Source organism: Amblyomma maculatum, chromosome 11 (assembly GCF_055883805.1).
Source record: "Amblyomma maculatum isolate TAMU_Amacu chromosome 11, ASM5588380v1, whole genome shotgun sequence".
Lineage (NCBI taxonomy): Eukaryota > Metazoa > Arthropoda > Arachnida > Ixodida > Ixodidae > Amblyomma > Amblyomma maculatum.
The window spans coordinates 83,483,390-83,555,478 of NC_139354.1; the positions used below are offsets into that span (position 1 = coordinate 83,483,390).

Sequence of the window (72,089 nt, forward strand, 5' to 3'; positions counted from 1 at the left end):
CTCAACTTAAGTAGAACTCCCTTGGTTAGCCTGCACGTTTCAGCCCCATAGGTGAGTACAGGCAACATGCAACTGTTGTATACTTTCCCCTTGAGCGATACCGGTAAGCTGCTAGTCATAATCGGCGAGTGCTTGCCAAATGCGCTCCATCCCAATCGTATTCTTCTTATTTCCTTTTCGTGGTCGTGATCTGCGGTTACTACCTGTCCTAAGTAGACATATTCGCCTACTACTTCCAGTATTTCGCTACCTAATGTAAACTGCTGTTCCTTCCCGAGGCTGCTGAACATTACCTTAGTCTTCTCCATATTGATTTTCAAGCCTACCTTTCTACTTTTCCTGTCTAGGTCATCAATCATTATTTGCAGTTCATCCCCCGAGTTGCTTAGCAAGGCAATGTCCTCAGCAAATCGCAGATTACTGAGGTATTCTCCATCTACCCTTATCCCTAACTGCTCCCATTCCAAGTCTCTGAATACTTCCTCTAAACAAGCTGTGAATAGTACCGGGGAGATTGTGTCTCCTTGCCTAACACCTTTCTTTATGAGAATTTTGTTACTTTCTTTATGCAGAACTATGGTTGCTGTGCAGCCGCTATATACCGCTATATCAGTTTATACCACTTATTAGGCCTAATTACGACACCTGCAGCCCTCTTATTAATACTATAGAATTCATCTATATTACCCGCTATATACTTATTGACCAGGAAACCTACTCCTAGTTGTCGCCTCTCTGGTAAGCCTCGATAACACAGTACATGCCCATCCTTCAGTACAGTATATGCCTCATTCGGCCTCCTAACCTCACTAAGCCCTATGACATCCCATTTCATGCCCTCTAGTTCCTCTAACAGCACTGCTAAGCTAGCTTCACTAGCTAGGGTTCTAGCATTAAACGTTGCCAGGGTCAGTTTCCAATGGCGGCCTGTCCAGCGGAGCCAGGCTTTCTTAGCACCCCCTGCTGCGTCACAGGGCTGACCGCCGCCGTGGTCGGTTGCTCCGCAGCCGCTGGTGACTGAGGGCCGGGGTTTTATGGAGCTTATCATAGGAGGTTGCGACCAATTACTGCACCAGGGTGGCCAAGTCCTGTTCTGGTGAGGGAGTGCGTTGCCGGAGGTGTTCACCGGCATCAGGTCGTACCCCAAACCTGTTTATGCAATTCCATCGACAAGCGGATTTTTTTTTTTCATCCGGTGGAGAATTGCGCGGCACCGGGATTTGAACCCCGGTGCTCTTGCATGCGAGGCGGATGTTCTACCGCTACGCCACCGCTGCAACCTTGTTTGTTTGTTGTTTATTAGCTTTGTTATTACCTACCAAGGTAATAAACAAAGCAACTTTTTTTGTATATCTTGACCCTTACTTCGTGCTTTGCTTTCTTTTTCATGCTTTATTTGTGTTTGCCATTAAGGTTAGACCCCTCTTTGCAATCCCCCTATCATGTCCCTGTTTCTTGCGTATTTATTTGGTAGTTTGCGTTTTGTGCCACGATCAACTTTACTCGACCCTTAAAAGAAATTTGCATTTCTTCTATTCTGTTTTCGGCCCTCTGTTAGATGTAAGCTTCATAAGCTACGTTACACAATTTTCTGGAGCAGCAATAAGGCTCATGTCTGTAGGTAGCAGTTATTTTTCCAATAGACTAGCCAGTCACCACCTACTTTAAAAGTCATGCATTCGCATTGCTAAAAATTACGCTTTCCGAAGCCCTTTTAGGGTTCATTTTTTTTGCAACGCGTGACATTGCAAACTAAACTACTTTTATTTAAAAAACATTTCCGACTAGAAATACTGCGGGTGTCATTGATATCATATTCACCAGGTTTTATGAAAATTTACATGCACCGTTTTAATGAGTACAGAGGGCGAATAAAATAAATGTAATGGGAAATATTACTCACATTCTCTTTCACAACAGAGGAATCACTGCAAAGAACCGGAACCAGTGCTCATGTCTGTGGTACAGCGGAACTTTTTTTTGTTGTTGGCGCACGCAAAAAGTCTCGGTGGTTATGCAGCCGTTAAAAAATGAAACAGGTGAAAATTTTTAGCAATCCTTTATCCTATCACCTGCGAGGGGTAGTCGGCTTTAAAGATTTTCGAGAAAGCAAACGCAGAAGCAGTGATGTTGGCATGCGGCCGTAGCACCAACCGGTAAAAGGTATAATTATGTTGGCTTTTTTTGTTCGTGTTTTAACGTCCCAAAGCGACTCAGGCTATGAGAAATGCTGTAGTGGAGGACACCGGAAATTTCAGCCACCTTGGGTTCTTTATTATGAACTGACATCGCACAGCACACGGGTGCCTTGCTTTTCGCCTCCATGAAAAACGACCGCCAAGACCGGGACTCGATCCAACATCATTGGGCGCAGTAGTCGAACGCCATAACCACTGCACCACACCGGCTGGGCAAATATGTAAGTGTGCCCCTCTGAGGAATGAACAGGCGAGAAACGCGCAGATACAGTTTTAGATATTTGAAAGCACAAATGTTAGTTTTTGCAAGTTTAACAAACCGAAACGGCACATGTGACGAATGGCGACCAACCACAGCACGAGAACCGCTGACTGAGAGCTACAAGTAACAAAAGTTCGAAATATTAACCCAAAAAGAGCTTCGTGGAAAAAGAAGCGAATTTTATCGACTGGAACGAAGCTGCAACAGCTGCCAGAAATAAAAGCGTTAAAATATTAGCCCTTTTTCAAATCAGCAGCCAGCATATGAAAAGTTTTTCCTCGACCTTTTGGGGTCCTCTAATTGTGCCTCACATTACGTTTTGGAGCATTGGATGTTGAAGTGATCATTGTGATTGATATGATCTGATGCGATATTGATGAAAAAAACTTTTCAGCCCAATATGCTCTGAATTGTGTCAGAGAGTATGAACCACCAGGGTTCGCTACGAAGGCAATCGCAGCTGATTCCGCGTGCTTGAATACGGTTGGGCCTGCGATGTTGTATCCGTCATGAACGGCGGCCTTGGGTTCGAGACACTTTAGCTGCAGCAGATTGCGCAAGCACTCCTTCATTCTATTGTTCTATAAAAAAAGATGCTAAGAGTTGAGGAATGGCGAGTTTAACGATTTTACCAGTCCTCAAATTTCTCTGCATTCTCGAATAAAGCGTATGAAGGGAATTATTGCAGGAAGTTGAATAATCAGTCCAGTTCAGTTCAGTCGTTCAGTCGTGTCCGACTCTTCGTGAGCCTACAAACCATGTCACGCCACGCTTTCCGGTCTCTCACTATCTTCCTAAGATCACATAACTTCATCTGCAGCCCCTCGAGGATGCCATCTAATCATCGCGTTCGCTGCCTACCCCTTCTCCGACGACCCTCAACCTTTCCCAACATCAAATCTTTCTCCAGCGACTCCTCTCTTCTCATCAGATGACCAAAGTAGCTGAGCTTTAACTTTAGAATTTCACCCTCCAATATCAGTCAGGGTTTATGTTCGACAATATCGACTGATTTGATCTCCTCGCAGTCCAAGGAACTCTCATGAGTCTCCGCCAGCACGACAATTCAAACGTGTCAATTCTTCGGCGGTCAGCCTTCTTCACAGTCCAACTCTAGCATCCATACATCACAACTGGAAAGACCATAGCACGAGTTATACGGATCTTGGTTGGCAGACTAATGTCTCTGCTCTTTACTAGACGGTCAAGGCTAACCATGGCTCTCTTTCCCAGAAGCAGGCGTCTCCTAATTTCATGGCTGCAGTCTCCTTCCGAGGTAATCGTGAAGCCCAAGAAGAGAAAATCTGTCACTGCTTCTACTTCTTCTCCCTTGATGCTTAGGACTTGATAGGGCAAAAAGCCATGATTTTTGTCTTTTTAATGTTCAGATTAAGGTCAAACTTTTCACTGTCTTCTTGTACGCGCATAAGAAGTCTCTTGAGTTCCACTTCACTTTCTGCCATTAAAGTAGTATCATCCGCATATCTAAGGTTGTTGATTCGTTTCCCAGCAACTTGTCCAGACCGGCCTTCCTCATGATGCACTCAGCATACAGGTTAGATAGGCAGGGCGACAGTATGCAGCCTTGTCTCACTCCTTTCTCAATCGGAACGCTCTTAAGAGGAGAATGATGAAAGCCAACCTTTCCTCTTCTATTATTTTCCTCTCATCGTTTGCCTCTTATCGGCGATCGTTTCTGTGCTACATATAATTATAATTGATTTACAGGAAAGGAAAGCCGCAGTGTCACACTTTCTCCATCAAGTGTGATTGTACGGTACACGATCGCTAGGTCTCGTGGTGTTTCTTGGCACCCGTTCACGTGTGGGATTGCAGATGGCAGGAATGCTAGACAAGAAGACATCTCTAGGAATCTCACGGAATATGATAAATCTCGTGAACAAATTTCGATTACAAATCTCACGAGATGCGCCTTCAAATCAGCCATATCACTCCGTGAATAAATGTAGATTGAATATTTATAGATTAATATAATTTTATTGGAGTTTGTTTCCAGAAGAAGGAAGGTTCAATATTTATCTAAAAGCCTTTAACTCCGTGTTTTCATTCCGCGAACACTTCAATAATTTTTGGCTATATAAAACCGCGGTACTAGATTTTGAATTATAGCACAGCAGCCGGGTTTCTAAGTAGACGAAACGAAAAGACGGTCATGTTCTCTACTATGTAGACGTTAAGGACCCCCGTTAGTCGAAATTATTCGGCGCACAGCACTACGGCAGGCTGCATTGAAGCGAGAACGTAGGGGGCGTTGCCGTAGCAACCGCAACAGTCGCCCGTCTGCCTCCACACTCTGCTTGTTCACATAGCTACTGTGTTGGTTATTCACGTTTTTCATTCCAATGTGATCAAACTGGTGATTGCAGCGCAATAGCAACACGGATGATGGGGGAAGAAATCAAACAAAAGCGCAGTGCTTGTCTTGCGTTCTTTACTTCTCGTTCGGGTTACTTTTGCGTTGCAATCTCCAGTATGCAAAACAAATAGCCAGTCACTTTGTTTCCAGCACTGTGATCAGTTAGCAAAACCATCGCTCATCAAATCTTTATTATTTTTTTAGATCAACAAATATTGTCTCTAATAATGCATTTTTATAAGCAACAAGCGGTGTGCGAGATGCACCCAATGGAGTCAGCACTGCTTATATGACACTTTTCTCAGCCAGATTCCTGCACAGCTTATATAATAATTTTGGATTCTATTCAGAGGGGAGAAGACTGCCGCTTTGATAGATCTAAAACGTTCAAGCATGGAGAAAGAGTGGATGTTATGCCTTTGACGAACACACTACATTCATAGAGAAAATAGTTATCTAGAGAATCTCGACTGCTTCTCATTGACACTTTGCCAGTTTTTGTGTTCGTAGCCTGCGCTCTAACCATCAGGTGCTTTGGCGGTGGATGAGAGCTTTGCTGAACTAAAGGCTCAGACTGCTGGGCAAAACACGTGCATCACTAATGGCAGTCAGCCCGAAAAGATGAAAACGATAGGTAAGAGGGATCTCTTAATAGAGACAGGTTTTATTTCTGCACGGGGTCCAGCAATTTATTATACCAAGCGTTTTAAAGTAACCCATAAACTATGTTTGAAAATTCGCTTCTTGAAATATAATGAGGGCTTCTTCGGTGCAGGAATATGAGCATTGGTGGGAGTCGCAGAACAGATCAATGTCCTTAAAAGAGAAGCGTTAAGAACGTTTTTTTAGTTCACTTTGAAAATTTTCATATCTGGATCAAATTGAAGCTGGGCATTGATGATAAATATTGTATTAACCATATCAGTATCAGGTGATTTCGAGAACGCGGTCACCCTTGACGGTGTGGTTGGAATAACTTCCGCAATTTGGTGAAGTTGGGCATCCATATTGGTAGCAAGGCGGCTCCTGGTGACGCAGAACAATTACTCCGCGGACCACGTGTGACGTGCCATTCTCATCGCAGCCTCGGCAGGAGGCGTGGGCAGCTCTGAGAAAAGCGGCGCGGGTAGACCACGCGGATCATAAGAATTTACGTGGTAGGTGCATTGCGGAGGTGTGAGGTTTGATCGTAATCGCGTAGCACAAAAGGTAGGTGCACGAATGGTTGGTTACGAAAAAAATTCCCAGCATTTGTTGGTCCCAGCGCCAAGTGCAGGTGCATTCCTAAAGCTTAAATTATCTTATGACAATTACTAAAGAGCACATTGAAATACTTAATGCAGTCAGGTGACTATCTTTCTTGGTTACTATAAAGTTTGGTTAACCAGCTAGCTGGATAACGTGAACCATTTGTTTTAATCGTCCCTTAGCAATAGCGTTTGCGTGTCTTAAATCGTTTTATGGAAAAAAGGCTCGTTCCTAAATTTTACTGACAGGCTTCCTTGGTAAGATCGGTGTATGCCACTTAAAATGGACTTCCGATGGACCTTTGTTTAAGATCCCACGTTCAATCCTATAAGCGGAAGCGTAATGCCGCCGGATAATTCAGTACTCGTGGAGCTTGCCTTGTTTGCATATTAGCTACTATTGTCGTGGCCTAAATGGTTGTCAGACCTCGAAAACAGGCAATGCTTCGTTTGAAACACATACCGACGGCCCGACGCAGTGTGGTTGTGAAAAATACGTGAAGCGCAGGGCGCTCTTCTTGGAGGGGCAAAGTGATCCTGCTGTCTACACATTGGGCTGATATTAATTCAATGATCACATTTCACATATTTTGCACGTCGTTTGAAAGACATCAAGAGTCAGCAACGCCGAAGAAAATGTTAAATAGCCGCTGGACGTACGCTGACCACGTTATGAACTCCTTTCGTCGAATGTTCCAAGTACTGCAGGGTTGATGCAAAAGGCTTGGGTGTGAAGTACTGATCGGATGGGTTCACGAATTGCATTATTAGAAATTCGCGTGATATTTTAATCGATCTTTATTATTTTATATATCTTTAACACAGCGAAAATCAGTTCTTGAACAATTCAGTGAGGGAGGAGTATCGCCAAGAAAGAAGCCAAATATTTATTATTTTTTTGTAAAAGATCGAATGGGAGGGGGGGGGGGGCTGCCAATTCAAAATGGTCACATGCTATGTTCGTGTAAATCAATGGTGTAGTTTCCAACATATAAAACAGTGTGTCTCTTTGGGGCACTAATATATTGAGAATGCTCCACACAACCAAGTCGAAACTCTCAAGCTGAATTATGGTGTATGTACTCTCCGCGAATTGAAACCCATGGGACATTGGCCGCATTGACGGAACAATGCATGAAGGTGATGCTGGGAGCTTTTTAAGGCAGTGCACAGTTGATTTTGTGGTATTGCAGAAGCGACAGAAAAGCTTGAACGGCACCTAAGCTTCTTCTCATTTAGAGGTATAACGAGACCCCGTTAATGGCTTCCGTTTGCGTCACCTTTTACGAATGTCCATTTGCGTGTCACAACCACTCACCCACATATATTTTGCTACACGCTCAATTTCTACGGCTTAATATGTACCTCTTGCGTCTCCCACAAGCTATTTATCATGCGCTCGTACGCTGTGACCACAAGGCATATATACGGGGTGCCGCAGCTAAATTTAAGCAATGTTTTGAAACATACGGTGCATCCGATCCCCGTCAAATCTACTGAGAGGTATAGAGAGTTGGCTATGCTAGTGTGCATTATTTCTTATTCCTTTCCGTTAATTAATGCAAAAATATATTTTCAGACTTCTTACCTCTTTGTTCGAGGAAAAAGTCAATGAAAACGTTGTAGATCGGTTAAAGAAACGGCTAGCTACCCTGTTTATTTCAATCTACGATTTATGTGGCTTTATTCAATTGCTCCTTGAAAAACTTCCGCGAAATCCGAAAAACACGACACAACACGCAGCAATTTTAGCGCTCCCAAACGACCGATCAAGTAACGAAATCGCTTATCTCTGCAGTGCTCTCGGAAACGGGTTTGGCGTTTAGCCATTAATTCGTTTTGAGAAATATGCCGGGAATTGCTTACGCACCACAGAAAGACACCGGGGCTGCTTTTCACAGAAGGCTGCTCTGGAAGAGCGCCACACTCAGCACAATGCGAAAACGGCGGCGATGACAACACGTTGCGTTTTGAAATGACCCGGTGTGAATATTTCCTTCCCATCAGATATGTTCTCTCATCTTTAAATGAAGCTTTTCGTCACGAAGAACAAATCTGCCGCCATATTTTCCTGCTCGCCCTCTTTTACACCTTACTGGCGACAGAACCTGGCTCATACCATTTCACCAGAGCAAACCGGAAACCCCGTTTGGGGCAGCATTACAGAGAAAAGAGGCCTTCGCTACTTGATTGGTCGTCTGGGAGCGCTGAAATTGGTTTCTTAATTAATTGGTTCTTTTTGTAGTTCGCGGGGTTTGTTCGAAGGACAATAAAAGACTACGGGAAACGGGAAAAGACTACGGGAAGACAACAAGGCAGCTAACTATTTTTAGAGCAAGATTGGAACTTTTGATTTGGCAATTTTATCCTCAAATGAATAGATAATAGTTAGAAATGTTTTCATTGGTAGTAATATTGCAAGAGAACCAGAAAATAGTGAAAACTGTGTGTAGCGAACTCTCAACAGCTCTCAGTAAATTTCACGGGGCTAAAGAGCCCCGCATTTTCTAACACATTGCTTACGTTTAGCTGGAACGCCCTGCATAACACTCCTTTTTACCAAACCCATGGGAACGATCCTGCCATCATGCCCTAAAGATACCAAGTCTGAATGCACATTTGATGAGGCTGGGTTCGACTCTCATCTCAACGTAAATATTGCTTTCGGTGCATTTATATTCAATGTCCATTACGGCGCTACTCGTTCCTAACCAAACCCTTTCGATAAACGTGGATTTTTTTTTACAACCGCCGGCGCCACCGGAGTATTCAGTGATGCACTTTAAAGTCAGGTCAACTGCAGCAAGTAATGAAAAGCTGGAAAGATGTCGTTCCTTATATTGAGAGAGTAGCACTGATCGTCACGCAACATTGTTAATTACCATCGCAAATGCGCCTCCTACGGACAGTAAAATGTTCATCGTCTACTGAGTGCCTACGGCTAGGATATTTTGGATACATTTTCGGTCATGTCATCCAGAAAAAGAAAATAATCCGCGACCATTTCTGCAAGCAGGTGTAGTCAAAGTATTCAATGGCAATGGCGCTTGGACTGCCATTTTTGCCCTACCTATAAAGTACATTTCTTTCCCTTTTTCAATGCGGTTGCACCGGATGTCGATTGTAAATAGCCCAACCTATTTATTTTCATCTACAAGCTTTTCAAAGTGTTAATGTGCTTACCTTACCGCAAGTAGGCAGGTGTAAAGTTCAATAAAATGGTAGTTGTAACGTTAAGAGACAGGATGCCTGCAGAGTTGATCAGAGAAGTAAATCGAGTTTATGACATTCTATTGGAAATCAAGAAGCAAAAATGGGCATGTGAAGTTAATGTTGTCCGAAGTGAGGATAAGCGATGGTCGCGAAGGGCGAAAAATTGAATTTCAAGGGAAGGAAAGCGTAGCAAGTGAAGGCAAAATGTTGGATGAGAGGATGAGGTTAAGAAGTTTGCAGGGGTCAAGTTGTTACACCTAGCCCAGGACCGGCTTATTTGGAGTTATATGGGAGAGGCATTTGCACTGCAGTTGGTGTAATCCGGCTGATGATGACGATGATGATGCATTGATACAGTCTACTAGATGGCCAAGCATAACAGTTTTTACCACATTTCTAGTTACTGAGCTGTGAATATAATGCCGACAAAATCAATTTGCAGATATTGTTGGCTGCAGTAAAGCAACCAGAACTCGAAACAAAGCCGTTGAAGGAATGGGAGAAGCTGTTTGGTAGAGGTGTAAGTAACTGCCAGAATTCTGGTATATTTATGATGTATATATTTTTGCATCGTTGTACGGCAGAGGTGGCTTAAACTGTAGTCTGGTAGTGTCTCTTCTCATCAGTCGCGTGGCTCATTATCCTGTTGTGCATACGGCATACGGTGTAATTTTTGCCTCACCGCAGATTCGCGCGAATATGATCTAGGAGAACATTTACACACTATAACATTCATCCTTTGGACTGATAACTTTAGTCGTTAGGCACATGATTCATGACGCCAATGACGCTACCATAATTGCCTGTGTTTAGTACTCTGGTTACTTCGCATTTACTAAGCATCGTGCGCAGCTGCCCACACCTCGCGGCCCAAGTGACAAGAAATATTAAATCGTTTCGGATTGAAGTAAAAGAAAGTTCACGTAGTATAAACAAACATGCAGCAAATATTTTACATATACAGTGCCCGATATTGCGTCTGTATTGTTGGAAACTGCATTACATTATCACTGGTAAAGTGGTCCGATAGAGATACAGCTTTTCGCATATGGAGATAACATTCCAGAGATGTAGCTGAACACACATATGTTCGATTCGAACCGTATTTAAAATATAGCAGTAGACACCACCATTTACTATCTAGGAGCCGGATACATTTGATTAACGCCAGCTTGGCTCTTACCGGTGCATGTCATCCGTCGGTGTACTAGCAAAGCAGCGCTGAATAGCTGATGCTTCACTTTTCCTCATTCGGTTTTCACTGTCCCTAGAAGCAAGCCGATTTCTATTAAAACGCACAAATCTACCGCAAGTACACTGCACATGGAATGGTTCCTTAGCTAACATAACGATATTTTAGTTTCCGTGAAAACATAGATTGCGAGGCTAACCCAGCTCGCCCCGAGGAGGGCCGCGGCTGTCATTTAGGTGGACTGATGCAGCAACGTGGAGTACAAATTGAATACAAGCTAAACGCAGGGTTGAAGTAGAGGCCACTTTAACTTGATCGCCTAGTTTAAAAGCCACAGCTAATACTTCATGCAGTTGGCCAAAGCCAAGCAGCTGAATTCTCTCGGCGCGCAGAGACATCGAAGAACACGAAAAGGAGAAATGTTCCTTTTGGAGGCGTGATGTGCGACTAATATATCGAATGAGCGGCACAATCGGTGTAAGATATATTGCGCGACATTTCCCTCTTTCCCACAGGATTTTACAAAGCGAGATTTCATATGTTCGATATATTGCAATAGCTGAAATCTTCAGGTTCGATGTATGCTGACACTACTCATTGCTCTGCGCTTGTCAACTAGCGTTATAGGCGCGCATAAAAAGCTCAGACATACATCATTTCAAATTAATCTAAACATTCATATTGATGCTATAAAGGCGCATAAGCATAAATGAATTGAAATAACGCGCAGGGCTATTCGCCAAACATTTCGACATAAATACGGCATCCCCTAGGCCGCATGTTGTAACATATTGAACTGAGAAGGCCTTCACTTGTAAATTTGCATTTACATATATTACATTTTCACAATTACATATATACATCTTTTTCACAATAATTCACTAGTCTAATGATTAGACACACAAAATAGCAGTTGTGGTAGAGCGACAGGCATGGTAAAATAGCATAAATTGAACTTCTCAAAATTGCATCATACATATAACTATTATTGTACGGGTGTATGCCAATCAGTGAATTCTTTTCTCGCAGTTCCCACTGTCAAAGATTCTACAAGCGGACACAAAGAGAGCAAAATGCACAATTGACAAGGATACACTGGTTGAAGTCCAACATTATTCATATTTCAAAAACTTAGTCGAATACCTTGAGTCATTAGAAGTGTAAGTAGAGCAAAACATTTTGTAGAAAATCATGCGGAATAGCGCGTTCTGTATAAAAATGCTGCAAACGCTGTTTCCTTTCTTAAACAAAAATCACGGTGCAATATATGTTCTTCTTTCATAAAGACAGGCAGAGCGAGTGTCCAATAAAGTAGTGCGCTATTCAAGATATAAATGAAAAAGGAAAACGTGAACTCATAAGGCTAATTATTATTATCAATAGAATTATACACATCGCCGAGGAAGCCACTGTTCCACTAAAAGAAGTATAAGGACTAAACGTATCAAGTTCCTCAGGATGACTTTTGCAGGCTGTGTCAAGGCCTTAAGTGTTTATTCATACTGCTGCAACCTGAGAAGGCTCCATTTATTCTTTTGAATAACTCGCCCTAGCAGCCGCTTAAACACGTTGGCGTTATCACGCATATTGAGTAGGTTCTATTTCGAATGTTTCCCACGTATTTGCCATTTCAGCACACTTTGATAAAACGTCTAAGGGTATGATGTCGCTTTCACAAACCCTTCTAACGTCTATATATTTGCGAGAAAGATGCTATTTTGCTTCCTGTATCTGAAAAAAAAAATTACTAGTATGTGCACTTTCGGAAGACATCATGGTCGTGTACATGCATTTGGTCGGTAAGAATTAAAGAAACTTTGTTTCGGTGCTTGTGTTCACCATATTCCGTGGCCTTGGCCACAATCCCTCTCACGGGACTGAACGGCAGCACTCCCTCGGAGGAACCCGTGTATTGTGTTGTGTGGAATATTCTCCGAACCCTGCTCGACCCCACAACCACTAAACAACAGACAGCCATCAACACGCACCACCTCACTCACACTACAGCACAACAAGGTACAGACTTCCTTGAATATCTCACACAGCAATAGATTTCGCCCCCCTCCCACCTTCCTCCACGCCCCCATCCCGTTTCCCACCTAAACCAAGGCTGGATGAGGACATAACCACCGTGGAGGTACCGGCCACCCTCGCCCACATCACTTGTAGCACTGCACCCGGGCCTGACCAAATTACATACAGGCTCCTTCGAAACATCTATCTCTCTCAACTCAGAGCTTACTACAAACGACACTGGCGGGAGCGCACTTTACCAGCCTTTCCGAAGCACGCAGTAATCAACTTCATTCCTAAGACAAGAAAACCCCTTTCCTCAGACAATCTATGGCCTATTTCTCTCACAGGTTGTCTAGGAAAGCTCTATGAACCCGTAATCTTTAGACGGCTTCAACCTGAACTCGAATCTACGGCCTTTTTTGCTCACTCCTAATTCGGCTTCTGCCCACATCCCTGCACTCAAGACATTCTACCTGAAATAGACCGTCCTAAACATTACCCTAAAGAAACATGCCACACGGGCCATGCTGGCACTTGATATACAAAAGCATTTGGCAGCGTGAGCCATGACCACATTCTGTCTACCCTTGCCACAACTAACTGCGGGCTACGCATCTGGCGCTACGTTGAGGCATTCCTAACCAAACGCCCGGCTCATATCACACTCGGGTCCTACACCTCCCCGATCATCTATTTACCCAACTGAGGCACACCGCAAGGTTCAGTCTTCTCACCCATTCCTAACACCCTTAGCCCGGATACTCGAAACTATACCTGACCTTCATAACGCAATATACGCAGACGACATCACACTATGGACTACTAAGGGTTGCCCTGGCCAAGTTGAATATACTTTGCAACTTGCTACAGATACCATCCACACATATACACAGGGTATAGGTATTGCGTGTGCACCGCAGAAATCTGAGCTCCTAGTCATCAAGCCTTCCTCACGTGCCCCAAACATTAACGTACTCCTTGACAACTCAACGATTCCCAAACTACCACGGCTCCGACTGATGTGTATCCACATTTAACAGGCCACTAGAGCAACCCACACCGTACAGCTCTTGCAGCGCCAAATCAACCAGATAACACATCTCGTTTGTCGCACTTCTAGCCGCAGTCATGGCCTCAAGGAAAAAGACACTAAGTCTCGTAGACGCCTTATCGTTAGTCGACTAGCCTGCCACCTCCCCTACCAACACATCCCCAAAACCCAACTCAATAAACTTTACGTCCCGCACCGCTCAGCCGTTAAAGCTGCCCGCCGTTTACCTCATCATAACAGTACGATTCGGCTCCCTCAATTAGGCATACATAACAATGTTAAAAAGATCATAGAGGCGCACCTCTCCAGCCAACAACGTCGACTCCGCACAACACCTACAGGCACTCATATCCTGCGCCGATTGGGCTACAATACCCCTGATCCCTCACCTCACACTCATATAGCCATTCCTCCGCATCTGCTAAGCCTCCTCGAGCTCAAACCCGTCCCACGAAATATGAATCCCGAACACCACAAAGGCCGTCGCGCAGCCCCCGTGCCTCATATTTTTCAAAGCAGTGCTCTACACGCCAGGACATCATCTACACGGATACTTCACACAAGCCGGACATTTCTCACATCGGCCCTACTGTGTTCACGCACATTCGCCGCTCAACGTTCAATGCCGCCTCCATCCAATGCACTGGCATCGCTGAGGCTAAGTACTTGGTCATTACCCATACAAAAATTTGCTATGGTCAGCTATAGAAAATCCTTTGTATGGTCGGCTATAGAAATTTGGCCCAAATATCTATAGTCGCTTCTATGGCGGTCTTTAGGTTTTGCTATAGTCTGTTCTATAGAAGTCTTTAACCGGTTCTATGGACTTATGGCTCCCTATTTACTGCAGTCTTTAGCATTTTTTATGGTCAGGTATAAAATTTTATGGCGAGCTATAGAAAATTTTTTGTATGGTCGGCTACAGATATTTGGCCCAAAAAGCTATAGCCGTTCCTATGGTAGTCTTTAGGTTTTTCTATAATCTATTCTATAGAAGTCTTTAACCTATTCTATAGACTTATGGCTCCCTATGTACTGCAGTCTTTAGCATTTTCTATGGTCGCATGCAAACGTTTATGGCCAGCTTTAGAAAATCCTGTGTTTCGTCGGCTATAGATGTTTGGCCCAAAAAGCTATAGCCTGCTATAGAAGTCTATAGCCTATGGACTCATTCTGGTGTCCTAATTTAAGTATTTGCGGTCATTAGCATTTTCTATTGTCAGCTATAGAAAATTCGCGGGCGTGCGCGCGTGTATGTGTGTGCGTATGTGTGTTTGTGTATGCGAAAGTGTGTATGTGCATGTGTGTCATGCTCTATAACGTCGGGCGTTTATTTTCAATTCGATGCCTAAACAAATGAAAATTGGACAGCAGTCCCCACGACTAAAACCATCATGGGTCGGAGGTACTCGCTGCAGGCGTACTTCCATGCGGCGACAGTGCTCCCACCAGTTATACCAAGATTGTGACGTAATCCATTTGTCGTACACCGTTGTAGTTGATGACATACGGTTTCTCATTGCATACAGCACACAACTTTTAATCAAGCTAGAGTACAAGTTGCGCGACGGATTCGAACCGACGATATATGTACTTTCATATAAGGGTGTACGCCTACTGGTCTATAGCTTTTGGTATAGGTATACAGTATTCTATAGCCAGCTAAAACAGGATATATGACTTGCAGTCTGTAGCTTTAGAAGCATTGACATTTCTACAGACGGCTAAAGATAACTGTATGGCTACTAGTCTATAGCTTTGAGAGCATGCACTTTTCTATAGCCAGTTAAAGCAGCTTATATGACTTGCAGTCTGTAGCTTTAGAGGCATTGACATTTCTATAGACAGCTAAAGATAACTGTATGACTACTAGTCTATAGCTGCAGGAGCATACACTTTTCTACAGCCAGCTAAAGCAGCTTATATGGATATCAGTCTGTAGCTTTACAGCCATTTAAATTTCTATACACTGCTAAAGATAACTGTATGACAAATAGTATATAGCTTTAGGAGCATACACTGTTCCATCGCCAGCTAAGCAGCTTATATGGCTTGTAGTCTGTAGCTTTAGAGGCATTCACATTTCTATAGACCGCTAAAGGTAACTGTATGGCTACTTGTCTATAGATTCAGGAACATACACTTTTCTATAACCAGCTAAAGCATCTTATATAACTTGTAGTCTGTAGCTTTAGAGGCATTCAAATTTCTATAGACATCTAAAGATATCGGTATTACTAATATTCTATAGCTTCAGGGGCATAAAATTTTCTATAGCTTGCTAAAACTGATTCTATGGCTTACAGTCTGTAGCTTTAGAGGAGTTCAAATTTCTATAGACAGCTAAAGATAACTGAATGACTAATAATCTATAGCTACAGGAGCATAAACTTTTCTATACCTTGCTAAAACTGATTCTATGGCTTGCAATCTGTAGCTTTAGAGCCATTCAAATTTCTATAGACAGCTAAAGATAACTCTATGACTAAAAGTCTATAGCTTCATGGACATATGGTTTTCTATAGTTCGCTAAAGAGATTTTGTTTTGTTCAGAAGCTATAGACAAAGTGATATAGAATTTCTATAGCTGCCTATAAATATATCAGTGGCACTTTATAGCAGACTATAAAAGTCCATAGATAGACATTACTGACCATAAACTTTTCCATTGAAGTACATAGACCATTTTTGTATGGGTACACTCAGTATTGCACACATAAGTCAGTTCCACACTCAGCACGCCCGATATGCACAGACTCCTAAACAGCATACAGATATAACCTGCGAGGAATCCTCCACCCCCCCCCCATACTCCATCTGCTAAGATATTATCTACTCAACCTACATCTCTCGATCCCATCACCATTACATGGGTACCTGGGCACGAGGACATTCTCGGAAATGAGCGCGCTCATGCGTTTGTCCAAGAAATAAGCTTCCGGGCGCCGGTGGATGGCCTCCCCAAACCTTCATTATACACCCCCATCGAAACTCTTGACTACACTACAATAGTTCACTACTACCGTCATTGCCGTGCCACGTACCCGCCACCCCATCACACGCTTTCTCACATCGAGATCACGTACTGGCGACAACACCAGACACATTCGTTCCCATCTCCTCAATTTGCCCACATCTTTCACCCCACGGACTTCCCACCATACAGCACCACATGCAACGCCACCTCACCCAACCTGTACTATTATTTATGGGAATTCCCACATCCCATCCGCGTTCCTCCCGTCAAACACCCCATCCCCTCCTCTTGGGAGGCTGCCATACAAGCCACGTAACCTGCAGATCAGTTGCGGCTGGTCGAGCGGGCTAAGCTAGAAGGAACAGCCAGAGGGCTTCTGGACTAAGAGGTCCTCCCGGGAGTGTTAACATTTTTTTATTGAAATAAAGTATTTTCCTCCTCCTCCTCCCAATCCCTGTCATTATTTGGCGATGAAATAGTAGTCTAACTCAGGAGCATTTATTTGTCCTTGGCATTGCCTAAAGAGGCGAGACGTTGGTGTCCCGTGAAAGGGTCACTAGACTGAAGCTAAATCAGAAATAGCAGCTATGAAGTGAAACAGCTTTGAAGTGAAACAGCTTTGAAGTGAAACAAGATAAAATTCATAAACGAGGATTTTTTCCTTCCGGTAACATTTAAGTTTACGATTTGTAGAAATGACTAACATTTGCCGGGTGTTGTAAACTTACTTCGTTTTCACATTGTGCCGTAAATTCGCTATCATGGCTTGGATTATGCTTGTACTAAGGAGCTCTATGAAATAGTCGTAAAGATGTACTGACAACTGCGTTCCTTTGTCAATTAAAGACAATATGGGTGATGTCGCTCGCAGAGAGCATGAATATTTTCGAAAATTAGGAATAGCAGCTCGGATATTTTCGTATTCTTTATTGAAATGTGTGAGAACGCATAATTTAACATTATTTAAAAACAAATCAAATAACTCATGAATTTCTCCAATCCCTTTCAAGAGGTAAGTAATCAGGTATATAATATTTCACTGTTATTCCAAAAACGGAGCCTACACCTATTTTCCTGTCACGATCAGTAAGCGCCAGATAAATTCTTCAGTCAGCGACGTAGTATATTTGTACAATGACATTTATGAATGCTTATTTTTTCTTTACTCTTTTCATATCGTTATCTTAAACCCTGCGAGAGATACGCCAGTGCGTTCTGTGCCGGCGAATTATACATCAATGCGGATATTCACGAAATAGAGCTCAGTCAAGATATTAACAGTAAACTAAAATAACCAATGAACTTCTTTATCTTTGATTTGATGGGCCAGCATTAAGCCTGTCAAGATAGTTTAAATTGCTTAATGGGCCATGCATTTCGAAATATTTTACCCAAACATACGCATCTTTCGCTCGTAAACTTCGTTTCGCGCGATGAACGTCTTCAAAATAGAGTAGCTAGGCATCGTAATGTCACGGAAATATGGTTAACTGGTGTTAGCGCACAAAAGACAAATGACTTTCGCGTTTGCTATATTAGAAATGCAAGCAACATCACATTAAAACTGTGCAAGACGGGAAGCCAAACTTCACAGCAAGTGAATGCGTATATTTGGCGTTAAACATTACAAAATGCATAACCGATAACGGTAATATAAAAAACTTGAGTCGACCTTTATATTCACGGCCTTTAATTTCCTTATATATTACCCCTTATTGTTAAAAACACCAAAGTTGTTTAGTTACAATTTGGTGAATTAATTATTTTCTCATTGATTTCTATCACGCACGTATGCCCGCATTGCTTGTCATTACGCACCGACTTGTCTCAAGTAGGGATTAAAATATTGATTTGTGCTATAATTAACCTATCCAGCATAATTATCATGTTGGTTTTTGTACTAGTACGTCTAAGGTACGAACAACATTACCCATTCCTGATCAAGAAGTGCAAGCCCCATACGTAGTTATCGCTTTTCTCATATTCCCTGTCGTAATGAAAAAGGCGAAAAATAATTTTAAGCGAGAGGTTATACAGCTGTTGCGGTTGAAAAGGTGACATTGGCATCAAGTGTCGGAGATAATCGGGTGCTGCGTCAAAGAAATTGTAGCACGTTAATGTTTAATTCTAGTGATTGATGATTGGTTGGTGTGTGATGGGCGATAACTAGTTAATCAAAGGAATGGGCATAATTGAATAAATAAATAAAACGAAAAACATTGAAAAAGATAGTTCAGGTAAATCTAATGCTAAAGATTGAAAAGGCAATGTCTGATAATGATAAGTAAAACTATAAAGTGCATAATAGACTAAAAAGTATTGAATTTGTAAAAAAAATTCAAAACTTGAAAACAGGCGACTTCGAAAGTTTGGGAATGCTCAGAACGAAAAGCCAGGACTCGATGGTTGTAATTAAGAAAATTTATATGCGTATTAGATCATTTATACTTAATTCAGAAATTTAAGAATAAAAATACCTTCAAAAGTGTTGTGATATTATAAAAGCAAAAAAGTGTGAAGAATAAAAATGAAAAATTTAAGAACCATCGTCCGTGAGTGTGTGTTACGCTATCGCGTCATACTCACAGCGGCTGAGCTGAACTGTCCTCCTAAATATTCCTTATTACATACAACTATACATAATAACAGGTCTGGCACACTGAATTCATGCGTAGGACAGTTAGTAGCGGTTAGTGTCAAAAGTAATAGCTTGATTTTGTTCAAGCTATTTGTTTTAGCGCGAAATATAATTGCTTTCGTTTTCCTGGAAACAAAGTGAAGGCGAATAGACTTGGAAAAGTTAGATAGCTGAAAGAATACATTATTGCATTGTATTATTAAGTTATGCACATTATGGTCAGGAAATAAAAGATTCTGTCATCAGTGTAAAATACAAACTATACTGTATTACCTGTATCTACAAAGTCAATACCTTGTCTAATTTGTAAGAGGCATTTATAGGCTCTAGTTTTTAGCTAAAACTCTCACAAAACCTGTTGCTGAAGGAGGACCTCAGCTAGGTGAGACAAGTACCGCGAATTCCGTAACCTTCGATTTCTGCAAGAAGAATGCTGTGATTCAGGGAGTCGAAGGCCTTGCTAAAATCTATAAAAATGACAAGCGAGAACAGGTTACTTTGAATGTTGTGGGATATCTTCTTTTAACGTCAGTGAGGCAGTGTCTGTCGACCTGCCTTTCCTAGAACCAAAATCAGTTTTGTTATATTTTCCCTGTCCGAAGTCTTTTTTATACGAGAAAAAATTATTTTCAAGCTCTTAAAAAAAAAAAAAAACAGGCAGAAATGAGACTGAGTGGTAGCTTGTTGCTAAGTTTGAGTCTCCACCCTTAAAAACTGCAGAAATTATTGCAAATTTCATTTTTTTTTTTCTGGAAAGGCCCCCGTTTCTATAATTTTAGATATGTAAGAAAGTAAGTGCTCTAGTTTGACACACGGTTTTTTAGCCTTTTTTCTTTGTGTTATAGTTTCCAACAGAAAATTCTTAGATTATATACGCACAGACTGTTTTATTAATTATTTATAAACTTTGTCAGAATTCCGATGCTTTAGTACAGAAGCCCAGTCCTCGCTCATGATTTCAGTCTTGAAAGAGTTTAAACTTTCCCCTGTTATGCACTGTACCAAAATTGTTTTCCTTTTGATGCTTTTGTCCAGTGAAATAATCTGATACGTTAGAAAGGTGGGACAATGGTCACTTATATCAGAGTCCACTCTGCCTGCACTGTAGACATCTGTATCAATATTAGTGGCGGTAAGATCTAGCATAGACAATTTGGAACATGTTATTCGAGTTGGTGTTGTAATTACGTTGATTAAACGAGATGAAACTAGTTTCGCATTAAAGTCACGAACACAACGGTTTACCTCTGAGATATTTATGGTAAAATCACCGACATTAATAGGCATGAGGCTATTTTACCAACAAATTATAAGATTCTTCGCAGAGATCTATAAAGCAAGTAACATAGTTGGCGGGCGGTACACGACAGATATTAGTTCTTTCTCATTCTCTCGCATTAAAATTTCAAAACAAGCAGTGATGTTAATATATTATTGTAATTCTTCGCAATTCTTCTTTCTTGCAAATGGATTTGCAATGGCATCACCACGGCTAATTTTACGATTAAGAAAGAAGTTATTATAACCATTTAGTTACACCATTTTGCTACTACTTGTATCCAAGGTTTCCGACAGCATTACGACGTTAATCTATGAACAAAAGTCTTCCGAGAAAAAAATCAAATGTCACCTTTTTTACTGTTGACTAAACGTGCATTGATATGCAAGAGTGACTCGCTTGAAGAATGAATAAACTTGACATCCCAAGGCAGAGATGTTTAATGCTAAATGATCTTTCAAGGCTTTGAAACAGAGAGCACACAGCCTCATAACCAAAACACTGACATTCATGCGTTATCGCCATCAAGAGCTGTGCCATTTTCCTGCCTAAAAAAGCTTTTCTCTGTCATGTTCACTTGTCACCTGGATAGTGAGCATGCCATCGGCCTGCCTGGCACACTACATGCATACATTGTACATAGTATACGAGTATATATACATCCCTGCTTTGGGTGGGTAACAGCTGGAGACATCTGGTTTACATTACAAATTGCATTGTTATGTAATCGCACTGGTAAATCATGGCCTTGTCCCGATGGTCTTTCGTTTAGTGTCCGGCTACAGGGCGTTTCCAGGGAACCGCGTGTAAATGGAAAATTTCAATTGCATTGCCTTATAATAAGAGACAAGCGCCAGAGGGAATTTTAAATGGGGAATCTAAGAAATATGTCCGTGATCTTGTCAGTATAGCACTATATTTGTTATCCTGGTGCAGGGTTTGGAGGTAAGGACATATTGACTGCGTATATCTCATGGGCTTTCGTGTTTTCTTTTTCAGCACAAAACTGCTAAATTATTTGGGATGGTTCATTACACGAGAAATCGTAGATGTTTTGATGAGCGATATACGAAAGAAGCTTGACGCTTTCCTCCAGGCAGCAGGGAAACCAGGCGTAGCAGTGGAATTAAATTCACAAACATGTATCGAGAAACTCATTGGCTCCTACGCTATACTGGAAAAAGGAATAGCACACCTGTACCTAAAGGATTATTTCCCAAGGGCTTCCATTGATAAGGTGAGTGATATAGGTGCCCTTAGTATACCTGTGGGGAGTGCTTTTTTGATATCGCCGCACGTGGAGTGCGAAAGTTTAGAACTCACGGATCGTACAGTACCAAACAAATATCAAATTACTAGTTTGACAAGAATATAAACAATGGCTGCCAACCGGCTGTTTTGCTATGGCAAGCCCTTCCTTTCTCTTGGATCAAATGAGTTTGTAGTGCTCTTGCCGATGCCAAAAGACTATAGGGGATCAAAGCTTCCTTTCTGTCTGGTCGCTGGCTTGCGATACTGGCTTTAAACATTTGCGCACGATACTTATCTCACCCCCTGTATTGCGCCATTTCTAGCCGACTGCTCCTACCGAAATGCACATCGATGCCGCCGACGCCCACCTAGGCGCTGTTCTTGCCCACGAAAAACCCGGTGTTGATGAATACGCTGTGGCGTACGCAAGTCGAACTTTGTCCAGGGCTCAGACCAATTACTCGGTTGCAGAAAAAGAATGCTTGGACATTGTTTGGGCGATTCAGAAATTTTGGTCAGAATTGTATGGGTGCCCAATAGATGTTTTTACAGACCACCACGCTTTGTCTTAATCAAAGATTCCACCGGCCATGTTGGCCGCTGGTCGCTTAGTTTACAAGAGTATCATATCCGAGTCATCCATCTTACAGGGCGCAAGCACAATGAAGCAGACACTTTATCTCACTCTTCGGTGCCGCCTAAAGCTCCGTTGTCCACTGCCTTCAAAACCACCTTGTCTCCCTTGTCCATCGGCGACATGCCATCAGATGAGCACCAGAAGCCGTGGCTAGCCTCACTCATCAATCCTCTTAAAGTCTCTTTCGTCGGCCCCTCGCGCCCTTCGTCAAGTGCTATATTTCGCCCTTCATGACCGCCTCCTTTATCGACGCAGCTATATGCCAGATGAGCATAAGTGGCTTCTCGTCGCGCCTCGGCACCTCCATAGTGACATCTGCGCGTCCCTACCATAATGATCCCCAGTGTATTCAAGACTTATGAACGGTTGCGACAGCGCTTTTATTTGTGCTGTATGCAGTGACTGTATAACAGCACAAGAGAAAAACACAAAGTGCCCGTTCTGTGGTTCTCTGCTTTGGTGTTTGTCTCTTGAGCTGTTTTCCAGCCAATATGTTACACTAACTTACCCCTTTGGCTATAGTGTTGAGCGGTATGTATACCTTCGTCAGTAGGTATGTGCGCTCGTGCATCGATTGCCAGCATCGCAAGCCTTTACCCATCCGGCGGCTTGACTATGGCTTCTGCCGTGTGCAGACCAACTCTTTGATCGTGTCGGCCTCAATTTGTATGGACCTCTGCCATACACATCCGCAGGGAATCTCTAGATCATCGTTGCCGTCCATCACCTTACCTGCTATGCGGAGACAGCAGTACTTAAGAATTCAGCTGCACCCAATATCGCGTACGTTTTTCTTCGCCAGAATTCATTCTAGGGAAGGGACCCGCCATGATCATCTGAGTGATCGAGGCAAATTCTTTTTATCTGAAGTTGCTGAATCACTCCTATGCGAATGTGAAACCATCCAGCGGATAGCCAGCGCACAACCCTCAAACCAAGGACCTCATAGAACGCTTCAATTGAACACTGGGTGGCATGTCCAAGTACATCGCCTCCGATCACTCCGACTAGGACAAGATTCTCCCATTTCTAAGATATGCCTACAACACCGCTGTTCAAGCAACTACCCGATTCTCACCACTTTTTGTATGGCCGTGAAAATTCTGCTCCACTCGGCACCATCCTTCCTTACTGTCCTAATGTCTCAGTATATACCTCGCTTTTAGCAACGGGCAGGTACGCTGAAGAATGCTGCCAGCTGTCTCGATCGCTTACTTGGGAACTGTAAGCCCAGAAGCAAACGCACAGCGACAGCAGTCACTCTGCCCACAAGTTCCTTCATCGTGGTCACGTATGGCTCAGGCTCGCATCGACACCGCCTGGTCTGTGCAGCAAGTTTATCACCAAATACCACGCACACTATTTGTGCTGCAATTAACTTCTCCGGTCATTTACCTAGTTGAACCGCCAGCCGCTTGCACCGACCTTCGCTACCATGGGATTGAGATCTTTCACGTCAACCATTTGAAGCCCTATTTCAATCCCGCTATCTTTTTGTCCTTTTGAGTATCGAAGAGGGCTCCTAATTTCTGCGGGAGCCAGATTATAAAGAAGCTGCACTTAAGCGGAAAGATGGCTTAGAGACAGAAAGAAGGAAGCGCTTCTGCGAACTAGCTGTTCATAAGCTAAACAACCATCGCTCCAGTCCTGCCCGCTAACAGTACCTGAACCCCCGCTTAACAACGTCGTTTTAATCTTTCTTTTTTTTTTTCAATCGAGGAATGTATCTGCCATGTACATGGCACATGTTTGCTTCCCACGATGGGATGAGGTTGATATAAAGGTTTGCTCAGATAGCATGCAGGCTCACCATTTGCTTATGTTTTCGTAAACATTAATGCATTCCTCCGGAGCACGTTACGACAATACGCTCTAATTATATGATATTGTGACATACCTTTTTTTTTTAATTACTTTTCAACATACAGCCAGAAAATAGCCTTCCTTTATTGCTTTGCATTTTATCGCTTGGACAGTAAAGGGTGCGCGCAAGCGCCCTCGCCTTAGCTTCATGCCACGATTTCCTCAGCCATCTTCCTCTTTCTATCCTTTATCTACATTTATCCCCCCTCCCCCCAAACGTGTATATAGCCTACTGGGTATCGTCTGTTAACCGCCCTGCTATCCGTTCTTCATTTCGTCTATCTCTCTTTCACAGAATTTTTTTGCGTTTCCCAGGAGCTTTTAACAGACTAAGTGTAAGGTCTAGTGTATGCTTTCCACTTACTTGGTTGTGTGGGTTTGCGTGGAAGACACACACGCTCTCTTTCTCTCGCTCTCTCTCTCTCTTTCTCACTGCGTTGTTTTCTGCGCTCTACACAACTCAAGGCGACACCAAATGTTATAGTTTTAAGCAGACTTGCTGACCTGACGGTAGCCAGTCATAACTCAGCTGTTCAAAAAATGGGGAGAACAATGCCAGTAGGGAAAATTAATTGATACTTAAAGATTGCGAGCGTTCACCTCGGACATGGACCATGCCGGCATGCTTGCGCCTCTACGCCAGTGGTGAAGCTGCTTCGCAAATCTGTCGATTCCCTCTGTTTATGATGATCTCCATAAAAGTTTTAGATCCTGCATTCAAATTTCGCTGATAAAGGAACGTGAGGGGTCATCGGCACTTATGACGACCAATGTCACTTTCCGCTTCCAATCTATTCCAAGCCACTGCTACTATTCTGTCGCAGTTCTTACTGCTCAACTGTAATGCTCCCCGCGCCTCGCTGACTCGCTATGCCTCTCCGTGCCGAATTTCCTACCGCAAGTATGCCACGACACACTGAGACCGCAACTGCGCAACATATTACACTTGGCCTTGCTGCAAGACAAGGGTGCGAATATTGGGATGCGCTGCAACAGCTCGGTTCCTGGATCACTGTAGTGTTTCATACTTGGTGCTAATATACAGTAGCAGACAACAGCTATGTTTTCTTCGATCACTTGTTTCTTTTCTTCAGAATGCATAACCCAGTTGTGTTCTTGCGTAACCAGGCACCATCCTACTGAACACAACACGCGTACGCCACAATTTGAACAAAAATACGAACAGTCTAGAATAGGGCCACAGACGTCCATGCGGTGCCTTTTATTTGCCGCTTCCTTGAACGCCTCACCACTGACTATGCAGATTCAAAGGGATGTCGCAGCATTCTATACTTGCCAATCGCTCTGATGACGCCATCAGGAAAACAAAAATCCCATCTTCATTGTTGGGAGTCAAACCTCCATCCTTCGAAACCCCAGCAGAGCGATTTACGAACGGCGCTACACTCAAGATCGTCAAACGTACATCATAACTCTTGTCTACCGTGAGGATGCTAGTAGCGGTATTGCGCGAGTGACAGACAGTCCGCCTTTCCTGTAAACTAATTATATAATGCCGGTGAACTTCGATGCGTTCAACGGAACGCTGGTTGAGGTCGACAAGGGGCGCGGGATGTACCGTGTACAGCAGAAACGCTCAGACGTTCGCATTTCTCCACTGCATATTCTGTAGTTATCTCATAATTTTTGCTGACTTATATACAGCGGCAGGACATATTCTTGCTGGACGTAAAAGGCGTTGGTGGACAGGGCCGCCTCCAAAAGCTTGTATTCGAATTCTGTACGAGGCAAGCGATTGAGGTGTGCTGCACACCACCAGGATGTGTCCAAACGAGTGGGCAGGCGGCACACCGGGGAAAACAAAGATGCAGCGCGTGGGGTGTATTTTACTGCTAATGTGTAGGTTAGGATATATTTTAGATTGGATAAGGAGCCTGTGAATGATGTCGGCTGTGGTTAATTTCCTGCGTAGCGGGGGATATTTTTGCCTCTGCAGGATGCAATGTTCCAGACGATCCCCACCCACATGAAGTACCGTAATATGTGGCCGGATGGGGTGGCCGTCCGCCTTGTCTTTATCTATATGATCTATGGTGGTGCGCCCGGCTAACAAATTCTCGGGGTAGGCCATGCGCCATCTGATCCCTCTTAAGCGTTTCGCCCACAGGAATGAATTTAACGCAATGATGTTGTTTGCATTTTGTGAAGTTGAGAAGAGCTGATGCTTTAGATGCTTTAGGCGAATTCCACATAACTTTCGTTTTTCTTTGTTTTTAGGCAAATAGTGTTGCAAAACATCTTGAAGCCATTTTCAAAACCTTTATTGAAAACAATTCTTGGATGGATGATCGCACACGTAATAATATGACTGATTGGGTAAGAGAATGATTTCTTTTTGTTTTTATTTTCTTAAGCGCATTTAAACGTTATGCAGCATGTTCTGATTTGTAGAGCTTTCTGATGCAGAACATTAGTAAAAAAACCTTGCCTGAGGAGACCTAATTGCCTTTGGTTAGGCAGCACCAATGATTCGTTCTAACTTGACTGATTTCATTCAGTGACTAATCGATGCTCCATAGATGACTGCGCTTAGAAACAAAATCCGATGTGGCATACCATTCACTTCGTGAAGTTCATGGCGTAGTTTAGCGCTAATTAGAAACAAAGTAGATGAAGAACAAAATTCATTTTTCAGGTCGTGAATAGCGCAGTGCTTGTGTTTGGATCTGTGGCCACTAGATTACCTGCGGATGAGTGGGACAAAGCATAGAACATACAAAACGGCGACGAAGTAACAGCAGGATAGGAAAGTAGGAAGACAGTCTCGAATTGAGACTGGGTGGCAAAGAACCAAATGAAAATTTATTTTAGGTATGTAGACTTACGCTCTGATACGGGAATGTATCTCGACAGGAATATAATGCACGTTCGCGAGAAGCGCACGATATACTGTGAAAGGGCATGAACCTTGTAGAGGGGAAGATTGTCCTGCGTCTGCCTGTAGCCGGTAGCAAACAATTTCAGAAAAAAAGAAAATATGGTAAAGATCCGACAGTAGTGCCTGGTGCCGGAAGAATGGGGTTAAAGTAGCGGGTACATGTGGGTACCGTTTTCTTCACGATGCCAGCTTAATAAAGGGGTGCTATGATAGGATGCTTTACCGCTGGTTGGCAAAGCACGAGACCTGTTCCAGGATAGCACGCCAGATTGAAAGTTCCAGAGATGGTGCTAAGTTTTAGGAACGGTCCGCAGGGACAACTAATCTGGTTCAGCTTCACTTGTGAAGGACATAATTTCGAGGCGCATACAAGATTCATCGCACACAGGAATATATAATACCTACTGTTTGACTGCCAAAGTTTTATGTTCGTCTTTAGCAACAAAACCCGGCGTTCAACAAACGTGGTTTAGGAAAACAAATTCCTTCATAAGGAATGAGATGTCAGCACCCCGGATACCAGTCAGCAACTGCAGCGAAATTTGAAGGAGCTTCTTGGCACAAATGACGCTGTCTTTAAATTCAAACAAATAAAGGTGACGGCATCTTTAGAATACAATAACGTTTTAAAAAAATTACTTCGACATAAAAAAAGGTTGAATTATAGGCGGGGTTTCAACTTACAAGATAGGCCCGCCATTTAAGCGCACTACTAAGGGTGTCACTTAAAGACCGCTTAAATGGTTTAGGAAGCAGAGGGGCTTATATATGTCATATGGTCAGTGAACCTCGCAACACAGCTGAGAACAGAACGACAAAAACAATAAAAACTAGCTATAAAAGGGAAAACAATGAAAGAAACAGCATGAAGAGAATTAAAAAGGAAATATCAAAAATTGATACTGCAATAAAAAGCCGTTAACAGATTCAACTCGAGAAAACAGACACAACTCACGTGAAGACATTCACTACGTAAGCGGCCTGAAGTGCCAGAATTAGGTTTTTTTTAAGAGGTAAATTTGACATACTACTAATAACGCGCCAATTATGGTTCGAGAATTCAGGTAAGTAACACATCACTGTTTAATTGGGCCGCAAATCCTATTGGCTTGTTACATATAGTGATTAATGTGCTTATAAAAGTCACTGCATTTTATGCCAATTGAACTCAAGAATGTACCCGTTGTCACGAAATCGGCGCACGTTTTTATTATTAGGCGCGGCGCCGCATCGAAGGTTCGACGACTTTCGAGGAACACCTCCTTTCCTGCATGAGGAGAGCGCGTGGCCTTGTGCGCATCGGCGTCACCCTCTTTCTCATCACTCGGCTGGCAGCGACGGTGACTCAACCGGACCCAAAGCGCTGAACTTATCTCGAATTTTCGGCGGCGCCTAAATAATGAAGACACGCGGTTCGGCGGTAGGAAAAGTGAACGTTTCAACAAGCGATGCTAAGTGAGTGTGCGCGTCAGCTTTGGCGCGCGGGAACAGACCAACGCTGCGAGCCCTGTTTATGGAGGTCGCGTCGCTTGTGGGAGTCAGTCAGTGTGAGCTAGCATTGCAGCGTGTTCGCAAGTGCTTCTCCTCGACTCCCGGGGTTCACACGCAGATGGCAAGCCCACAGATCTGCAAGGGTGAGGCGCTCGTCTTACATGGCGGCCACATCGTGACTCTCCAGGCATTGCTGTGTAACAGTGCCTGATGAACAATTTGGTGTTTGTTTAACTCCCTCGTATATTGTTCAGTGTTGTAAAGCCTCTATGTTATTGAATGCCTCTTCAGGTACATGCTTAGCATTGCCTTTATGTGAACCCCAGTCTGTGCATTTTGTGTTTGTGTGTATTCCTCTCTATCGTCTTTTGCTGTGCATAAAGTTTGTTTTGTTTGTTTCTTCTCACTCCTACCCTTACTCTGGCTTTAACCTGCGAAAGCTGGGTGCCAAACGGTCACCACCTTATGTCCCTACAAGATAGTTGTCTTCCAGCTGAGCTTGCCATGCACGTCGAGCGCATCTCCTTTGATACCGGGACAGCTACCTCTACTCACTATAAGGGTGTCTGGGAGTGTGTGCACCATTAGTGGCGCATCGTTAATAACTAATATTTATTAACGAGTTGCACCAGTATGGCAACTTCTGGATAATAAAATTGAGACACCTTTATATTACCCACATTTCTTAGGAAGACAAATGACAGCACAGTAAGAATGAAGTCATTGAGTGGTCGCTATTTGAATATAATGAGGTAGACAACACACTTGGTGCTAGTGAAACTGACGCTAGTAAAACAACACAATAAAATCGCTTCGTTGAATTAGCTTTCAAAACACCGAGTATAGGGCACACTTATTTTACGGAAGATGTCTACACAGTGACACTCAGTCTGTTGTGAACAGTTGAGTCACCGCAGTGCAAGCTGTTTCCGTGCACGCAAGAAAAGTTTTCCAATCAATCGTAAAATGATACTGCAAGTGATTCAGTATTCCTACTGAAAAAAAGTGGAGTTAAATCATTTTGGAGACTCTATCGAATCTGAGACCATTGGAAGCAGCCATGACGCTAATTGTTTCAATACAGCATACAAAGTGTTAAAGTGTTTTTAAACGAAATTCGTAAATGTTATTTTCATTTCGCGATCATAGCGCATGGTTATCTTATACCTGGTCTTAGTAGTACTCTTTTCAAAGTCCAAAGATTATTGCCTCTTGTACCCTTGTGGAGATATGATATATTTAGCATTATTATATTTCTCTCTCTTCTTTTTTTAACATTTTTGTACATTGTCGCTCTGCTCTTTTCATCAACGCAGCTGCTTCTACCATGGACTTCGTAACGAATGAAATCTGCATACGGGGTTTTCTAAGCTTTTTGATCCCCTACAATAGGAATTGCAGTGCGCATTTTTCCGCAACATTTAAAAATATTATTCTGCATCAACGTTATTTAGTGTATAAGGCAATAACCAATGTGTTGAAAATTTTCTTACAGGCTGATGGTCTCAAGTATCAAATTGCTGCCCCTTACGAGCTACTCGACAAAACGTATGTGGAAAGCCTATACGACCTAGTAAGTAAGCCAGTTATTAGATCTGGACACACCTGTCTGCGACCACTGAATTACAGCTCCAGAGAACAGCAGGAGCCTCCCAAGGCATGCTCTTAGCTGCTGCTTCGGCGGCGGTGAGCGTTTGCTCATGCAGCCCGTTTAGCAGCTGCGGCAGGCGAAGCTTTTCTACCAGGTGCGCCGCTCATTCTTCAGAAGAACATATTCAGACTGTTTTATTAAACTTTATATCTAGAGCTGGTTTTACAGATGGAAAACAACGCTTTGAGGGCCGTGGCTGACGCGGACAAAATAACACGAATGTATGCCTTCGATTTTATTCTTGTAGGCAGTCCTAACTGTCTCGAAATACTTGCACGAAAGGAAACAAACGAAAGAGAAGAGCGGCAAAACGGGGAGCCCAAAAAAGAGAGAGGGGGAGATAGTGACCTGGGCGCTGTTGATACCGACCACAGCACCTCGGTGAGAACAGCACTCGCCAGGTGGTATACCGGCGGTCCGTGTCGGTGTGTCCGAAGGGCGAGCGGTGGACGGATCGTGGCTCTGAGCACTCTCTTTCATCTGGCTGCACAGGCAAAAGCGACGCAGCCCAACTGACAAACGGCGCATAATGGCTCTGTTCTGAAACTTTATAAACTGGACTCGGCTGCTGTGTTGACAGCTTTCAATTTCTTCCTATGAAACCAACATTGAAAAAGCTGAGAATTTAATTTTAGTAAATTGTCTCAGCACGCAGCTCCATCACGTGCACTTTTTGCAAACATTTAGAGCCCAGAAAGCATAGTTGTCCACTATTATTAATCGAACTCCTTCCCATTGGAGAAGATAGGACCAAACTCTTCTCACATTAAGGTGATCTGGAATACTGGGAATGCACACAAGTGGCTCAGAAGCAAATCCTTTTCAATGTAAAGTTTTGCCAAAGAGTACATAATGTCCGCTTCTGTGTACAATTTCCCGCTATTGACTTATATATATATATATATATATATATATATATATATATATATATCGCACGTACTGTTTAAAATAATGATATTGTAAACAGGTAAAAAGAACCGGAATATTTCCAAATGAGGAAAGCAAATGCACTTTAATAATTTAACATTCTTGACTACCAATCAGCCTCTAGATGAGACGAGACATTTCTCTTGACGGTGACGTCTACAGCGTAAAAGTTGCTGCTGTCTTGACGGCATGTTTTATACTACGTATAACTCAAATTTCTTTAAACTTAACAGTATATCAAAAATTAAAGTACGATAGGTAAAGCTATGCCCTTTGCAAAGTACACGCGGGCTTTGCCGCCACAAAAACACTGCAGGTTTATCTGCAGCAAAGAGACGTAGTACATTGAAACACAATAGGTATCAATATAAACAAGCGCTTTCTAGAGTATGAAACGTGTATGTCTAAAGATTGCTATGAATAAGCATAAAATGTAGTGCAGGATTCCCAATCATTATTTTCAAATTCCGATGTGTCCTTTACGTAGTCCCTGATCAGGTGCTGAATAACGTTCTTTTCTGAACCCCGCATTATACTCACGGCGATTTTTCAAATACGTTAGATTAACACATCCACACAAGGGCGTCGTTGAAGTATGATCTTACAGTGCCTTGTGCTGTGACCACCCTAGAAGAGGACAAAATATAAATGCCCTATATTTGCGTTTTAACGCTTAATACTTGTTTGTGTATGTACCCTTCTTGATACTCCCTCCATTCCAGTTTGAAATATGCTTGTAAACTTTATCGAGCGCATATACTACAATGAAAATAAACAATCTACGTCAAAAGCTTCGGACGATGTAGCATGACATGCAGTACGGATTATCAATTAACCTTTTGAATTTGCATACTCGCTTTACGTTTAACATCACATGTAGGAAATGAAGTTCATTTCTAAACTCCGGATAGTGTTCACGGAATTTGTTTTTACTGAGCGAGATTATCAAATCCATGCAAGGACCTGATTGCGAGTCTTACAATGCTGCTGTTCTGTCACCATGTTTGAAACGGAAAAGTTGCATCCCTATATTTGCATTTGAAGGCTTATCAATTTTCTCTGTTTATCTACTCAAGCATGTCTTAATTTGTTGTCGATTAGACCTAATTAATAATATAAGTAGGGTATATATGGTTTGGTTTGTGGGGTTTAACGTCCCAAAGCAACTCAGACTATGAGAAACGCCGTAGCGGAGGACTTCGAAAATTTCGACCAGCTGGGGTTATTTAACTGTCACAGACATCGCACAGCACACGGGTGCCTTGCTTTTCGCCCCCAGCGAAAAGCGGCCTCCAAGGCCGCGATTCGATCCTGCATTCTTGGCAAAAGTATTAGAGCGCCGTAACAACTACGCCACCCCGGCGGGTTGTAAGGTATATATGGTATTTCATTTTTCCAATTGCGGCCATAGCTGCACAGATCGAAGGTGCTATCGTGATCGAAATCGAGTGAAAAGGCGATTGCTTCGCATGATTTTCAAGGTACGCGTAATAAATCGCCACCCACTCGTTCACAAGTTCTATGAACCTTAACCCACCTACTTATTTTAGTACTGAAGTCTCCGGGCAACCTTAAGAGAGGCGAGGATTTAAAATAAAAGAAAGCACTGATGAAAAAGTTTCTCTCTGACAAACTCAAGAATTTAATCGTTTTTTTGTTGTTTTTTTATTAAAAGTGCCTTAGAATGGTGGCAAAAACGGCATAAAAAAACGGTTTCAACTACAAACGCGTGATGTATACCTTAAAATATTATAAAAATCTATTATGCGCTCCAACCACGTCATTCAGCGGTATCTCTCAGTTCGTGCTGTCCCACGCCTGAAGTTTCTAGTGAAGCTCTGACAGATTGAACTTCGCAATATTTTTCTGATTCTCCTTTCCGGCCTCCCTCATCGGCTATTTTAAGAACGATGGCTCAGTCGATAGGCCTTTTCCTGAGAAAAGAAGGCGACAATTTCAGTTAGTATTTTCGTATTCCCTCGGGGCGATTTCCTGGCTGGTACCGCTGCTGTGGATCGAGCTCCTTTGCGTTACGCAACTACATATAGTGGTCTTTTTTTCAGTGCCGTGTTAAGCTAGATTGCTTCGCAATTCTTCCCAGAGTCCAGCATTATAATGTCTTCAATCTTTTCGCAATTATTCGATGAAAGATGATGTCGATAAAATATGAAGAAAAAGGTTTCTTATCTAGAGCCTATGGACATCGTACCGTCGGCTGCGATCAATGTAATATGTATGCTCGAACCTGTTTGCTAGATAAATCCCAAAGCTATCAATATTAGTTATTTCAGTAAGCCTATTGTGCTGTTTTGCGTGCTACCATTTTCCTTTGATAGTATACTCTATCTGCTCTTATTGCGATTCCTCTTTTATTTATTGCGCGAACAATGGCAGCTTTATTTTTAAATCTCGGCCTGGGGCTGCAGCGAAAATATTTTAACGGAGAAATTCGATTCCTTTCTAGACGGTGCAGGTCTTGGTGTATATTCAATGCATTTCTTATGAAGTCTAACATGAAGCGATTTTTATCGTTTTTGCTTTCTATCTTATACAGCGTTTATTGCAGCTCAAGGAAGACATTTCACTTTTCGGAAGCTGTATTTTTCGGGATTCTTAAGTATATTTCTTCAGTAGAGCCACAATGTCCCCCTATACGCTATGCGCAGCGCCTATAGGGGCGCCACTGAAAGCCGCGTAGCGGCGGCCGTCGGAACCCGAGGCGGGCCTCATGCGGTAAGCGTGGCCGTGGTGCACGCAGGCGATCTGCCGTTTGTGCGCGTCTCGCCGGCACTTCCGCGGTGAGAGTGTGCGCAAGAGGATCGCACTTTATAATAGTGGACATGTGTTCGATATCACGGCCGTCTGGAACTACATCGCCTCCATATGCATCAAGAGTCTGCTGCAGACGAGCGTCAACAAGGTTGCGTACGAAGTGGAGCTCATTTGCGTATCTGGCTTTCATTACAACGCCACGCTAGTTTGTTCATTCCTTGACCTATGAACCAATGTTCTTTCTTTGCTTATCGGTATGGTACACGCTTGCTTCGTTTACATGCAATATATTGCTGCAGTAAACTAGGCAGCGTCGTCATAACTGTGAGCGGTTTCGTACCGGTACGACCGCAGGCAAAGCCATCGAGCTTGCAAACCAGCATTCTGAGCATCAGCAAAATAGTGCATATTCGGCTCCTGTAGTAAGAGTTCAGATTTCTTCATGCTTGCGCTTTTCCACTGCCTGAAGGGCATGAATATCACGTCTTCCGTCCTCAAAAAAACAGAGCGGGTAGATAATTTCATGGGGGAGTGAGATATCAGCAGAGGCAATGTCTGAAAAGCTGCGTCACAGGTTAGCCAAGAGCATATTAGATTTAAATTTTATATCCTATTTTATTATTGTAGTATCATTTTCCTTCCGTTTGTGTTACCCTCGCGCCCAACTGTAAAATTACAGCGCGCTTTATAACAAGCTCTATAGCCCTTAGTCTGAATATCAAGTGCAGCGACATGCTATGTTTTCATAATCTTGCCAGACAACAGGAACACTGGCTCTGGTCTTCAAATTAATTGCACGGCAAGTTTCAAAACGCATATCGGCAAATATCTGTTCAATAACCCGCCGCAGTGGCTCAGGCTACTGAGGAGGTTCGAGTTATCGGGACCCAAGTCGACCGCGCCGCCCGCGTTTAGGTGGAGGCGAAACGCAAAATGCAATCGTGTGCTATGCGATGTCAATGCACGCTTAAGATCGTCTGGCTACGCGTTTCACAAACCTAATGCGTATTGCATCTTCCCTGCTAGCGGACGCGATCAACTTTAAACGAGAAGTGTTCACGGAAGGTGCAATGACAAGCAGAAAACACTGAAAAGTAGTTATCACTCAGCCCTACCACACGTCAAATTTAATGCCTTTTCCATCGAATGACGTTCGTTCAAAATGATATTTGTTTGTTGCTACGCGAAAAAATATAATGACATTCGATGAAAACGACATTAGGTATCGAATGAGTTTGAGGTACTCATCCGAATGCGATCAACGAGGAAATGTGTTATCTCGACACCAGAGACTCGGTGAGAAGATACACCCAAACCAAACAACGAAAGTGCACCCTGCATTAAATACTACTGTGCTCCTATAATTTTGAAGCTAGTCATCCATGAGAAATATGTCAAATAGCATATAAAAACGAAAAACTGGCACCTATCGCTGCCAGCTAACCCGTAATACCGCACACGTCGCTCCTGCTACCGCGGTTTGTCGGCGCCGAGTCGCCGACACGGCGAACTTCTTTCGCCACCTTCAGAAAGCATGCTTTGTTCAGCATGCTTTGTTCATTTTAAATAATACGCGCTTAATTCGAGGAAGGAATCTAAAAAATTATCTTTACTGAGGACCGCTATTATTTAACTAGATTTTGGGAGAAGTGGTAACAGTAGTTGAACCAAATTTCTGCTTTTAGAAGCTGCCGTTGGTGTGCTGCAGCTCATCCGATTTCTTTCTATAGCTCCGCTGCTAAGGTGTCGCCGAAGTTACACCTTCCGTTTACTGTACGACAACTTGTGAGACAATTGAACTGATAGTAAGACAGTTTTAGGAATGGGAAATTTACGATTTCCAAAGCACTTCCAGCTACGGCTCTTGTGCGAAACCATTTAGGAGTTTAGGACGACTGGGGCCTAGCACACGGCCAGAGCGACGTCGTAGGCCGCCTTCGCGTGCAGCATCACTGCGGTAAGCTCGCGGCATCCGATGTAGCAAGCGTTCCGAATTTGCGGTATTCATTCTTGATGAGGCTAAGCTCGAGCATTTTTCGACGGGCCTTATTACGCCGAGCGAACGATTTGGCGAAAACGCACGGCAGTCAGTGGGGCTGTAGTATCCTGCGCCGGAGGGCGATACTCGAAGGTTCTATAAAATCGCCGTCGGACAGTACACTAGATACTGCCTATTTTACGTGTTGCTCTTGACAATTGCTTTAGTGCGGAAAGTATACGTTGTTGAAACTCGTACGCGTTTCGCAATTGAGCGCAGACGTACACACCTTCCGTATACCCTTTCGTAAGCAAACGCCACCGCCACAGCCGCTAACTTCGTAATTGATAGTCCTAATCAAAGGGTTGGTTACAAAGTGTACAAGAAATGAATGTAAATTTAAAGGCTGCTTTCGTTTACAGCGCCTTCAACTTCGCAACATTATGAAGGCACTCCAATATTTGCATATCAATCACGGTTACCATAATTTGGAAATGACATAAGCTTTGGTCGTGTAGCATCGCGTCGAAAAAATTATATTAACCTGAACAAATGTCATTCAGTGCGATTGCTGGCTTTCTGCGTCGAACAGATGCGATTCACGGCCCCGTCGTCCTCGTGAAGCATCCCTGAAACTTATACAAACGTGTTTCTGCCAAGGTTTTATGTCTGATCGAAAACCCAACTACGCAGCAATTCTTCCCAGACATTGCTAAAGGTTGACAGCGGCGTTATATCTGTTAAACCGCCACCAACAACGAAAACCCAACGCGCGCACATACACGCTGACAAGAACAGCGCCCGATCGAGCCCGCCTACGCTTTGCTGCTTTGGCGACAGGCGGCGTTGTCGGCGTTTTGCGCATCGCGTATAGTAAACATAGTTTCTGAGCAGCACTGTGCCGCTGTCTCCCTGTGGCTTTCTGTTTATGCTTCAGACCATTACTCTGTATCTGGCGTTTGCTTTTCGGTGGAGTTGCCAGTAACTGATCAAACAAGCAAGGAAGGCACTTCAGCTTTGGCAAGGCTGCTTATTTGCGGTGCTGTGAGTTTTTTATCTCTTATTTAAACAGTATTCTGCGGGAATTCGAATATTTCGAAAGCATGAACACGACAGCATTGGACACAGCAGGTTCTTCACATTGCTCCATACAGCTGGCATGGCTGCTATAATCGGGCTTCGCAAGCACTGACCCTCTGGAATCACTGTGAACCGCGCAGGTCTCTTTCAAACACAAATGTCCACCCAGCGTTGCCGCTTTAGCAGAAGGGCTGTCTCGCGCTAAAAAAAGCGCCATGGTCTGTAATTCGACTGCTCCCAGCTCTGCGCCACTCGCTCTTCGGACACCTAATGCGCCATGGCCATATTTTCCTATTTCCACACGCCCTGCTTCCCTCCGACTGCTGCAGGCTGACCGAAAAGTGCAACGCTATCGGGCATCTATTTTATCAATATAGCTTGTTAGGATTTCGCTTCACACAAAATGTAATTTGGAGGGGAGGGGGGATCACTATGACAACAGTTCGGAAGCTTAAAGAACAAAGAACAAAGAAGCGCCTGAGCTGATACCTGTCCGCTTAGAGCTCTGTGTTTTTATCTTGTTTCGCCTATTAACTGTCGTTTTGTGTGGGTAGGGCAGTGCCCTCCGTAAGAACGAATGACGAAGACGCCCCTGTGGAGCGATTTCCGCCTCGGTGGGCCCTTTCTCAAGTAAGAAAGTCCAACCGGATCCCTCAGGCGCAGGCTAGGCTTAGCTCGGCGTTGCCGAGCGAGGCTGGGCTACGCGCCTGCATGGATTCTGCTCTGCCGACGACAGCTGTGCGGATTTCCGCTGTGTTACAAGCTGACGCAACATCCACGTCCACGCAATCATCAACGCCTACATGCCCCCAGTCTGCTTCGTCTTGGGATGGAACAACTTCGGGTTGTCCCATGGATTGCTCCGCCGCCTCTGTGCCTGTAACCCTGCCTAAAGGAACTGTGCCCGTCGCACCGATTCAGTCTTCCCTTCCAAGGCCAACTACAGCGTGTCAGCCCCTGACACCACCACAGATGCCGCCAGTGAGTCGAGCCTCGCTTCCACTTGCTGCTAACTCGTTCCGCGTCACCATCAAGCCTACATTGCGCTTTGATATGACTACTATCCCTCCCCGGTGTGTCCAAGCCACAATTGACCAAGTTCTAGGTTCTGCTAACTACTGTGGATTTGTCGTCCATCGCCCATCGAACACCATTACGGTGAACTTGCCATCCTTGGTGGACGCCCAGAAAATGTGTGCAGTTACTCAAATTCCCCTAGATGCGAATGAACATGTCCCATTGCAAATATATTTTGCCTCTGGCCTTGACACCCTCCGCTGCGTCGTTCACTATGTTGACAGCAGAAGTCCTTCTGAGGAGGTGCGAGCAAACATTCGCTGTTAAACTCACGCAGTGTTGCAAGCACGGCCTCTGGGGCGCCGGGGTTCATACCTACTCACCCTACAAGGCCCGCTGACTTTGCCTGAGTACCTAACCTATTATGGTGCGATAATAAAACCACAGCCCTTCCGACCTCGTCGTATATTTTGTTATCACTGCCATAAAGAAGGGCACATGCAAAATACCTGCCCTAATCCGGCAGCTGTGGCCGACATGAATGAACCAATAGCGCTTTGTGCCCTATGCAAATCGGCGGACCATGACATGCGCTCCCCCGCTTGTCCAAAGAAGAAGCGAACGAGGCCGTCACGCAAGCCGCCTGGAAAAGCAGATATTCCTACAAGTAATCGCTTCGCTGCTCTTACATGTGAAGAAACCGACTTCCCTGCACTTCCTTTACTTGACCCACCTGCTCATCATACGTCTTCTCAGCATGGTTCATACGCACAAGCGACCCACCCTCGTGGATCAAATGGTACACGAAAAGGGCCAGTGCACCAATCACATGTGGATGCCGCAGATGAAGACGCTGTTTTAGACAATGCCATTGCAGAGGCTCGCCAACGTCTAGACGAACTCACCCAGCTCCGAGAACAGCGTCGCTCTCACCCATCTCGAAGAACTATAATACCTCGTGATCAGATTTCAAATGAATCACCTCCAATAAGCATCAAACCACAATCACGTGCAGACAACACGTTAACCCCGAATACCCCGACAGTGGATAAAATATTAGCCCTTATGGAGCAGGTGACCTCCCTCATCGTAGAAGCTCTTCGGCCTCGCAATGGATAATGCACTGTCTCTGGTGGTGCAGTGGAATTGTCGAGGCTTTGCGAATAAGGCCTCTGAAGTGAACATCCGTCTTCGCGACAAAAAGCTAAAGGCGTGGGGCTTCTTACTTCAACAGCATAACTCACTTCCTCGCCTTTCAGGATTCTGCGCTTACCATTCACCTTCCATTCCTGATCGCCGTTGTATCACCTCTTCCCTCAGACGAGGTAAATCTGCAATTTATATTCACACTTCAGTTCCCCACACATCGATCGACCTTTCACGCTGGTGTAACACACGCCAAGAGGTGGTAGCACTCCTAGTTAAGCCTGTACGCACGCCACTTATACTAGTTTTCTTTTATGGCCGTCCTGGTTCCGCATCTCCTAATCTTGGATGGGTTCGTTTTCTGCGTTCTACCTACTCGGGTATCTCTATTCTAGTCGGTGGAGACTTCAATGGCGCACACACCTCGTGGGGTTACCCATCGGATTCTCCCAGGGGTGCACACATCCAGGGAAGCTTTTCAGATAATTATTTTCATCTTTTAAACCACCCGTATACATCTACCCGTCCACGATGTGGGCCTTATTCACCTGATTTGACTTGGTGGTTAGGCCCTGGTAGCTCTCGTTGGGCTGTTGAACCAGATACCTGAGGTAGTGATCACAGTCCTATCTTTATCTCTCTCACTCCTTCGCGGATAAGTAAAATACGCCGTAGCGTACGAATAACATCGTGGGACTCTGTACGCGCAGACAATCGCTTATCTGATTTCACCCCATCATCAGCATTGTCTACTCTCTCTGCTGTCCCACACGATTGCCACCACTGTAAATGAAGACGAGCCAAACCCGGACATCCACCTCCTGAATCTTTGGACTCTGCGTCGCCAGGCAGATCATTATGCTGCTCGTAACCCCGATGACCCATCGGCTATCCCCGCTCTTCAATGGGCTACCGCGCGTGCGAGGCGGTATGAAAAGCGTCTAGGAAGGCAACGTTGGGCTTCATGGTGTGAGCGCCTGTCCTCCAAGCAGAGTAATCGACAACTTTGGAGGGTGTTTCACGCCATGGAGCGCTCTTCTCAAGTTTCTGATTACACAGGTTGCATTCGCCTTGCTATGAATGTAGATGAGGACAGATTTGCAAAACAGGCGGCCAGACAGTTGTTTCCTCATTATGATTCCACCTCAACTTCTCCACCTTGCTTACCGGTTACCGAACCCCCCGATGCGATTACTTCTGACCTAACCATGGCAGAGCTGCTAGCCTCCATTGAACGCCTCAAATCTAACTCTGCTCCCGGGCATGACGGCATACCTAACCCCTTATTCCGCAACTTGAAAGGGACTGCTTTGCAGGCCCTGCTTGATGCATTCAAAGACGTGTGGCATTGTGGTGTCATGCCGATCGAGTGGAAGCATTCTATTGTTGTTCCAATACCGAAGTCAGGTCATCCTCCAGTATCTCTCTCGGCCCTTCGTCCAATTTTCCTGACACCAACAATCTGCAAGCTTTAAGGAAACATTCTCGCCACTCGCTTATCGTGGTGGTTGGAATCCCATGATTGTTATCCAGAATCCCAAATTGGCTTCCGCCCGCAAATAGGAACGGAGGACGGTCTTGCTACTTTGGCTGCTGACGTGCTTCACAACTCTCCGCACAGTCATCTTGTTAGAACTGTGATCGCTACAGATATAACAAAGGCATATGATAACATCCTCCACTCAGCCATTCTTGCCTACCTACAAACTCTTGGTCTTCCTCAAAGGATTCTCCTCGCCATTCACGCCTTTCTAACAAATAGAACATTCAGTGTGCGTGTCCATGGAAAGCCCTTTGGTCACTTCCCCTCAAACAGAGGAGTGCCCCAGGGCTCCGTTCTCGCCCCTACATTGTTTAATGTGGCCTTCATTCCACTTGTTCGAGCCCTAGAGGCCATCCCTTCTATACGCGTGCTTGCGTATGCCGATGATATAACCTTATGGTGCTGTCATCCAGATACGTCTGTCCATCAGGCGGCCCTTCAGCATGCGCTGGATGTATTGACATTTCGCCTCCCTCCTTTGGGCCTAACTCTTTCGCATACAAAATCCTGTTTCATTCGAATTGGAAATAAAGCTGGCTTACGGAAAGCTCCCACTATAAATTTTATGATAGATAATACCCCAATTCCTCAGGTACAAACCTTTCGCATTCTTTGTCTTCTTCTTCATTCCTCTGGGACTGGCACCCCGTGGCTGACAGCCATCCGTAAGAACGCTCACGCTACTTTAGGTCTCATTCGTCGCATAGCTATGCGCTCTGGCGGCGCGCGTGCTCACACGGCCCGCCAGCTTGTTTGCTCTGTCCTCCAGCCACGTATAATATACCAGGCACAGTTTCAACGTCTCACCCGCAGACAGTGGGACTCCCTTGAGGCCATCAATCGTGAGCCTATGCGTGCAATTACACATCTTCCCCGCCTAACACCCATACCAGTACTTCAGGAGTATGCCCAGCTAAATACGCTCACTGAACACGTTGATCAGCGGATGGCAAACAGAGCTCGCAAACAGTCTTTACAACTACATCATTTAAAGACACTACCTCCATGGTCGTACTGCCAGCTCACGGACAATCGCCCCACTGCTTCCCCGTCGGTATCATCCGCACATCTGCCTGAAGGGTGCATGTTATATACCGATGCATCACATACTGCAGAGCGAGGAGTTACTTCTGTGTATAGTCCCTCTCATCCGCATCTCAACACTCACGTGACATATACCGCGGATACGTGCACCCCTCTGGCACTGGAATTTCAAGCAATTTACAGTGCCACGCATTCCCTTCCACCAGTTCCTACATTCAATGCAGTCCATCATTACACAGACTCTCTCACTACCCTTAAACAGCTTAAGGCCGTTCGACGCACATTCCAAATAACACAGTCCATAAAATTGCTATGTTCAAAGTACCCATTTCCTATTCGCATACGCTGGATTCGCGGCCATGCTCGCGATCCACATAACATACAAGCAGATGCTATGACGCATATAAACAAATCAGACGATCCACCACCTTCCCCTCTTCCCCCAGATCTGTTCCTGTCCCACGTTTCCGATTCGCAAGTTCTGCGCCAGCGAACACGCGCTCTCATTCCTGCGTGTTTGCACCCTCTCCCCCGTAGGCTTACTCGGCAGGAGGAGGTGACAGTGCGCCGGATCCGGGCAGGGGCGGCTCTGACCCCATCTCTTCGACATCGATGGCGGGAAAAAGATCTACCAGTGGCTGACAGGTGCCCTCACTGTGAGACTCCACCTGACGTCTGCGATGTGCGTCACTTGTTGTGGACGTGTCCATCAACGACGCACATTAGGCAACGGATAATCATGAAGGTGGGCCTGCGGTGGAATCGCGATATTGATTATGAGAAATGGACAATGGACAATCGCTATACTGCCAACCTTCTAGAATACATAGGCACAACTGGACTTCACTCCTTCTTTTAACTTTCTATCTCCTGCATCCCATTCCCCTTTTCTCAACTTATGCCTTGTGGCAAACTCTTCGAAAAAAAAAAGCGTTGCACTCATTTTAGACTAAATATGTATTTCTGTTTATACCGCAGGTCTACGTTCAGACGCAGTGCTAGCGCCAGCACAATGCTGCCGGGATTCCGAGATCTACATGCATGTGATGAGATGTTCTTATAAAAGACATCTTTTCAGATGAGCTTTGACATGCTGCAGGTGCCCATAAGTACGACGTATATACTATGACTTATGCATCCTCGGTAAAGGCACTGATATTCCTAAAATCTGGAGTCGACGCTGCATAACCCAGCCAAATGAGTTTAAAACGACAGTCCTGACATAGTTTTAGCACTAAAGTGCTGTTTTCGCAATATTAACTGTAGCATACTCCCAATATATTATATAAATATGCAGCCACGACACAATTTACGAAACCTCAATGTCATATTTAAACTTTGCACGCATGGTTGTCTCGGCAGTGCCGAAATATTAAGGCATAGTTTTTTCATAAACGAAATAAAGTGAAAATGTGCGCAAGGTTTAGGAGTAGTCTTACGAGATATGGACAGAATTTTTCTTCTTTACTTTACAAAACTTGCTATATTTGGTCACATTACGGCTGAGTTGAAACATTGTATCAGCTTTTTCGATCGCCGCTTGATGCCTTTTCTGGAATCTCAAAATTTTCCACTTGCCCGATGTTAATTAAAGATTCGTTTGCTTTCTAGATGACGTTTCCGTCAGCGGGATCTCCACTGTTGCAATCCTTCTTTCAATATAGGGAAAATATATTTCTACAAAAGTTGAAGTTACTGAAAAAGCCATATCACCGAAGAGACATGTGAGTAAATTGAGACATGTGAGTGGCTGTGCCCTCCGTTTCAAATGGAGCTGGTGCCCACACCGTAAGCTCCGCCTCGACTTGCGCGAAAATCTGCGCACGGGGCGCACTCCATTTCCATCGGCTGATAAGCTCGCAATTCGGAAGCGAAATTTCTGTGCGCGGGATCTTCTCCGCTGCTGTCGGGCTCCGACGGCTGATCTTCGTCATCCCGCACCGAGCGATATGCTAAGTCTTCTTCAGATAGTAACTTATGCTGGTCCCCGTTCATTTTGGTTAGCTCCGTGTCGAGGTCTTTTCGCTGATACTGCCAAGGGGTCGTCAGATTCTTCGCGAATTTGTATCCGCGCCACGACACTGCTCGGGCAGGTCGTTTCGCCCCCTAACGGTATAGTTCCTCTAGCTGAGCCTGCGGGGTTGCATTGTCAGTTTCCGCCGCTCCCTGCCCTGAACTAGCAACTCTTTGCTCGTCCTGGCCATCCGCATTCGTCTAATGCCGAGAGGAACAGCTCTCAACTGAACTAGTGCTTTCTGCAACGGGGCCAACGTCTAACTGTCGCTGCTCCAATTAGCAGTTTTAGCCTTTTCGCCGCCGGCATGCTCACGCATCTGCGCTCTTATTAGTCTCTCGTCCTCTCCAAGTCCTCTCTCAGAATTTCCCGTTTTTTCGCTCAAAATCTAATTCAAGTTGCCGAATTAGCAGACGCTCTTCTTACGTCAGGGGATATGCGTAAGCCTTGCTTTCAAGCATATCTGGCGTCCTTAATACCTACTACCTCACTGTTCTTAGCATAAGCCAAGCCAACCTCGACCAGACGCGAGAAATCCCATTCACCCGCCACCAGCGTCGCTGCGGGAAGTAGCACCCAGCCCGGGAGTCACGCCTTGGCTGGTCGTCCTCGGCAGATAGCTTGCACAGTCGTCCTTTGGCTGCCGCTGCTGCTGCCGCTCTTGTTGTACTGCGCAAGTAATAAATATTCTCTCTTCGGCAGGTTGAGGAGAACTCGACAGGTTCCGCAAGTTGAGAAAATAGGAGACGATGATTTTCGCTGATTGAAATGGGAAGATGATCTCTTGAGGATTTGTGAAGAGGATGATTAGATTGATACTAGAAAAATAGTATACATTGGCAAACTATAAATTACAGCAACAAGAGTCACACAGACGACTGGAACCTAAAAGAAATTACTCACACAGAGAAGTCACTTTACAAGCCCTTATTTTTCTACCGAACCTTTCGGTTAAATGCCTAGGGCCTGTAGATACATGCTAAGCAAGGAGCCTCAATCTTGACTGCTCAACATGGTCCGAGGGCCACTTTTTGATGACAAACATCAACAAAGACCTGAGGGCGGTCACTTTAGGTGACCCGCCCCGAATATGAAGAAGCCAATCAAATTATTGAAAAGTATGCCACAACCCCAATGGGTTGGGAACAATCTTGGACCCAGGTCCTTAATTACGCCAAATAAAAATACAACGTTCAAAACACACACTCTCTCCATTCGCCGGTCCCCAAACCCTCTCACATGGCGCCTGTCTTTCCTTTCCCTCCCTGGCGTGTTTGCGATGCGACCTTGCAGTTGACGCCTCTCTGAAAGAATCGCCGCGGGGGATCTGGAGACTAGGCCACCCAGCAGTCCCGTTCGAGAAAAGAAGAGGGGGGGGGGGGGGGGTGGCGCTGTCCCAGAGCAGTGTACAGCCGCCGTTGCTCGCACCCGATGTCTGGCGACACAGCGGGAGGCCGCTGGGCTGAGTCGCTACTTGGGAGGGGAAAGGGTCGCGCCTATCGTCGCCTTCTGCAGGACATTTAGTGAGCGCTTGTGGCAGTGCAAAAGGCTTCATTAGCGGCGTCTCCCTGCACCCATGTTTGGCGCCACAGTGGGAGCTCGCTGGGCGAGCCGGCCGTAAAATGGTTCGCAGAAGCGTAACGCTTTTGTCACCGGCTGATAAGGGTGCGTCTGACGTTCCCTTCCTGGCGACACCTCTGGGCGAAAGGAAGAAACAAACCAAGCCTCCCGGGCGCCCCGCGGGGCGCAGTCCGCACCCAAAAAAAGTGAGAGAAAACGAGAAAAAAAAAAACAAAAAAAAACAGCGCTCGCTCCTTGGCCTCGCGCGTGGGGCGTTCGACCGCCAGCTCGACTCCACGCGAAAGTCGCTTTTCACTGTATCCTTACAGCCTTGAACGGAACGTGCGTACACAATTTGTGGGCAGTGGCTGTGCAGAGCTTATGCCGGTATGATTGTGCTGGAATAATTCTAGTTCTCAGTTGTAACGTGTTAATTAGTAAAATTTTGACTATACGTTATGATACATCATTAGATCATATATTGTTCGACTGTTTATGTAAAGTATGCTTGCGCTAGATTAACAGAGGAGTTATTTAGTTGTTAATTTATTATATGCGAATAAAATTTTCACTTTATGCTACATCGTGAAATCCTATGTTGTTGGATATCTGATGAGGAAAATAATTGTACTTCCCCATTGATTGTCGTAATTAACTGCGGTTATATGCGAACGTTATGCTACAACATCGTCATATATGTTTGGACAACTTCTAGCGGGTACAATTGCCCAATGCCCTGCAATAATTTTCACTACACGAATTACCCTACACATGCTGCCAGAGAAGTTGATGTTTAATTACGCTGTAAACAGAAAGCTTGGCAATTTGGAGAGGGATGGAAGCGTCACCAAATGTGGACGAGCGCACAGTGTACGTTTTCTTTTTCCCCTTCAAGCTCTTCAGACCGCGCAACGCATTTTTTAAGAATTTTCGGAAAGTAACGGGCCTGGTCCGCGCGGAAAGCGTCTTTGAGCGCGCGCTTTAGTCGTCCATTAAGTGAGTCTGCGTAGTAACATGGAGAGGAAGAGACCTTCAAGCACGAAAAGAACTCCTGTTACACACGGACACCCGTACGCTTTCAAAATAGGTCGTAGGCAGGGATAATAAAGTTGTTCGTTTCCTATCCTTCCCGCTACCGTTATCAGGTGTAGTGGCATCTTTGCGTACTACACCGCACACATGAATGGATATCTTTTAACTCAGCGAACTATGAAAAAAAAAATCAAGGAAAAAGGAATACTAAATTCATTATTTCTGGGGCCGCTAGGTTTTCATGGCGTCAAGCCAGCGCTTCGAACTCGCGCGCGCACGCGGAAATCAAGGGACACAAGACTCAAGAAGTCCTGTAGACTTTCAGGACAAAGCCGAAAATCGATTTTTTTTTCGAAGACATTCATTTTGCATTTCATTTGCTGCATGTCGGTCCTACTTTTACGCATCCAGCGCTTTGTGGATAAGGAAACTGATCATCTATTTAGAACCCCCCCCCCCCCCCCCACTTAATCTTCTCGAAAAGGAAATAACGTTCAAGGAACCACTCCGTGACCTCTCTGCATCCACCAGTGGTACAGTGTTCAACCCGGATACCTGTGTTTTATCGCCATATATGTCCTTGAATGGCTCTCTCTGTCTGCAGAGTTGTTTTTAAGTGCGCACTTCTTTTTTGCATATGATTCTCTGGGAACAAAGAAATTTGCTCCCAATGGTAGATATGCCGAATAAGAAGAGAAAGAAGCTTGGGGAATAAACTACCTGTTGCCCGTGTGCCTTAGGTTAGACACTGTGGGCAGAAAGGAAAATCCGCATCATAAGATTGAAGTAAAATAATATTTTTGTGTCGCATGACCAATAGGGCAAACTAATATCCATTAAAAGTATTGTCAGCGAGCCATCGATTTGAGATTGCGTGTTCTGATTTTTCTCTGCCCTTATTTGTGAACACGGTACACGTATAGGAAAAAGCTTAGCACTATTAAGAGGTGAGGGACGTCCTGAAGTTTGGTTAACACTGTTATACAGGCGCAAGTGCATCTAAAGTTCTTTGTTTGCCCTTCACAAGAGTTATAAATGGACGAAGGTATATCAATCTACAAAACTCAATGTATAATAGACTGGTCTTATGCATGCACTGTTTATGCAACCAATGAATGCTTCTTTCTATTTCAATCAGGTGGTCCGTATCTCCGCTCAACACAGGAAACACTTACAGCGACTACTACCAATCGTTAGGTGAGAATTCTATGTCCTTTTCATTGTTTCATTTTCTATACATAACTGGCTGGAATTAACACTCAAATCAATTTCAAAGGTACTTGCCTCGGTTCGAAAACAAAGACCAAGCATAATGGCCTCAAATACTTTTACGCGCATTGCCAGAAGTATTACTAGCATTCGGTGTAAATTGCGTCGTGATTATCTTACAGTACACATGTGGATCCCCTACGCTCCACTTAGCCTTTTCAACTGCACACGTTCTTTTTCCTCCGTTGTGGTGCCTGTGCAGGCAGCGAAACTGCGCTTGTGTAAAGTTTATCGCGGAGTGTGACATGTCGATGGGCAGTGTGTTGATAAGGGCGGCAAAATCGAAGAACCGGGTAAGTTCCTGCGGAAGCTATAGTGGGTGCGGTCACGCTGTCGGCGGACGGCATGAGGCATTCTGTAGAATGTGCGGACGGCGGAGCGGAGCCTTGCTAAGATGAAGACGGAAGCGGTGCCATCAGAGCTGCTTTTTTATCAGTTGCTATATATTGTTAACGCGAAAGCCTTACTTCACTCCGGACTCGCCAGCGTGTCCGGTCGCGTCTATGTTAACACTATACCTGTCAATCAACCAGGGGGGTAGCGGTGGCGTAGCGGTAGAACATCCGCCTCGCATGCACGAGGACCGGGGCTCAAATCCCGGTGCTGCGCAATTCTTCACCGGATTAAAAAAAAACATCTTCGCGTGTCGATGGAATTGCATAAACAGGTTTGGGGTGCGACCAGATGCCGGTGAACACCTCCGGCAACGCACTCCCTCACCAGAACAGGAATTGGCCACCCTGGTGCAGTAATTGGCCGCAACCTCTCATGATAAGCTCCATAACACCCCGGCCCTCAGTCACCAGCGGCTGCGGAACAACAGGACACGGCGGCGATCAGACCTGTGACGCAGCAGGGGGTGCTAAGAACTTCTGGCTCCGCTGGACAGGCTGCCATTAGAAACTGACCCTGGCAACGTTTAACGCTAGAACCCTAGCTCGTGAAGCTAGTCTAGCAGTGCTGTTAGAGGAACTAGAGGGTATGAAATGGGACGTCATAGGGCTTAGTGAGGTTAGGAGGCCGAATGAGGCATATACTGTACTGAAGGATGGGCATGCACTGTGTTATCGAGGTTTACCGGAGAGGCGACAACCAAGAGTAGGTTTCCTTGTCAATAAGTATACAGCGGGTAATATAGATGAATTCTATAGTAATAATTAGACGGTGGCAGGCATCGTAATTAGGCTTCATAAGCGGTAAAAAGGGAAGGTTGTACAGGCCTATGCACCTACATGTAGTTATGATGACCAAGCCGTTGAAAGCTTCTATGAAGATGTAGAATCGGCAATGCGAAAAGTAAAGAGGCAGTATACTGTACGAATGGGCGACTTGAATGCCAAGGTAGGGAAAAAGCAGGCAGGAGACCAGGCAGTCGGTGACTATGGCATTGGTTCTAGGAATAGCAGGGAGTAGTTACTAGTTTAGTTTGCAGAGCGCAATAACTTAAGAATCATGAATACCTTCTTCCGCAAACGGAAGAACCGGAAATGAACATGGAAACGCCCTAGCGGGGAGACTAAAAATGGTATTGACTTCAGAATGTGTTCAACCCCCGCCATTATGCAAGATGTAGAGGTAGTCAGGAAAGTGCGATGCAGTGACCACAGGATAGTGAGGTCCCGAATTAGCCTAAATCTGAAGAAGGAACGCAACAGATTAGTAAGAAAGAAACCCATCGACGAATTAGCGGTGAGGGGGAGGGCAGAAGATTTCAGGATCTCGCTACAGAATAGATATTCAGCTCTAACCGAGGATGGCGACATTACCCTATAAGGAATGAACAATAATTTCAGAGGTATCATTACTGAGTGCGCGGTAGAAGTAGGCGGTAGGTTAGTTAGAAAAGATACCGGCAAGCTGTCTAAGGAGACGAAAGATTTGATTAAGAAACGCCAGAGTATGAAAGCTTCCAATCCAACAGACCAGATCAAATTGGCCGAGATATCAAAGCTAATCAATAGGCGCAAGGTGGCCGATATAAGGAAGTATAACATGGAAAACATTGAGCATGCTGTAAAGAACGGGGGAATCGTTAAAGCGGTAAAGAAGACATTGGGCATAAGAAAAACCAGATACATGCCATAAGGGACAAGGCGGGCAACGCCATCACGAATATGGACAAGATATTCAAAGTAGCCGAGGAGTTCTATACAGATCTCTACAGTAGCCTAAGTAGTCAGGAGCCGTAATGAGAGTGGCGGTCGGGAAAAACAGTCAGACGTTCCACCAGTGACGAAGGACGAGGTCAAGAAAGCATTAGAAACTATGAAAAGGGGGAAATCACTGGAGAGGATCACATAACTACAGATTTTCTGAAGGACGGGAGGGATATCGTGCTAGAAACATTTTCCACCCTGTATACGCAGGGCCTGGTGTCATCGACGCTACCGGAACCATGAAAGAATGTAAACATTATCCTCATTCAAAAGAAAAGGGACTCTAAGGACCTTAAAAGTTACAGACCGATCAGCTTACTGTCTGTTACGCATTAGGTATTTACTAAGGTAATCGCTAATAAAATCACGATAACCTTATACTGCAATCAAGCAAATGATCAAGCAGGTTTTCGGAAACGATACTTTACCATCTATCATATCCATACCATCAATCAGGAGATAGAAAAATGCTCGGAATATAACCAGCCCTTATGCATACCATTCATTGATTACGAAAAATCATTTGACTCAGTTGAAACCTCGGCGGTGATGCAGGCATTGCGAAATCAGGGGGTAGACGAGCCGTACGTGAAAGTGCTGGAAGATATATATAGTGGCTGCACGGCAACCATAGTTCTGCATAAAGAAAGTAACAAAATTCCCATAAAGAAAGGCGTTAGGCAAGGAGACACAATGTCCTCAGTAGTATTCACAGCTTGCTTAGAGTAAGTATTCACAGACTTGGCATGGGAGCAGTTAGGGATAAGGGTAGATGGAGTAATCTGTAATCTGTAACCTAAGTAATCTGCGATTTGCTGATGAGATTGCCTTGCTAAGCAACTTGGGGGATGAACTGCCAATAATGTTTGGTGACCTAGACAGGAAAGCTATAAAGGAAGGCTTGAAAATCAATATACAGACACTAAGGTAATGTTGAACAGCCTCGGGAAGCAACAGCAGTTTACATTAGGTAGCGAATTTCTGGAAGTAGTAGGCGAATATGTCTGCTTAGGACAGGTAGTAACCGCAGATCCGGACCATGAAAAGGAAATAACAAGAAGAATAAGATTACGATGGAGCGCATTTGGCAAGTACTCGCAGATTATGACTAGCAGCTTACCGGTATCGCTCAAAAGGAAAGTATACAACAGTTGCATCTTGCCTGTACTGGCCTATGGGGCTGAAACGTGGAGGCTATCCAAACGAGTTCTACTTACGTTGAGGACAACCCAGAGAGCTATGGAACGAACAATGGTAGGGGTAACATTAAGAGATAGGAAGCGTCCAGAGTGGGTGAGAGAAATAACTAAAGTTACTGACATTCTAGTGGAAATTAAGAAGAAATGGGCATGGGCAGGACATGTAGTGCGAAGAGAGAACCGATGGTCGCTTAGGGTAGCAAACTGGATTCCAAGGGAAGGAAAGCGTAGCAAGAGGCGGCAGAAAGTTAGGTGGGCGGATGAGGTTAAGAATTTCGCAGGGGTCAAGTGCATGAGTTAGCAAAGAAGCGGGTTAAGTGGAGAAATATGGGAGAGGCCTTCGCCCTGCAGTAGGTACAGTCAGGCTGATGGCGATGATGATGATGGCAATCAACCTGATGGTTTCTGTTTAACTTTAAGATAAACATCATCCTACAAGCGAATCGAACCCAACACCTCCGATCATTAGCCTAGTGCGATAACAGACTAAGGCACGCCGGGATTTCTTTTTCTTTATTACCGACTTCGTCATTGGACCGGTACAAGCCACTCAAACACGTGTGAACCATATCTTAGTTTTGCTTGTCTAGCGGCATGTCAACGCGGTTGCCATGGAGACCATAGCAGCTAACATCATGACATGTCGAAGAAACAACTTGATGTCATGGGAGAGTGCGGCTGCATGATGACTTCTTGGCGAAATATTCGTGGCGAGATTAGAAAAAAAAACCTAGAAAGTTCCTGCGGGTCCAATCCGGTTCAAGCGCTTCCGCCTTGTGTCACAATGTTGTCACGTGGCTTTGAGAGCACTGCGCTTGATAGGAGCGATTCTACGCCGCCAATCACACACTTAAATGAGCACTGCAACGAAAGCGCGCCGAGCAACGCCAGTGCGAAAGTTTTTATAGGCTCATGACTGTGCGCCCGTGTGTGCGTTCGTCCACAGAAAGTACCACATACAAGAATAAACGTTATAAACCTCTAATATCAAACTTTTTTCAAATCAATTACCAGCCGCCATGAATTAAGTACACAGTCTTCCAGAGTTCAATAAAGAACGCTCAAAAGACACCATTACCATCGCGCAATAAAGACTTTCTCATCATCGTACTTTAGTGGTTCAAAGAGCCCATTCAAACTTTTATACCGACCGGTTTCCTTTTTCCGTGTTGTATCACACAATCCCCACCACGCTATATTTTTGTCACGCTATATAAAAGCACTGAACACCTTTCTTTTGTAATGAAAGTATTGCCATGTCGCGAGCCTCAACAGCATTCTTCGTATCGCAGCGGCGTCATATGTACCATCGTAAAGAGCGTTTTCTTGACCCGGAATAAACCGCTGTTCTGCGGTTGCGAAATTGCGACTGGTCGTACGAGACCATAACTCACGAACCCATTCTCTGGACTGGATTTAGAGTGATCTTTCAGAACTCTGGGATCATAACATCTCATCAGAGTTCACCAATTAGGCGTAGAGGCAGTCGCACTACCTTAAGAATCCGTAAATAGACTCCCAATATAGATGTAGGATTATGCGTAATTCTTTACATTTTGCTTACTAATAAATGCATGCTAACTCTGGGCCATATCTTCTTGTGCCCATGCAACAACTGTGTGCCTTGTAGATTGAACCTTCGACGTAAGAACAAACCCACACCTGCCAACATTTCTGCAAAGAGATTAGCAGTATATATGAATAAAATAAAATAAACTTATATTCAAAACGTACACCGCTAGTGGCACCCCATTGAGAAGGAGCAAGCTGACATACAGAACACTCGATCCTGAACAGCTGCAGCATTGAATGCTTAGGCAAGTCGCTTCGAAATAAACTATATATATTAATTCTTGTCTTCCGATCGTATCTCGATGATGGTACCAACGGCAGTGTCATCAAACCTCTGACTTAACCGAAATGTCCAGTCGGGCATTTAGCCAACATATGTTTCGATAACTTAAGTAGTATGTTTTGCTCTTGCAGAGCTGGCATTCATTTCAGCCTCTATTTCACTCACAGGGGGCTAGAGGTTAAAATCCTGCTCCCGCCGCTGTTCTCCTTCGTATAAACACTTCATGGCGGTTTGTAAGAATAAATATGAAGAAGAGTAACTTATATTCAACATCGTCGGCGAGTAACAGCTATTTAAACTCTGCAGCGAAAGATTGGAAGTAGTAGGCGAATATTTGTACTTAGGAGAAGTATTAACCGCAGATCCGGATTGTGAATATTAAATATCTAGGAGAATAAATTTGAAATGGATCGCATTTGGCAAGTACTAGCAGCTAGCAGCTTACCGGTATCCCACAATATGAAAATATATAGCCTATGCATCTTAACTTACCCACATAGGGAACTGATACCTGTATCCCAAAGAAAATGGTTCTACTTAAGCAAAGGACAACGGGGAGAGCTATTTAGTGAAAAATGGTAGGTTTAATGTGATAAAATGTGTTAACGACACTTTAGTGCATATCAAGATGGTCATGCGTAGAGCATGTAGTCTGAAGAGAGGTTAACTGATAGATGCTGAATGTAACATATTAGTTTTTAAGGGAAGGAAAGCGTAGCAGGGGGCAGCAGAAAGTTAGGTGGGCGGAAGAGGTTAAGACGTTGGCAGGGATCAAGTGGATGCAGCTAGCACAGGACCGGGTTAATTGGAGGAGTATGGAAGAGACCTTCGTCTTGCAATAAATGTAATCTAGCTGATGATGATAATGACACTGACAACACTTTGGCATTTGTCTCATGCACTACGTAGTCTAAGATACGCGAAACAGGAAGCACCTATTTGAACGCACTAAGAGCGTTCTTATTGCCTCTGCACACTATTATGTCAACACCTTTATGTAACTTTCCTGAAGACACTGAGAGCTATGTTTTGGCGTTACTGTCCCTATAGATGTACGTCATGTCGTCCAGCTAGTTATTGGCGGAACGTGACTCGATCATCAAGGAGATTATGGTAACAATTGGCAGTGACCTCAGGAAGCTAAGTTAGGATACAGGAAGCGAAAGCAGTATTAGTCGTGGATGAGACCGAATCGTTTCCCCGTTGTTTTTGTCGCACCTTTACCGCCACCTTGCGTCGTAGATTACAAGTCTTCCTTCTAGCCCTGCGGAAGTTTCTATCGCTTGTTTAGCTTTCTCAGCTTCATTCGTCCTATGTGCCACTTCTTGACAGCGAGCGGTGCCAGCAGGACGAGCAGAATAGGCTTATAGGCTAGCATAGCGAGCGCTTGCACTAAGGGTTGTTGCCTTATCCATAGCTTAAAGCGAGAGACTCAACGCAATTCTCAGCTTATATATACGCCTTCGCACGCCAGCGGCTACTCCACCGGTTATTTCCCTTGCTTCGGCGCAGCACCTCATGTGCACCGCGCATACGCGGCGAGGAGCACAACAAAACGATGACATCACGAGCGGAACTTCTGGAGTGCCCACAATCCTCAACGATAGGACAAAATATAACAAGTAAAGCCTGGGATACTCTGCTGCTAAGCGCGGACCCTGCTATCCAGTGACGCACCGTCCATCTTGCGGAAAAGTAAGCAACAAGCCAAGGGCTACCTGCCAATATCTAATCTGCGGGCGCACGAGTACCCGTCTTCCCGGGCATGCGTGCCGGGTTCGAGGACAAGTGGGAACATTAAAGACCCGCCCTTAGAGCGTAAGTCTCGATAGTGTCGACTTCTTCCTGAAGTACACTTTCTATTTGGGAATCGCTTCCCCTGTTCACCCACAGTGTGATGTCGTCCGCGTAAATCGTATGCTGTAACCCCTCGATGGCGGCGAGTCTGGGGGACGTGTTATCAGTGCAATGTTGAAAAGGAACGGCGACATCACAGAGCCTTGTTGTGTTCCACTTCCGTCCAGAGATATGGGGTCTGATTTGATCTTGCCGAGGGTGAGCTCGGCCGTCCTGTTCGAATTGAAGAACCGGGCGTACCCAAAGACTCTTTCCAGGATTCAAAGGCGAGAGGTTTTCTAATATCGTCTCGTCCGAGATGTTATCGCAGGGTTTACAGAGATGAAGCCCCAGTATTGCCCTCATTCCATGACAGTACCTGCGAATCAGAACATCTCTCGACAGCTGCATCATGAAATCCTGTGTGGAGAGGTTTGGTCTGAATCCTATCATGGTTGAGGGGATGAGGTCGTTGTCCTCTACGTCACCCTAGAGCCTGTTAAGAACAACGGGTTCCATTAGTTGGCGAGGCACGACGTTAAGAAAATGGGTCTTAGGTTTTCTAAGTTAAACTTCTTCCCTGGTTTCGGTATGAATGTCACTTCGGTATGTTTCCATTCCTGTGGTACCTCTCCTTTCCTCCAGTTCATGAGGTCAATTAGGGCCGAAATGGAGCTGATGTTTAGGTTCCTGAGGATTTTGTTTGAGACGCCGTCCGGTCCCGCCGCCGAAGTAGTCCTGAGTTGTCCTATCGCGTACCATATCTCCGCTTCCGTAAACTCCTCGTCTGACTGTTTGTTGGGGAATCCTCCATACACAGGGAGTGGGCTAGTGCTAGGTGTCGTGTTCAGGTACATTTGTCATAGTGCATTTAGTAGCTCTGCGTCAGTACTTTCATAATTTTGTATAATTTGTGCGATGTGATCCCGCGCAGCTGCTTTTGTCTGCGTTGGGTCGAGCAAGTGTCGGCGCAAGGGCCAGGTTTTCTTACTGCCAAGCTGTCCATTGATTCCGTCGCAGATTTGGCCCTACTGTGGTTTCTCCAGGTCACTGGCATGTGCCTCGATTTGCCTCTCTAGTTGTGCAATGCGTCGTCACAGCAGCATTCTACTGAAACACTGCTTTTTTCAACGCCGAAGCAAATTAGCTTGAGCCTCCAACATGTGCCGTACCCTCGCGTGCATGGCTGTATTGTCCTGATGTGCGGATTGAGTTTCGGCTGTCGTGCTGTGAACGTCATTAATAAGTGCACTGTTATAGTCTTTCAGATCCGTTATGTTGGGGGGGGGGCGGTTTGTTCCCTCAGTTGTCTACAATTGTGCCAGACCATAATTGTGGCTTTTGCGGTTAGGCTTTTATGAGGCATTGTGTTTAATTTGACGGAGATGATGTAGTTGTCACTGCCTAGCGAGTGTTGCGTGTCTTTCCAGCGAGCGTCCCGAATGTTTTGCTTAGTCTTAGATCAGGAGAGGTGTCTGCACCTACGCTGTTGCCTATTCTAGTGATTCCTGTTGATCATTAGGAATGGCCAAGCCAAAATCTTCCCAGATTCTGGTACCTTTGAGCGTGATTTTGATGTAACCGCATTCCGTGCTGCAGCCGATAAAATCGCCTACCACCAGTAACTGCGCCCTGTCTGAAAACTTTCAATAGATGCGGTATTCCTGAGCCTGCATCTTGAGTGAGCTGATCAAGTTTAGGATGAAGAGCTTCGTATCACCTTTTTTCCTGGGGACAATTTCTAGCAAAGTGTAATTGACGTCGGTGTCATCGAATGTGTGCTGTATGGCGATGATGTTTCGTTGAATGAAAGTCGCAGTGGGCTGGTACCGCTTGTTCGACACGCCTGTTTGTACAAAAGCTTTGTAGTTTGGTAAATTGATTGGTCTCCTATTTTATTGGAGCGCTATTACATCTGGTTTGCTAGCTGAGTTTTTAATGGAGAGCAGCAGGTTGCCCCGCTTGCCGCGGAACTTTGTGTAGTCCCACTGCCACACCTCAATGTCTTGGCGATTGATTGATTGATTGATAAACTTCATTGGGGAAAATTGGGGTTAGGGGTAGTGGGTAAGGAAAGAGCAGTAGTCCCAGTCCTCTGTCCAGGAGTCCGTTGGCCTCAGCAGTGGCTCTGGCCCGCTGCATCAGCATGTGCTGATGCTGTGCGTCCGAGTCGGCTAGAAGGTCCTCCCACTGCTCAGGACTAGGGCTATCTGTTTTAGTCAATATGGGGCTTGCCCTACATCCCCATGTTGTGTGGTATAGTATAGCAGTGTCCCGATCCGCACCAGACACATTCGCTTTTGTATTGTGTTGGCCGTACCTAGAGGTACAAGGCTCTGTTTGGATATGTGTTTGTTTGTAGGCGCCTAAGTGCGGCGCCTTGTTCTAGGCTTAGTGTGTCATGTCGAAGTGCGTACTTTCTACGCATCTCCCTAGACGTTCGTATTGTTTTCCCGTATGTTTCTGTCGTTGTGAAAGGCTCCACCGATGACGTAGTCGCCCGGCTAGTGAAACCTCGGACGACGGCATCTACTCTAATGTTACCCTCTACTCCAGCGTCGGGGACTCAAACAATCGTGTGTCTACTTGGGTCTGTTCCTTGTGGCCGGCCGGCTAGGAACTTGTTTGCTATGCGAAGAATCCTATTGTTTTGGAAGACTCAACAAGCGGCTTGCGAGTCCGAGACCATCCAGTGACTGTGTTACAAGCGTACAAGCGTCCCGCGGCCTGGCGCTCGGCTTTTTCAGGGGTGTGCTTTTGGGAGAAGCTCCGTAAACCCCGCTGTGCGCCCCTCCTCCGCAGTGGGACCAAACCCACCGCCGGACACCCACCAGTAAAATGGGTACAAGCATCCCCCGGGCCGGCTCCCGGCTCTCTAAGGGGTGTGCGTTTGGAAGAGGCTCTGCTAACCCTGCTAAGCCCCTTGGAGGGCTTAAAGTTTCGAACAACTAATGACCTGCAAAGGTCGGGTTCTCACAGGTCGGGTTTCCACCATGGCTGTAGCATGGCTGTAGGCATGCTACAGCAAGGACTGCTGCAGCTGAGGCTCTAAGTGAGCCCTTCAGGTGAGGCTCAAAGGAAGTACCTTTGCAAGACAAACAGAACCACCTTTGCAGGCTGCGAGGTTCGAAACTGGGTTTGAGCCCACTGCGGAGGAGGGGCGCGCAGCGGGGTTTACGGAGCTTCTCCCAAACGCACACCCCTAGAAAAGCTGAGCACCAGGCCGGGGGACGCTTGTACCCATTTTTACCGGTAGGTGTCCGGCGGTGGGTTTCGAACTGACCACCTCCCGCAGCCGAGACGGGCGCTCTTCGGTTTGCTTCCGAGATTGCTAGGGCTATTGCCACCTCTTCCTCTGTGCGGAGGCATTTGGTTCGTATACTTGCTCCGTATATGAACTTGCCTCGTGAGTCAGTGCCCTCGGCTGCGGTGGCCTCTCTGCCTTTGTACCTCGCTGTGTCGACGTAAGGAGTGTTTTTTCTGACCCGCTCTCGCGCTTCCCATCTCTTAACGTTACAACTATCATGATAGATGCAACGTTGTCTATGTATTAAAAAAAACTGGAGAGTTGGGACCTTATATCTGCTCCTCCTCCACGTCTCGAACATTCGGCGCCTGGTATTTGAGAGCGCGCCGCGCGGCCATCAGCGGTTCTGGTCGTCGACGAAGCTAGCAGTAGCAAGCAGGCCTCGACCTAGAAGTTCTAAAAAGAGCAATGAGCTCATGTTGGGGTTAGCGGGACTGGTCGTGTGGATGCGCGTAGATTTCAATCAGCCAGCCTCCCTTGTATTGTAGTCAACTCTCTTTTGCAAATAATTTTTCTGTATCTTGTGTTTGTGTCGAATGAAGTATTTTCGTCGTGATACATCAAGTTTGTCGTACTTCGTCTCATTGTGTGTATGTTTGTGTGTGTGAACTTCATGCCGCCTGCCAAGAGGTGCAGAGGAATAAAAAAACAAAGAAACCGACTTTTACTCCTGTACTTCACTTATGCTTGTCACAGGGCTTATTTTCCATCAAGAGATGCATTTCCTTTAGTGTTGTTCTGTGTAGATTACTCATGTTCGGATGATTCTAGACTCCACGCTGTCTTACGTGAGTTTGAATAGCAATCTGGCACCGTAGAGCAGGTTTCTCGACACGGTGAGCAAACACACACCACGACATCTTTCATTGCAGGAAATGCCATCTCGTTCAGTTTGCTTATAGTCTATTCGAGCCGCATTATGAAGGCGTCGGGGCAAACAGGAGCTGCGATAGTTAACAAATTTATTGGGAACGTAAGCTTCGCCTTTAAAGGCATTACGGCCTAACGTATACGCTACTTCCTGAAATATAAAGTGCGACATTAACCGAGTCATATAAGCGTGCCTGGGCGGCCTAGGGGTAGCGGGAATGCAAGGTCCTCGCCATACTGATCCTGATAGAACCCTCTTATATGAAAAGAGGGGCTAGAGTGAGCAGTCCATGTCAAACGTAACGCGACTCAAACCTATATATCCAACAGGTGCGCTGCCATCTCAGCTACCAACGCCATGCTCGTGATTTTTCGCCCACGACGCAGACACGGGACTTGCGGCCAATTGGGATTTTAGCACGATTGCGTTAAATAACTCTTTTCTATCATCTCAAGCAATGCTGCTGCTAATAATTGTAGTCATCATCAGCCTGACTATATCCACTGCAGGGCGAAGGCCTCTGCAATATTGCTGTATTACCTCGGTCCTGTGCTAGCCATATCCACTTCGCCCCTGCGAACTTCTTAACCTCATCCCCTCAACTAACTTTCTTCCGCCCCAAGCTAGGTTTTGTTCCCCTGGAATGCAGTTTGTTACCCTAGGTGCCGTCGTTTATCCTCTCTTTGCACTACAAGTCTTGCCCATCCCCATGTATCCTTGCACAATGTCAGGAACCTGAGTTATTTCTCCGTTCCTTAGTGTCCTGCATGTTTTCTATATCTTTATGTTACCCCTATCAATTTTCACTCCATAGCCTGTTGCGTTGTCAACTTAAGTAAAACCCTCTTGGTTAGCCTCCATGTTTCAGCCCCATAAGTGGTTACAGGCAAGATGCAACTGTCGTGTACTTTCCTCTTGAGTGATACCGATAAACTGCTTGTCACGATCTGCGAGTGCTCAAGAATATGGAAAAGCTAGTAAATGTAGCCGAGGAGTTCTAACTGATCTCCACCGTAGCCAAACAAACCTGGACAATAATGAGTTTGTGATAGTAAAAAGCAGTCAGAAGTTCCACCAGTCACGAAGGACGAAGTTAAGAAAGCATTAAAAACTATGGAAAGGGGGAAAGCAGCCGTAGATGATCAGGTAACTATAGATTTGCGAAAGGACGGGGGATATCGTGCTAGAAAAAGTAGCCACCCTCTATACGCAGTGCCTGGTGTTATCGACGGTACCTGAACCATGGAACAAAGCAAACATTGCCTTAATTCACAAGTAAGGGGAAACTAAGGACTTGAAAAATTGCAGACCAATCAGCTTACTGTCTGTTACGTATAAGGTATTTACCAAGGTGCTGCTGAACAAAACTTAATGGAATGCATATTCAATGTATATTCATTATGCGATGGATACATTTTTTCAAAGCCGTTTTACTATTCCTCTCAGGGAATAAATTTCATCTTAACCTAGTTGCACATGACCTATTAGAGCGTGTACAGTAATACCAACTTCAATAATTAAATATCGAGCAGTTCGCATATTTCGTCCCCGTTTGGAACTGGGTTCTTACCTAAAAATACTGTCACTGTCAATGCAAAGAGCTCATATTGTAGGCTTCAGAGGCGTACTCCTAGAAAGAAAAGGGTGCCCAATCAAAAAGCGATTGTTTTCTGAAGATATCATTAACTTCATAGTTTACTGATGTTTAAAACTTGCTTTTTTCTTTTTGTCGACTGATTGCATTCTCAAGAAATATAATTTGTATGATGATGCTCATCCCGCAACTGAAAAATAAGATATGGAATCAAAACTAAAGGTCTTTGTAGTCTCAAAAAGGAGATCCTATGCTGAAGCGCAAATTAAGGCGACCAGCATGCTAGGAAGCAGCATATTCGACGGTAGCGAACCTCCTTTAAAGCCAGGTCTTCTACTTGCTTGTAGTTGGTGGTGTGGACACCGGATATCATATAGATTTTGTCTTCCTGCTTATAAAAAGATTATATGCGTTGCAAATATTTATATGTTGGACTTGGCTGTGCCTCTAAGCCGATTTTGTTAATCAGGCGGCATTTGCTTTCTGTTTTGCATCTAGGAATGCTGTAAACTTGAAGAGATGCATTTTCATGGCCACCTTTTTTGTCATTAAATTTGGACATCACAAAGAAATAAATTACAACTTTGATTGATGTAATCGTCGCAGAAATATTAAACAGTTTTGGTTTATTACATATGATCTGCTCACAGATATACCTGCTGGAGTACTGCAGCCCCCGATATTCAAACCTGACGCTGCCCTGTGAGTATGAGTTCCTCATTTGAAAGCTTTCAGAATTCTGTGATTCAATGCAGGATTCACTAATTGTATTGAATGATACCTTGTACTCATTTTATGTTTAGATAATAGGTTACCTGTGACATTCAATACTACTTAAGTATTGAATGACTCTGGCATGTAAACTTTATCCACCCATTACACATAAATATTTCCTGTCCACTACAAAATATTTGTTTTTATATTCAGCTCCATTTTAGTAAGAGAAAAGCGATGCGTTTGACGTCTGTAGTAAAGCATTACAACTATCAGCATCTACTTGAAACTGCTACATAATGCCATAAATTGTGCAGGCCGCTGCTTTGAGTAGACGTCACCCCACAGAAAACTTTCCATTGCTAATAAGAACCAATTTTACTAGGCCGAAAGTAAAAGAAAACTCATCTTTCTACACAACCATTGATTTCTAGTCGTCACCCATTTAAAAGGCCGGTGAATATTTAACTAATAGCGACCTAACCTGCAGGGTTGTTTTGTTGCGGCAGACCGAACTATAGGGGTCAGTCCACACATTCATGAAAGATGGACGGAAAAATGAATGGAAAGGTATCGAGCGCTCCCCAAGTTAAATTACAAACTCAAAATCTAACCAGGTGTCCCTATGAATCAGTCATAATCTTTTTATTTGCAGTTTTGATGCACAAAATTCGTAGAATTGATTCTATTTCTTGTTTAGTCGAAGGAGAGAATGGCTCCGCAAGAACATGTTTGAAATTTAAATTAGATTTTATGGAGACTATAGATTGATAAATAAGCACCACTTTTCCTAAGTAGATGCATGATCCAGTTTTCATTTCCGAAAGGACGTTCAATTCTGCCACCTGTTTCGCGAGTGTCTAGTACTATTTTTCATCTTTTAATGCACGCACTCTACATACAATGAGAAGCTTTGTGTTGAATTTTTTCGTTTTATTTGCACGAGTCCTAGGGATCTCTCACATACTGCCGAAATGTATGTCGTCTATTTAGGACAGAATCAACTATTGTCATCTATGCATGGGTACTATCGATCACTTAGAGGCATTCAGCAATGAAACATTCTCATATAGCACTAATGCCTATTAAAAAATGTTCACACGTCTAAGGGCATACTATAGACCTTTGCATCAAGAGAGGAGGTTGTCGTAACACCTCCTCTCTGGACTGTTGCAAACCAGTTCCGCTGGCGCCTCCATCGTGCTGATGTCAGGTACACACAACAGCCCAGCGAGCAATCTGGTGACGCCCAGGAGGCCCTCGCTGCAAAGGTCCATAGTACCACGTTCCGCTTTTAATTCATTTATTTTTGTATTACTTTATATTTTCTTAACTTTTTACCACAAAGAAAAGAGCTTTCGGGAAGGGGGACGAAAACGACATATGTACAAGAGAAAATAGTTGATACAACATGAGATATAAGGCAGAAATTAAGGATAAAGCTTGTTAACAAAGCTTTAATAGGGATAGTTGATGGCTCATACTGGCTTATGGGTGCGCCTAAACGAATATACAAACGACGACACCAACCTACGTAATATTATACACGGGAAACTATAATAACGCAATTATACGACAGAGTAAGGCATGAATTAAAGTACATACGAGAAATGCATATGTAGAAAGTGTAGTTGTCACATACTAGAAGTGTCGGGTGTTTGAAAAGTTAGAAACCCACAAGAAACCTAAAAATGCCACCAACACTGCCACAGTGATAAAACGAGGCCCAAGTTAAGTCCTACTACGGCGGTACTCCCGTCTGTGACCTCGGTAGTCCACACCATCATACCCATTGCAACCTCGGCCCCCACGGCCTCTGTTTGCCTCAGATCTTGCCCCACTTCCAACATGAGAACGAGGAGTTATAACATGCTTGTCAGCATTGTTCTTTCTGGCAATTTCTTTGGTTTTTCTTGATCAGTACGAGAGTTGTTCTCAACCTTCTTTTACCTAATGTCTTCCTTTCTCTCGTCTGTGGCAACAACTTCACATCGAAGAGCCACAAAGTTGTTACTCTGCCCAGTACTGCCCAGCAGTTGCTGAGTCACAGGAGGTGGATATCGGTAATGCCAGTCACGTCACTTATTTTCACTAGCAGCTAATAGTGAGTGTCTTAACAATCTGCTACCTGGGACTTCTTCACCCGCTCAGAGTCATGTGGTGGGGCTCTATTCACAGCATTGTTTGACAACTCCCTAAACCGATTGTGCAAAAGAAAGAAGTGGCTATTTTGTCAGGAACCTGTCTTTTAACTCAAGCGTTTGGTATAAATACTATACTGTGGAGAAACATTTGATCCTTGGCAGAAAAAGAAAGCGACCTTTTTATTCACCCACTCTGCCTTCAATGCTATTTATTAATCTAAAAAATTGTGTAAATTTGTAATCTTACTTATTCCAGGCCGTTGGTTCTGCTAAACCGTCCGAAACCATGATGCTGCCCATAATCTAAATTTACCTTTTTGCTCCGTCTTTACTCGTGAACCTAATACCACCTTGCCAGCCTCTTCTCATTTTTATCCATGTTCAATGCCTGAACTAATATTAGACCCTGTCGAATCGTACAACTTATATAGTTATTGAAACTTACTTCATCTGCTGGTGTCGATGGAATTATTGCAAAGACATTACTCAACACGAAGCACATATCAAGTATTATCCTATCTCATATTTTCCAACATACCCTTTCATCAGGCTCGGTACCACAGGATTGAAACGTAGGCAAGGTCACTCCAGGCCCGATAAAAGGCCCTATCAGCCTATATCTCTCACTTGCGTTTGTTCTAAACTAATGGAAAGTCACCTAGCAACACCCGACCTATATCTCGCTTGCGTTTGCTCCAATATAATGGAACATATTATTCACTCGCATATCGTAACCTTTCTATTAACCAGTAAAATTTGTTTTACCCCAACGAACATGCGATTCATTAAGGTCATTCTTGTGAGGTACAACTAGCATTATTCATTAATGACCTCATTATAAGATTCATAATAAAATTTTCGTTGATGCCTTACTTTTAGACTTTGAAAAGGTTTCAACAATGTTTCTCACAAATGGCTATTCCTATAATATCGAGTATTAACCTTCATCTTCATAATTATGAATGGATGTGTGACTCCTTAACTATAACCGTCAACCATTTGTGTATGCTAACAATACTTCCAGGTCTCGCGTACTTTCAGGTGTGACCCAGGGTACACTCCTTGGTCCTCTACTCTTTCTTATTTATATAAAGGATATCGCTTCAAACATTTCACTCGCGTATTTGCAAATTATTGTGTTATATTCTGTCCTATTAACAATTGTGCCGATGTTCGTATCCTTTAAACCGACCTTGTAAACGTTAAATGTTGGTGAAAAAAGTGATTAGTGCCTCTGCATGTTAAGAAAACTTCTTTAATTTCCTTTTGCCGGTGGCGTTCCTACCCAGCACCTATGTAAGTGCTTTGCGGCTTCATTATTTCTCCGACATCATCATGTAACTACATAGGAAATAACATCTCGCATGATATTTCCGTGTCTGCCCATATTACAGCTATTACTAGCGAGGCTAATCGCGTCCTGCTTTACTTATGACCTGGTTTGCCACTAACCCCTTCGACTGGGAAATATATGACCTAAATAACTTTGGTTCGTCCTAGGCTAGAATATGCATGCGCAGTTTGGGACCCTAATATTTCTTACTGACAAAAGCACTTGAATCTGTTCAAAACGGCGCAGTTAGTTTCATCTACTCGATTACTCATATCACTCTCGTGTGACTACCATGAAATCATGAGCTAACCTACCTGACCTCAAGCAGTGACGCAAAATCTTCAGACTCACCCTCCTCCACAAATTTTATCACTTATGTCTCGCAGATTTTAAACCATCTCCGGATGTCTCCCTTCGAACTAGCCACCCCAAAGCCATCTACCCCTCGAGCACGTACCACTGCGCACCTTGCAGACTTTCTTTACCCAAACTGCAATCGACTGCAGTAACCTGCCTGAAGACACCGCATTCCACCCCAGCCCGTTCATTTTAAGAACTCAATCGAAAATATTCTCTTCTAAAACCAATGTTTTAATTTTATTTATTTTCACTTTACTTTGTGCGTTGTGTTCTCCACTCATGCAATACCACTCTGTTGGGGCATTTGAGGTTACAATAATGAAATAAAAACTTAGAAACTTTAGCTACGAGAGCTTCAAGCAGCACCATCTATGTCATAGATTAAGCGCTACTATTGTGATTACGACCCGCTGTACTCTATACGAATATTTCTTCTATATTATTTACTCACTTTCTTATACGTATGTGTCATAGCACGGCGAATCATTTGAAACCAAGCAAAACCCTCTTGGACAAACGGTTAGGGCGGAACGTCCATCTGAATCTCCCTGGAATGCATGGTTTGGGGGCTGAAATCTCGCCGGCATGAATCCGCCACACAAGTTGGTCTTCATCTCAATTACTCATTTATTCTCCGGAACATATCAGGTCATTTGACGCTACTTCGAAAATTTTGCATCAAACGGGAAGCATTCTTTCCTAATAAAAGTAATTATTTCCAATACACAAGCATTGCCCTCCTTTAAGTGGACTGGGTAATAATGTGGCAAATTACAAATAAAACTCGCTATATCTAGAACATTTATTTGTTATATAGAAACTTTACAGCAACAGCGACGTTTCAAAGCATGATGGATGCCGTTTTCACTGGAGTCAAGGGGGAAACTTGTTTAGTGTTTAGTAGGTTGATGGGAGTTTTGAAAACTTGTGTGCCTATTACCAACGTTTGATCGTCGATTTCTCCACGAGCGCCGAACCCCTGACTCATTTAATGCGTAGTGTTAAGATTGGGCTTTCAGTCGCTGTTCCCGAGTCTCTTGCAGCTGTAGACGACAATAGTCGAGTGGGTGCCGGCGGACAGCCTGACTCTCCTTGATAATCCCCGGGGCTTCTCCGCAAGATATCGGAGCACTGCGAGGACGCCTCGGCGTCGGACAAGTCTGGACACGCTTTACCAGACTTCGTGGTGCCTGGGTCCGCTATCGGCGCCTTAGCGGCGCCCTCTTCTCTCCGCGGCCGATTCGAAGCGGGAGGTCAGCGCGTTTCTTACTGGACCTCTAGGTCTGCCGCCGAATGCGCTCTCCGGATTGGACAGTGCAAGAGCCAACAGTTCCCTGGCTTATGCAAGGGCGCGCTGCCGCCTTTTTGAGGAAGTCCACCGAGAGTTTTCATCGAGTGATGTGCTGCTTGCCCTGATGGGATGGGGGGGACGTTGCCTGACCATCTCTGTGCAGTCACTCAGGGTATTGCCAGTAGCTTCGACCCCTATAACGATGCTTTTCTGTCTTGTACCCTGACAGTGAATGATGTATAAAATCACCTTTCGTTCACCCCATGTCATGTATTCAGATCTTTGATACCCGGACCCGAACCAGAATACTGTTTTTCTACACTGAGGTGCAGAAGATTTGTCAAACTGCGCAGAGGCCTAGAAACTAGTTCGGTTCAGTCTCATTTTGACCAGTACGCCAAAACTGAGATCCACACGGAAGCCAGCAACTTCGGCCTTCGGGATGTCCTCGTTCAGCACCAAGACGGCGGGCAACGAGTGATTAGCATGTGAGTCGCTCTCTCACATGTCAAATAAACTATTCGACTTCGGAAAAGGAGCGCCTTGCGGTCTTGTGGGCGACAGTGAAATTTTGACAGTACATCTACGGGTGCTTTTTCAAAGTGGTCACAGATCGTCATTCATTGTGGTGTTTGTCACTTTCCGGGAATCATCGGGGCTCCACACACAGTGGGGCCTCGGCACAGGAATTTCACTACATCACTGTATAGAAATCTGACCGTAAGCATGAATATGCCGACCTGCTCTTACGTCTACCTTTGTAGTTAGCCACCGAAAGCCCGGATGACGACATTTTTTTTCTAGATCTGATGTGCGATGCTGACAGGATAGCGAGACAACGATCTGGCACTTCTCTGCGACTTGTCATTGAACATCTCGAGGGCCGCGCTTCCGACATATATGCCAACAGTTTTCTCGGAACATTTCGTCCGTGTGTGTTCACAATGGAATCCTTTAAAAGATCAAGTGAGGCATCTGTGGCCATGCCTACCTCTTATTCGTGTGGTCTGACCTGTGAGACGATATCCTTGTAGCTTGTTACGATGAGCCGACCCCTGGCCCTCTAGGATTTTTGCGTACTCTACACAGAGTGAGCCAAGTCTATTAAGGCGAAAGCCTTTCTAGGCTCACAGTGTATGTCCGAGCAATGTGTCCACCCCTGGGAGCGCTTGAACCAATAAAGATAGAATACCAATGCTTCTATGAGATAGAGGAGGACAAAATGAACCTAAAAGCGCATTCGATGAATGTGTAGTGACCAGTTAATTAGAGCCGCAAATGCTAAATTTGCATCGCAACAACGCCAGACCTATAGTCAGGGGCCGTAAAAACACCTCGGACGTTGCAGTTGGACGAAAATGTCAAAATTGGGTTAAAAAGTTGGTTTGAGCCGAATAGCATTAAGAACGTCGAACCGGGGAAGTTAAAAGTTATTCACGCCAAAGAACTTATAATTTGGGCAAAAACCAAGAAACTTGGATAATGTCATCACATCCGGCGGAAAGACGTCGAGAGATTGTGAGATTTCACAAAATGAGTAAAAGCGTCAGATTTGTGTATAATTTGATACAAAATGTCTAATTAAGCGCAAATAATACTTAAGAGCACTGAAGGACCTATTATTGGAATAAGAAACAGAATACGTCAAACGCGGCCAATGAGCACAGAGTCGCATAAAGGCTTTCGTCTTATTAGACTGAAGGTGTGCCAAAGTGCCTCCAGCGAATTTTATTGACCCCTATAGTCATTATACACGGCTGAGTCAGGGTTACCGTTAATGCCAGTGCCTAAAAGCCCTCTCTTGTAAAGGCTACTTAGTTTGCTCCAGGCAATTGCACCGCCACGCACTCCATTGGATCAAATTAGCATGCATCGTCTGGACCCACATCCATTATCATCGACCGGCAATAAGCGGAATGTAGTTGCGAAAGAATATTTCCCGCGCTATGCGGGAGCAAATGCTGTGCCTGGGGTAACGTCCTATGAAATCACGGAGTTTTTAGTTCGCCGTATTGTTTTATGGCTGAGGAAAGCAGGATGGCAAAAGTTATGGGTGAAAGAGAAATACACAAGGTTCTCAATGCTGATTTTCAGAGAATAGCAAGGAGAGATAAGAATGCCTTCCTGAACACACAGTGCCAAGCAGCTGAGGACAACTGCCAACTGAGCAACGCAAGAGCTCATTACAAGACAATCGTACATATCAAACGAAGCTTCTGTGCTAAACTGGGCGTGAAAAAAGGAGACACGAGGCAGGGACCTCACTGTAGTGTCAGAGATAAAGAAGAGGTGGCGCGAATACGCAGAACTTTACAAGAAGGACCCGGATGTGCAACCCCATCATAAGACGATTGGATCACTGATCTCGAGCCGGGCATATTAAAGAGAGAAGTTGAATGGGCCTTAGCCAGCCTTGCTAAGAACAAAGCTAGCGGTATTGATGGCATTACAGCAGGGTTGCTTCAAATCCTTAAAGATGACGCTGTTAACGTTCTATTCAACTTATGTCAGCAAATTTGGACAACCCTGAAGTGGTCACAGCATTGGCGGAGGTCAGTTTACATTCCCATCGCAAAGAAAGACAGTGCCAAAGATTGTTCCAACTACCGTGCGACCACGCTTATTTCGCATGCTAGCAAGGTGATGTTGAAAATCCTCCAAGGTAGGCTGTGGCAGTATGTGGATCGGGAGCTTCCGGACGTGCAAGCTGGGTTCCGCAAAAAAATAGAGACCAGATTGCCAACCTTCGCTGGATCATGGAAAAAGCAAGAGAGTTCCCGAAGCCCCTCTACTTCTGCTTTATTGATTATGCGAAAGCGTTTGACAGCATAGATCACAACAGATTGGGGCAAGCTCTCCAAGAGATCGGAGTTCCAATTCACCTTATCTGTCTCCTTAGGAACCTGTAGGAAGTACGAGGCCACAGTCAGAACTCAGCATGGTCTTATTGATTGGTTCCCGATTGAGAAAGGAGTGAGACAAGGCTGTATACGGTCGCCCTGCCTATTTAATTTATATGCTGAGTGCATCATGAGGAAGGCCAGTCTGGACGAGTGTTCAGTTGGAGTGAAGATTGCTGGAAAAGGTATCATCCTTAGATATGCGGATGATACCACTTTAATGGCAGAGGGTGAAGTGGAACTCAAGAGACTTCTGATGCGCGTACAAGAAGAGAGTGAGGAGTTTGGGCTTAAACTGAACATTAAAAAGACAAAGATCGTGGCGCCTTGCCCTATCAAGTCCTGGAGCATCAAGGGACAAAAAGTGGAAGCCGTGATAGAATTTTTCTTCTTGGGCTCCAAGATTACCTCGGAAGGTGACTGCAGCCATTAAATTAGGAGACACCCGCTTTTGGTAAAGAGAGCCATGACTAGCAATGACCGCCTAGTTAAGAGCAGAGGCATCAGACTGCCAACTAAGATCCGTATAACTCCAGCATGGTCTTTACAGTTGTGATGTATGGAAGTGAGAGTTGGACTGTGAAAAAGCCTGACCACCGAAGAATTGATGCGTTTGAATTGTGGTACCGGGGGAGTCTCTTGAGAGTTCCTTGGACTGCCAGAAGATGAAATCTGTCGATATTGTCATCCATAAACCCTGACTGCTCATTGGAGGGTCAAATTCTAAAGTTAGAGCTTAGCTACTTTGGTTATGTGATGAAAAGAGAGGAGTCGCTGGAGAAAGCTTTGATGTTGGGAAATGTAGTGCAGGTATGAAGCGAACGCGATGCTTAGATGGCATCCTTGAGGCGCTGCAGATGAAGTTAGATGATGTTAAGAAGATAGTCATGAAGAGTCGGACACGACTGAACGACTGAACTGATTGTTTTACGGGATGCCGCATAGTCCTAAATAATCCCAGATAGAGGCGCGGCATTCATAGCGTAGCACATACATGGCGTGTTTCAGATGAATCACAAAAGTCTTCGCAAAACGCATGTCTACCATTCGCAGTCGAATGGCTTATGGAATACCGCAACAAGACCATAGCAGACATGCTGATTGTTTTACGGGATGCCGCATAGTCCTATATAATCCCAGATAGAGGCGCGGCATTCATAGCGTAGCACATACATGGCGTGTTTCAGATGAATCACAAAAGTCTTCGCAAAACGCATGTCTACCATTCGCAGTCGAATGGCTTATTGAATACCGCAACAAGATCATAGCAGACATGCTGGTAATGTTCATCGACGTGAAAAAGAACACTGAGTACGACGTCCTCCTTTACGTGACGCTTGCTTATAACGCGGCCTTACAGGAAACTTTGCTTTGCGCCTTTTAGCCTCGTCTATGTGCGTATATGTACAGTGCCATGCTCCCAATAGAACCGACAAACAGGCACTCACTACGCATGCCAAGGAAATTGCTGAGCACGCGAAAAAATTCCGTCAGCTTACCCGCCTGTACGTGAAGTGGCAACAGACGGCGGATGCTCACCGCTACAACCGATGCTACCGACTTGCCGGGTACCAGCCCAATGACCTAGTATACGTGTGGCCTCTAGTCCGTCGCCCACAGTTATCGGAGAAACTAAGCTACTTCCAGCCTTAAGAGTGATACGCCACTTCTCAAATATGACCTATCAGGCTATTCCCGACGGTACTGCGCTTCCCGCTAAAAAACAACCCGAAGTAGTACACGTGCTTCTCATGAAGGCGTACTTCATGCAGACACGCCAGACGCTTCCATTGTTGGCATTCATCAGCCAGAAGGATTATGCCTGTCACTAGTTTTCCCCATTTTGTTCCACTGTTGGGAGGTAGTTGGGTTCAACATTTCTTAATATTACGATTCAATGGTCCTATTTCACTGCAGAAGGTTCAGGTCGGATATTAGATTGTATAAACGTGTACATCTAAAAGAGAAAGAATCGTTTGACATTAACCGCAACTCCACTTGAGAAACAGTCCAGTTATAGTGGCAGCCCGTATCTACACCGTATTCACGGTGTCAAGGAGGACAGGTGGTCGCTGTGACTCTCACATACTTTAGACTATCTTTCAATATCAGCTTTATTCTTTAGAACATGCCGAATTATTTGACGCCAACTTGAATACAAGCGTCGAACAGGCGACCCTAAAGGTTTATCCAATGTGGAGGTGCTGGGTGTGGCCCCATTTCTTGGTCGCTATACTGGCACATGCGTAATTAATCACAGATATGATTATCAATCGAAGCGCTGTGCGTTCACTGTAGCGGTACACATTGTTATGACCGCGTGGTATATAGCTCGTTCCCTTTTCCCCTCACTTAGGCATTTATTTCAGACGCATGCGCCTTTGGTAATAGAAAGTAGCAACTACTAAAGCTCTTAACAGATAATGTAATAAGCACAATAAAAGCGCTGTAGCACTGTAGAGCAAATAAAATGTGCGTTACGATGTCCTCCGAAATGCTCGAGCATATGGTTGTGGAATGATTGATGGCTGCAGATGCTTCGATGATGTGAGAAAGATCGTTCGAAATAATGGTGGAGCCTGCATGCGTTTTAAGCTATACGGGTTATGTAGCTGGCATGAACACATGACGGCGTTTCCAGAGGTAACGTAGGGCCTGTAGTGCTGCGGCATTATTTCAAAAATACACGTATAAGAGTGGTGGAGAGAAAGAAAACTGAATGGGTGAGGCAGGTATTAAGATTTATCAACGTTATCCAGGAATGAGGGCTCTAGTGGCATGCAGCCAAACAATGGCTATATTTTGGACTGATTTTAGTACGCTTATTCGGTAGTTTTGATATAGGAATCTGGTAGGTCCTCTAAAACCTTTAACGCCATCACAAAGTATCTAGATTCCGGATAAG

General features: G+C 44.6%; 1 long non-coding RNA gene across 1 annotated transcript; it reads left to right on the plus strand.

Annotated features, from left to right (window-relative positions):
- The first annotated feature begins 11,533 nt into the window (after positions 1-11,533).
- Positions 11,534-26,519, plus strand: LOC146174285 (uncharacterized). The gene is made up of 3 exons (XR_014702047.1): positions 11,534-11,649; positions 21,450-21,687; positions 26,440-26,519. It is a non-coding gene; the product is annotated as an uncharacterized LOC146174285 (long non-coding RNA).
- The last annotated feature ends 45,570 nt before the right edge of the window (positions 26,520-72,089 follow it).